The sequence below is a fragment of the Labrus bergylta genome, chromosome 4 (assembly GCF_963930695.1).
Source record: "Labrus bergylta chromosome 4, fLabBer1.1, whole genome shotgun sequence".
In the NCBI taxonomy this organism is placed as follows: Eukaryota; Metazoa; Chordata; class Actinopteri; order Labriformes; family Labridae; genus Labrus; species Labrus bergylta.
The window spans coordinates 29,714,837-29,786,925 of NC_089198.1; the positions used below are offsets into that span (position 1 = coordinate 29,714,837).

Genomic DNA, 72,089 nt, shown 5'->3' on the forward strand with positions numbered 1-72,089 from the left:
GAGACACACACTTTCTGACTCCTGACACGTTCCCTCCTCTCTGTCTGTAGAAACCACTCAGCCTGGTCCGGTGTTTAGGATGTTCTGACCTTCTTCATACAAAGTAATAAAGCTTAATGAAGATACATTTTCTGCAACACATGACAATGAACCGATGTAACATTTATTCTATTTTAAAATCCTGCTTCAGCCACAGAGCCGGTTAGAAGAAATCATTGCTGAGCAGCAGAGGAAAATCTCAAACCTCCCCATCCTAACCGATGTGTGATTTTCTGTTCAACTAATTAACTGTGAGTGGATGTCATTTTAATTATCAAAAGTGAACATCTCACTTGATTAATTGATTCGGTAAGCACTTTTCTTAAATGGACATAACTGCTTGTTTTAAGTCTAAATCACAGCGTTTGATCCTTTTTGTTTATTGTAGCTGCATTTATAGTACGACAGACAAAAATAGCTGGCTAGGCTTTGATACTGACCATGATACTCAGAAAAAATACCTTGTTGATTTCATTTTACTAAATGACACTGTGGACCACGTCATGATTGACATCTCACCGGCTCTGCACACAAAGACGGAGCATGTGATAAACTTGCAGCCTAAAAAAAAATTATTTGATTTTAGTGAGTCAGAATGAGAGGAGGAAGCAGGAGCCCTGCCAGCGGACAATTATTCATCACATATGGGCAGAGTTTCTAAATGTTTGGCTCAATATGATAACACATACACAGTACTAGAACAGACAGATTTTTTTCCCATCTAACTGTTCTCACTTTGTATTTTCCTTAATATATGATCTTTACCGAGTTCCACTTGAAGCCAGTTTCAGCATAACTTTTTTATGTTTTTGGATTGCTGCAAAAAGTATCCATAACAAGGTGCTGCTGGTTTAGCTCAGTTGGGGCATACAGCCCATGTACTTGGCTCAATAAATACGTCAGCATAAAGAGGGACAGAGTGCGGTTAGCTTTTCTCATTGTCTTTAGTTTCAACCTCCTCCGACACACCTGCCACACATTCAGGTGGGCAGAGTAGTTTTTTGTAAATCCACATCTCTCTACCCACAATCCCTGTCCCCCTACAGTTTTCTTATCAAATAGATGCAAAAAATAATATCCAAAAACAAATATTTGTATCTCTATCTGTGTTAGGGCTGCACAATTAATCACCAATTTATCGTTAAAGCCATTTGAGACTTTGCAATAAACTCATACTCAAAGTCTGGATTTATTCAATAAATACAGAAAACATTTTTAATGAAGTCGAGCAACTCTTTCTCACTTAGCATTGTGAACATTAGATTTCAACTACTCTCAGATTAATTGGATTTACTGGGAATTTTTTGGGGGGGATTTAGGGCAGCTGTCGTCCAGTTGGTAGAGTCAGTCGTCTTTAAACCGGAAGGTGGGGGGTTTGATCTCCAGCTCCTGCAGCCACATGTTTGATGTGTCCTTGGGCAAGACACTTAACCTCAAGTTGCTCCTGCTGCTTCGTCAGCAGCGTATGAATGTGGATGAATGGGATTAGTTACTTCTGATGGTCACTTTACTCAGCAGCCTCTGCTAACAGGGTGTGAATGTGTAGGTGTGACCTGGGTTGTTAAAGCTCTTTGAGAAGACTAGAAAAGTTCTATAAAAGCTCAAGCTCAGGTCCATTACCAATTATTATTGGACTTAGACATGTTGCAAACAAACATAGATATAGTTATAGATAATAAACACTCTTTATTCTTCTTTATTTATTGCGATTCATATCGGTTTAAAATATTGAATCATGTTGTAACATTTTGCATATTTGTCTCATATTGGCAGACCTAATCTGTTTATTGTTGGACCACAAGTGAAAAGTGAATCAATAGAGAATCTAAGAAATCTAATTTAATATCAGTCATAAAATAATTAACACTAAAACCACATGCATCACAAAAGGGCAGGCAGCCTGCTGTTCTGTAACCTTTCCATCCCCCTCTGCTGTGAACTTCTCTCTCTCTCTCCCTCTCTCTCTTCCTCTGTGTGTGTTATTGATTTTCAGTTACATTTTCACTTTGAGGCATCTAACCTCTTTCATTAAAGTCCAGAAACACACAACACTTGTCTAAGAGCCTCATACGATCCCATCCAGCTCATAGAAGCATGCAGACAGACACAAACAAAAGCATTTATGAGGATACATATAGTGCTTTTCTCCATGTTCTTTACAGTCAGGATTTATCCCTCACACAAACAATCATACAGTACACTGAGGGCAGGATTTAAAATAACCTCATTCACACTCCCATCGTTTACCATCCAGAGGAACTTGGGCTCAGTTGCCCAAGAATACTTCATCAAATGACGTGATCCTCCACCTCACTCAGAATCTGGTTTACTGCCAGCTTGTAGGCTATACATGATGTACATACAAAGAATTTGACTTTCTGTTTTGGTGCTAAGACAATCAACACAGAATCCTATTTTCCTAGGAACTTAAATAGAAGAAGATAACATAAAGTAAAATATTAAAATACAAAATGCACAAGAGGTGCAATGTAAGGACCATTAAGTAAAATAAATCTTACTGTACCACTGAGCCACTTGAGAAGCTGGTTGTTAAGGGTTGTACTGTGTCAAAAGCTGAAGTGTGTTATTACTGATAATCATATTAAAATACAATGCAATATGCACTACGTGAAGGCCTCCCTGGTGTGTATGTTAAAGTCAAAACATTTTTTGTTTGATCAATTGACGGTTGTGGTGGAATTAAATACAATCTTCTGTTTCTTATAAGATAATCTGCATCGTCCTTATTCAATAAACAAATAAATATTAGTGTCAAAAGGTTCATAAGATATGGGTCAAATATTTTCTTTGGTGACTTTCACTCCTTGTTTTGAAAGGAATAACGTCAGGTCTTAGTGCCAGCTTCCTAAAAGAGCGGACAGTTACATGTGATACCTAAATGAGGAAATTATTCTAATTGTATAATATTTTTCACTTCCTCTGCTTTAATTCCCCTCCCCGATATTTTAAATAGACTCCACACAGATTGGTGTGTTGTTTGAAATACAAGCAGGGAGGGTCATAAAAAGTGTAGGATCCAGCGTTGTTTGGAACTTGACAAACACCGAAGACCTAAAATGAATATTTATCAAAAAAATATGAAGGTCTGGTGTCTTCTTAGCTAGAAATCAGAATAAACAGATGTGTCCTCTCTTGTTATAATAGATGGAGAGCTTAAACGTGGTCTGTCCAGCTGTCAAAGACAAGACACGCACTGGCCCTTTAATGACTGGACCGATCCATTGACATTCACAGGGGGAGAACAGGCTGGCTACATATCACCTTTACTAATAATTTCACGGAAACAATAAGAGTCAGGGGGTTTCACACTAAAAGGCATGGATCTTAAAGGTCAAATGTCAACGTCTGAATACTTACAGCCGATGTTAAACATATTTAAAGAGCAGTCAGCCCCGCGTGCTCTCCCGCTCAGCCTCATCCATCCGTCTCGTTGCAGAGACTCGTTTGAATTTGGGTCAAACTTGCGAGTTTTAGCAGAAAAAAACGGAAATAACATGATTTTGAACTTCAAAATAAAACGTAAGCAGGATTTTGTACATGCCTGGCGACTACTATTGTTTAAAAGCTGACATTCTTTGTTAATTTGTTATGTTATTTTATTTCCACTGTGGTGTACATTTTAATCAGGGGTCCTTTATAATTTGACATTTAAAATGTAAAATTGAAGCCTTTTATTCAGCGTTTCACTCAAGTTACATTACATTAAGCTCCACTTTTATTCTTTATTTTTTCTGTATTAGTAAGAGGAGAAGCATGAGGCTTTCCTTTTATCATGAAAGGATACATTTATGCTAAATGTATTTATAATATAAGAGATGTTGTTGGCTATGGAAGCGATTAGTGATCAGAATTCAAATGATAAAGCTAATTTGAAAATTCAAATGCATTAACAGAAATGCTTTTTAATTTTCAGAATATGAGTGTATTATTTGACTCAAAAATAAAATGATGATTAATTTATCTAATTTGAATTTTAGTTTTCAACTTCAAAAATGCACATTCTTTGACTAAATTAAAATGAAGAAAATTACATTTGCTTTATCATTTTCAAAAAATACCCCGCTAACTTTGTATCATAATTCAAATGAAAAAGCTCATTTTAAAATGAAAATACAGTAACAGAAACACGTTTAAATTTTCAGAATATGGGTGCATTATTTGACCTATATTTAAAATTCATTTTCAGTCATCCAGTTTGCATTATACTTTTACTCTCTATGTATGCATATTGTATGACATCATTCAAATTAAATAAAAAAATTAATGCATTTGAATTTTCAAATTAGCTTTATCATTTGAATTTTGATCACTAATCTCTTCCATAGTTGGCAAGTTCTATTTTCTTATTTTTAACTCGGATGTTACGGTGAAAGAAGTGCCCGGATGTTGCCGTGTTGTTGCCGGGCAGCCTGACCGTGTTGCTGCTGTGCTGGGAACAGGATGCTGTCAGGCCGAACAGACGCAGCGACCTAACGGAGAGATACCGCAGCAGCAGCATCCTTTGTTTTCTGGAGCTGGACATGCAGGTAAGGTCGACTTCATGTGCTTAGACAGTGATGCTTACCTGGTTGACTGCCATGCCCACAATGACGGAAACGTTATTGAAGCTTCGCATGACCTGTTTTTTTCTTCCCCTCCAGTCATGTCGGTGATATGGCTATTGTTCGGGGTTACTGTCACACGGGCTCTATCTAATGCAAACACACTGGAGGTTACCGCAGCATGCAGCCCATTTTAAAAGGGGACAGAAAGTGTTTGTTATTGTGTTGTGTAAACAGCTGATTGAGTTTCGGTGTGGCGTCACAGAGCTAACTTAGCCTCCAGCTCTCTCACACACACGCACGCACGCACACCCACCCACACACACACACACACACACACACACACACACACACAGTAATACATCCATGGCTCTGCTGCTGTGTCGGTGGGGGTTCAGCAGCATTGCAGGTGTGTACTTGGTGTTGCTGTCAACTGCGTATGTTCATCTCCTGATCCATAATCTGCACCCACCAACTGTTACTGCTCTTTAGTCACAGGAGATTAGAGCAGTAGCTTGGATTGTGTTAGGAGTGGATTTTTTGATTTGATTGTATTTGCAGGGTGTTGAACGTGCCCAGCCTTTGGGTGTGCTTGTTGATGTTTATGTCCTCCTTGTGGGGGTGTAGGTGAATAAGATGATGCCACACTGTCAGAAATGAAAGATTTGTGTAAATAGTTTAACGTAAAATGGCAATATTGAGAGCGTAAAGTAAGACCACAGCATAAGTATATATACAGAGATGTAATAAACAAAAGATAACAGGTCAGGACGAGTCTTAAAGCTTACACTGAATCACCTTCATGACATTGCAAGCTCCAGTCTGTTTTTCACAACTTCTTTTGGTGTAAGACTCCCAAATATTTTCTCTCATGTTTGAGCACAATTTAAAATCCTGTTTGTCCAACAGCTATAACCTCTTCTCCTTCCCACCCCTCAAAAACAAAACTCTTCTCTCAATCAGCAGTTGAGTAGAAAAGCTAACCATCATCAAATTGACACGACACAACAGATAAACATCCATAGCCCCCTATCCAGACTGCCGTTTCAAGCCCCTGTGATCTCTTCACCTTCTTTGGAGGTAGTAAGAGAGGCGTTATAGAGGTGAGACGGTTTCAGCTGAGCCAGCTTGGAGAGTGCTGTGCTGTGCTGTGCTGTGCTGTGTGTGTGTGTGTGTGTGTGTGTGTGTGTGTGTGTGTGTGTGTGTGTGTGTGTGTGTGTGTGTGTGACCTCACAGACTGGGACACCAATATCACGCCGTCAAGGAATCAATGTGAGTGTAGCATGACGTGATGACGGCTGAGCTTAGTTACGGCACTTTTGCAAAAAAAAAGATGGTACAGATTAAACCGATGCATCGGTGCATCTTTACACCACATCTCAACACTACAGAACTGAAGGAACCATTTATGCTATTCTGTCACTGGTCAGTCATGAAAGTTCGATTTTGTGACGTAAGATGTTCTCTGTGTGGTTTGTGATAGTTGGATTTTTCATGTCTGTTTCTAAACAACACAGCCATGCATTATGTTGTTACACCGTTGCTGAAATGCATTATAGGTGTTTGAAATAATCTGGAAAACAAAGTACGGAAGAAAGGTGCCCTTGTGGGTTTCTTATGCATGTCAACTGGCCTGGCAGGTTTGCTGTGGCGAGCGAGTGTGGTGTGAGAGGACCACAGACACAGTGGAGTGTCATGTTTTTGTGTTGTTAAGTTACAGCCGTCAGCACAAAGTGTCCAGTAAGCTGAAGTTCAAGTTCATCTGTTGTGTTAAAGGCTCTTGTGTTGTGTTCGCTGCACTCAGGGAGTACAGCTCCTGTTTTATGTCACGCTACAATGTCAGTGTTAGTTTCCAGCTGTGAGTCTGGCTGAAGCTAAACCGCTGGATCAGACTATGGAAACCAGGATAGTCGACGGTTTAATAAAAGCTTTAAAGCTACCTGAAGCCAAAATATGAATGAAGGTTGAATTTAACTTTGATAGCCCATTGACTGAATATGTAAAGATGGACAACATGTCTTCACTGGCTCCTCCCATTGTACAAAAGTGAAAGCAAAATACAACCCTACCAGGTACTGACATACTGCACATTTGAAGCCAGAGTCTGTCTTGGTAGGTGGGTACAGTCCAGAAGCGAACAGAATAACTTCATCATCAAAGCATTACTGAGTGCTAACATAACATAAACTAACATTAGCTAGTTATTGTTACCTAATGGTGGATCACTATCAGCTGTCACTGTCAGTCAGTGTTCTGGGGCAGTGATGTTCGTTAAAAGGCAGACATATGTCGATCAAGCTAACACAATATTTGATGTCAGGATTTAGGAGAAGTTTGTTCTTTTGTTCCCTAAAGTGACAGTGGAGCATCTTAGCTGCATTAATCCACAATATCTCCTCCTCTGGTTTTTTCTTTCTCAGATTAAATTCTGTAGTAGTACACACCCGGGCCTGTCTCCTCATCGATTTGCCTACGCATTAACAACTGATCTTTGATTGACAACTTGTTTCTTCTACTCAAATTTTCAATGAAACCAGTCTACATCAGTTGACATTGTGGAGCTTTTGGACCACAGGGTGGGTGTCTGCTTCACCTCAGCTGTTAATCCTGCCAAGAAAAAAAAAAAAACAAGTATTTGATCCAGCATTCCTGACTAATTGCCAAACTTTTTTTTCTGCATTTCCACTGAAACTGGCTAATCTTGATAAGAAAATATGAAGGAAGGTGGAATAACAATCTTCACCATGTATTGATGTGAATGCGTTTTCATTCATAATGGTGCTCCTCATTCTATATGTTGAGGAATACAGAGTGCTACATGGAATATTTTTCATGATATTTTTCTGTTTATTGATTGAAGCGTTGTCCTCTGAGTCACACCTCGCCCTGCCAGGAAGAATCAGACAGTGATGACCAAAACCGCTGTGATTGGTTGATCAGCTCAAGTTTTAGTTACACAGATTGCAGCCACATGAACGAAGAGTAGTTGTGTTGAAACTGTTTGTTCTGCTCTGTGTTGTTCACTGCACGGAGCCTGTTACAGGTCTGTGTCTGAAATAAGAGATACACCAATCAGATTCTGATACGTAGTGATACCGATACTGATTCTGATATTTTTATTATCATAGCTAATAGTGTGTTTGTTGTTGGTACTGTGTGTAAGGCTACACAAAGCTGTAGAAAACCAAGTATTGCATTGTGCTGGCTTCTCATACGAACAGGAAGCAGCAACAACTGTCAGGTCTTCAAATGCAATCTTTTAAACTGAAGTATAAGAATTGTTCTTTTGATCGTATTAGAAGGAGGCGTTCCATTTCGTCTAAACGTCGCCATAGAGACGATTTGTGGAGACTTCCTCCAGTTCAGTCTGATTGTCTTGAAAGTGAGACTGTGGGATGTTTAAGGTGCCCAACCATCTTTCTTGATCAGTGAGGTGGATCGGTGCCGTCAGTTTCGATATCCGATATGTCAATTACATAAATATCGGACCCGATACCGATATTAGATCAGATCGTTCCCATCACTATATGAAATACTTTAAAATTAAACCACAGCTTTCTTTAACATGTGACTTTTGCATGTAAATGATAAAGAACTGATAAAATAGTGAAAATTCTCTCTCCTTCTTCACATCTCAGCTCTGCTAGTGACCCCCCCTTGTTCGTTAGCATACAAAGACAGCCTCTTCTCTTCCTCCCACAGTGACTGTGTTACACTTTATCAATGTAGTTTATGTAGGCGAGGATTAGGGATTGTGACTGTGTATCTGCACCACCGAAACAAAAGCATAAGCTTCTGTAGCAAGCAAGTCCCCATTAGCCTGTGCAGGATTTCTTGGCTAACCGTAGCCGTCTGCAGCCCCGAGGAGCTGCGGCACAAACACACTGAGGTATAATATGCTCTGGGGTCGGGGGAATCTGCCAAAGAAAGATGAAAAATCTGATAATAGCAATACCTGTTTTATAACAAGTCAACAAATCCAAAGACCAAACTGGTATTGGATAATTTCTTTGTTTTAAATGAATGAAAATTGCTGGCAAACCTCTACAGATCTCCTTAATTACACATTGGTTGCTCTGGAAGCTTTTCGGTTTAAAATTGGACTATTGAGTTTTTTTCTTAGTTTTTTTTTAGCTTCATACTTTTTATAGAGTGGTGCAGTAATGAGTCTTAAAATACTGGAAATTAATTATCATTTCAGCACGTCCGTTGAATGAGTTTTCGGTTAGAAGCCTGAAATAAGGTCTGTGGTAAACACAAGCTCAAGGGATTTTAACATTTCTTACATGAAGTGTTTGCTAACAACTGGCTAACTTCCTCTTCTGGTTGGAAGCGTAGTGTTGGTGACGTCGAAGTCAGTTGACTGTGGTGTCTCTCCTCGGTAGCCCAACATTAGCTTTTTATTTTAGCCGATTGCGTTTATGCTTCAGAACGTAGAAGTGTTCATTGGTGAAGATTATCTTGGTGAACAAAACATGTTGGTTTCATAAAGCTTTTTTTTTTTCCACCTCAAAGGTTATTTTCAGCTATAATGTGAAACCTCATAGAAATAAACCCTTAGGCTTTTTGTCCAGCGAACTAGCGTGATGCTAACATATGGGCTGGCCTACAAAAGTACGTCATCCCTATCCAGCTCTATTCTGTCAATCATGAAAATAACGGTGAATGTATCATTTCATGATCATCAGAGTGTTGAGAATGTTGACAACCTTGGTTTGTTTAAAGTGATCGAGTCAGAATCGGACGGGGAAGCCGAAGCTGTCTGTAAATAATTCACTTTGATGAGGTCCCTGAGAGGTGACATGCGGAATGCAAACACATTCAATGTCAGCTGAAAAGCTCCTTTATGTTCTGAAAGCTCTGAATCCAGCACTGTGTTTCTATGTTTGTAGTGTTATCTACTGCTGTATTATAAAGGTAATTAAAATGACCAGTCATTGCCCACTGTAGATGGTCATCAAGGCCCTGCATTAACCTCCAACAGTCATACATTGATCACCACGGTCTTTGTTTGTGGGATTAACTGAAATATGTTCAGTAAAACGTCCAAGCATAACCACGCCCAATTCAAACTCACTCTCAGGAGAGTTTACAGAAAATTAAGGAGAACATTTAGGATGCTTCTACTGTTTAGAAATGAACGTCTACATAAGACCCTTTATTACATAGATGGTATCAATGTCACGCAAAGTAAAAAGTATTTGTAAAAACATGAATTAAGTGAATTCTTCCTGAATCTTTTCCTTGCAGTAGACTAACATGAGCTTGCATGGAGTTAGATCTGCAGAGTTTTGAGTCTCTTCGACCCAGTTGTGGAGTCTAGGAATCTGACATTAGGGCCGCAGTGAGAGCTGTGCTGACGGCGCACTGCCTCTGTCTGCAGTCCTGATGAGTAATGCTGGATAATTCAGTCTCTGCAAACACAAACAGTGTGCAGGGTTTTTCCTGGCTCAGACTGAGGCTTCAGCATTAGGACCAGGACCGCTCTGTCCAGGAACACTGAGGAGGGATTAGATTTTTTGGCAATATATGGTAGTATTGCTAAACTTGCTGGGGAATCAAGCACACTCTTTATAAACCTGGTTCATGGCGGGATAGGTGGAGAGGCTGAAACCTTAGTAAACAGGTTCATCACTTTAAACCAGGCATTTGACAAGTTTGTACTGCTGTGAAATCTGAAATATCACACCGCACTATATGTCACAGTCGCTTTTCGGGGTCTCCCAGAGAAAAAAAAGGATTAAACTGTCTCCCTGTGTGATGTTTCCATTGTGTTCAGCTGTGCAACTCCTCTGGTTGCTTGTTGTCTTTAATTGAAGAGACTTTTCAATCAAACCAGCCCTCCAGTGAACAACTGTTTTCTTAGTATTGTTAGCTGCAGCTTGTGAACACAACATTCAAACTGGGCCCCTCCTCCTCGGGTCATCGGCCCCAGAGTCGCACACTCACTACAGGGCGACTCACATTTACTGCTTGTACCTACACTGCAAGCTCCCGCATGTTAGCACTAGCTAACCAGCAGGTTTGACACCTGCCCGTCCAACAGAAAGCAGACCAACTCCACGTCTGCAGGTGAAAGACGACACAAGGTTTATACTCGTTTTGGAACGAGCTTTATCCGCTCTGCGTTCCGCCTAACTAGGATTATATTCGCTCTTCTTGGCCGCTTCTTCCACTTCCTTCATATTCCCCGGTGTGAATCACGTCCAATGGCTGGATTGTATCCACTCCTAACCTTGGTGCTGTCATTGGTTGGAGGAAACACACCAGCTCCTCGCCCAGTAACCTCGTGTGTCAACCAAAACAAACCAAAACATTAAAATTCAGTAAGAGGACAGGATCTCTGCAGACAGTCACCACCACACATGTAAGGAGGAACAGAAGTGATGACTGAGTGGCATCACTTTCAGCATTTCCCTTAGGTTTACAGCTTTTGGGGGGGGGGGGGGGGGCAGACGGACACCGACACAAACACTTGAAGGAATCTTGGTGTTCATGTGTTACTTTTAATGACAGCTGTCCTGTTCTATCGTAAAGGTATCCTTAAATGACTTCTTTCCCTGATTTCCGACTCTATCCACTATCCTATCTCTACAATAAAGGCACAAAAAGCCGGAAAAAATGTATCTAGATCTTAACTTGACCTTCAACCTAGGGAAACATAAGGAAAAATCTACTGACTCTATATTTAAATGCAGGACTATGACCTAATGAGGGAGTTGTTAGTATCCCGGTATGCAGGCACTAGCAATACACAATGAATGAGGCAAGTTTTCATTTGTGTCAGGTGGCGTGCAGTAAGTGATGGTGGTGACTGCACTTGCAGTCGTAACTGGGCATGTTATACTGATGCTGCTCACTTTAGATGAAGAATAGACACTAAAGGTGCGTCATATCAGATTTTAAGGTGGATTTACTGATCAAGGCTCAGTGGAGCGATGTTCTAACATCTTTCACATTAAGAACCTTGGGTATGATTCTAGCAGCAGTAAGCTCATTTCTTGATATTAGACTTCATGTGTTTGACATTGTCTCTTGCATTTGCTTTGAAGGTTGATTTTTGTCTTTCTCCACTTTGTGTATGGATCAGATGTTTTACGACAAATAGACCTGAGACAGTCTTTCTCAGTCATGTAAATAATTACATTGTTTTTGAACGTGTCTAATGTTGAATGGGAAATTAAAGTAGAGTTGATCACCTCTTTGATACATTTTGAAGTGATTATATTCATGCATCCAGACTATTTTTCTGCAGCTTACATAACCTGATATTCTCCAGGATTAGTCTCAGGGCCCCGGTGACAATCTGTGTGAGGTATAGAGGATTGTGTTCGGGACAGCCAATCAAATGTGCAAGCTGCTTGTGTGTGTATGCGTGTGCTTTGCTTTGTAATGTTTCAGTTGAAGCGCTGTTTGTGTGTGTGAAAATGAATAATGAATAATGTGTTGGCTGAGCAGGCTCTCTGTCTCGGTGCAGCTCGTCTTGTGTTACTACGCGGTGACCTCAGAGGGATGAAAGTTCAGCTCGGCACATGCAGACACAGAAGAAGCTCGTCGTTATACTGCTGTGGTGTCGAGCTAATTTAAAATAAAAAATGTGTAAAAGGCACACTTGAGTCATCAGGATCACTTGTTATGGTGTCTGCACAGATTTATCCAACCAGGGATAAGAGACTGTAAATTAGGAATGTGATTGGCTCCTGCTCCAAACTGGAGGTGTGAGTTACCTGAGACATGGGCCGTGTGGAAGGTCTGATCAAAAGATCAAAAAATCAAGTTGCAGCTTGACTTACAGCTATTCCACTTGTGCTATTTTAAATTTAGCCACTTTTGTGTGTGACAGTTTGTTTGAGGGTTGTCAAAATCCTGCGTCAACTATTTCACTTTCTTTGTCAACTCAAATGAGTCCAATTCTTTTTTCCCCCCAGCGCGTCTGTTTCCTGTTTACTCATTTCATTTACAAACTCCAGCTTTGTAGATCTGAATGTATTTTAAAAAAACTTAATGTGCCATAAGTTGATCTCCCATGAAGATAATTAATATTCCGTCTGGACATTATTTAACCTACCTAACCTCTGCTGTCATGATGTAGGGACGTTCCAAGGCGACTGATTTCAAAGTTGTTTAAAAGAAAAATTGAAATTCAGACAATAGTCTTAAGGAATAAAACAATTTAAATTTAGTAACATTTATTTAAAACAGCTAAATACTGGATCACAGTGTCTGCAAGAAAATGTTGTCAAATTAGATTCTGTGTGTGGCTAAAGTTTGCAATGCTAGCATCACTAGCATTCAACCCTTGCAGGTTAACTTCAATGTTGTTCGACATGACATGTACAACTTTATCTCCATTTTCTAAATCGATATATTGCCAAACCACTCAGACGCCATCTGTTCAATGTGCTGGTTTTCATCTGGGCAGTAGATTGACAAGAACAGGCCAATTGACCGGAGCTACAGTCCCATCTAGTGGAGGCTGGCTGAATTACAGCTTAGACACAACATTTAGCCAGGCCTGAATTTATTAAAAAAATATATTTTTTTATCAACAAGTATTTCTGGTGCTGACTAGCCATGGTGATGATGTTTAATCTTTTTTATGGCTTATTGCATCCATCCATACTATGTACTGTTTCGGCTCGAGGGCTGCACCATATGTGATGTCAATCCTGTGACATGAAATACATCTTGTTTCTCCGTTTTTTGTTGCTTGCTGTAAAAGGGAAACTCTCCAGTAAGTCCCTCACTTCAACCCAGAGAACTGACCTCTGTGCATGTAGAGCCTGCGTGTCCCCTCCTGCCTGTAAGATGTAAACATGTGATGCTTCTGCCGTCTCAGATACCCGGTCTGATGCTGGGGGAAGAGGTTTAGTTATGCAAGGCGGATTTTAAGTGAGAGTTTTCCTGTTATCCGCGTCCCTTTTGTCCTGTTGCTGGTTATACTGTAACCTTAGTAAAACCTTAGTCTTTGTTTTTTATATTCGATGTCAGCCCGTGTGCCATCAGATGGGCTTTAAGTGAACCTCTCTGTCTGTTTTGATCCTCCATAAACATGGAGGAAAATCCTGCTCTGAGTGAAGACGCTGCTGCTGCTGCTGGATCATCCGCATGCTGTGATTCCTAGACAGGGATCACAGAAATGTATATGTTCATCAGAGCGTGTCAGCGGCATTCATGCAGTGAGGTAATAACGTTACATAAGAGTGTTTTTTTTTTTTCCACCAGCATCTGCTGTGCTGCGAGGCTGCTGAGGCTGCAGAAAAGAAGAGCTTTCAGGTTTCAGACCCTTGACTGTTTCAGCGGCAGGTAGTCATGGGGGTTGGCAGGACTCGGTTTAAGCTCCATGTGATGCTGAGCTGAAGAGAACTGAGGATCTTTAATATGAAGCAGATTTTTCATCCGCTTGTAGGAAAGTTCTGACTAGTCTATAGTACCTTTGCAGAATATGGATATAAATGAGCAAAAAGAAAGTCAAATTACACTTTCTTTTCAAATACATTTCTTAATGTCTACTTCTATTTACTTCCATGAAAGGTAGTCTGCCTGGAATAATTTGTATATTCAAAATCTGTCCTGTGTTTTGTTGTTGTTCAGGTGATACAAGCTACTTAAATCTTTATTTTTTTTTAAATTAAAGTCAATATAACCCAAGATCCAGTAACGGGGACTGAACTTATATTTGTGTTAATACATTTGTTAATTCAATATATTTTTCATCATGTATGGGAACATGTTTACATCGTTAATTCATGTCCACTTTGCTTCAGTGGGTTGACCAAAAACTCAACTTTCAATCGTGATATCTATCCAATATTTGTGACATGTTGCTGGTTATTCTATCTGCACTTTAGATAGAGGAACAGATCCAATTGATGTTACCTTCAAAACAGTTCAGATGTGGACTTTGCTTTTTATTATTTAGGAAGAGCTTCAGAAATCAATGCCAACAAACATGTCTTACCAATATACTGTACATGAATGATGTAGGTCAAGCCTCGGCTGAAAAATCTACAAGCAACCTCAGTGTAACAATCGATTATGTTAACAATCGTCCATGTCTGCATCGCAATGCATCATAGACTTGATTCATTTCCAAATCCAGAGTAAATGTTGTAAATGTTGTTAATAATACTGAATTAACTACAAATAAAATTATCTGTCACAGTAAGAGATAATAGTCCAACATAAAAACACTGCATCCTGTTTAATGAGACTGTATCATTTTGGCATACCTCTCTCCCTCTCCCTCTCTCTGTCTCTCTCTCTCTCTGTCTCTCTCTCTCTCTTTCTCTCTCTCTCTCTCTCTCTCTCTCTCTCTCTCTCTCTCTCTCTCTCTCTCTCTCTGTGCCTTATGAGAATTATCCACCTCTGATGATAGCCTGTTGAATTAATTACGCCTTTGCTGTAATTAATTAGTGCTAAAGTGATCAGTTAGAGAGGAAATGAAACTATGGCTGTTTATCACTCAGAAGCATTTCTCTTTAGACTTTTCAAAAAGAAGATTTGAGAGTTTGTTGTTATTCATTTTCCTCTTCAGGTCAAAGTGAAAAGGGTCAAAGTCAAAGCTTGAAGTGCTTCATACACACACTGGCTGTTAGCTGGACGGTGGGACATGAGGACATTTCAGTCGACTACTTTCTCAGTGTCCCACGTCAGCGTTGTTATTAACTCGATCATTCAACCGGACGTCTGGATCTTATGTTATTAGAGACAACCTGAGCCGGAGTTATCCGAGGCTAAGCTAACACCCCACAAAGCCTCGCCATCAATATAGTTTAAGATACATTTGTTTGTATTATTCACATTTACTGACATTTCCTGTGAATGTGCCAGACTTACACAACATTCAGGTTAGTCTGTGATCACTCACTATGAGCTCACAGGCTCGTTTTAACGATGCAATGTAAGAATTAGTAAAGACAAAAGGGTTCAATCACATGAAATAAGCGTTTGTTTTTCCGAAAGATGCTGATGTTTCAGTAAAGATACTGTATTGTTGCAGTTCATTTGAATCCACAAATTGACCGTGGGGGGTTAGGGAATTAGTCCAGTCAATAGAAAGTCCCTCCAGTGTGTGTGTGTGTGTGTGTGTGTGTGTGTGTGTGTGTGTGTGTGTGTGTGTGTGTGTGTGTGTGTGTGTGTGTGTGTGTGTGTGTGTGTGTGTGTGTGTGTGTGTGTGTGTGTGTGTGTGTGTGTGTGTGTGTGTGTGTGTGTGTGTGCGCGCGCATGTGTGGATGGATTGAGGACACCAAAGCCTCCGAGTTCAGCAGGCCAACTGTCTAACTGCGGCTGTGGAAACCTGCTCTGGATTAACCTCTGTGTGTCCTCTGATCTGGTTAGCAGGATTTAGCAGGTCCATTGATCCTGGAGAAGACCTCAGGAACAAACAACATTTCTTTAATCAGAAAAGATTAACTACAATTGTTGTTTGCTACAATAAACTGAGACACTAATTATAAGACACATTAAAAAACATAGATTGCTGGTTGGCTTTGAAGGTTTATTATTTGTATCATCAAGATGTACATTTCAGGTCAAATTACTATTCGAAAGTCACTGGCAATAATTTGAATACAACTCTGAATTTTCTCACAGATGGACCAGGATGTACATCTTAGTTTGTTAGCTTGATGCTAACGCATAATAACAATTGCCATTAACAGGCTAACATATTTAGCATCCAATCGCGGTAGGAACAACCTATTTTACTTAACATTGTTCAGTAAAATAGATCCTTATTTTGATCATTTACTTCACAATGTTAGGTAAAAAGTAGATCCTTAAAAGGCATAATCCACAACATTCTGAACAGAAATACATTTAGCAAAATCAAATATACGTTATGTATAATGTGGAGTTATGACTTCTAAAAAAGAGAGGGAAGTCAAAGTTTGTTATTCTCATCTCTATGTTCACACTAACACAATGGCGCTTCCTTCAGCTTGTCATTTCACTCAGAGACTCAAACATTTTTCATGTTTTATTTATTCTAGTGAACCCCTTCTTCTCTAACCTTTAGGGCTGCCATCACATGGGGGAAGAGAGACAGCCCTTCCCACTCTGGGATGCTGGGTCTGGTGTGTTATCGCAGGAGTACAACTGAAGGAGAGAACCAACAGACTTTCCAAACCATAAAAAAAAATACTTTCTATGCTCTAAAAAGACAAACAGATAACAACCGAACTTCTTTGAGATGCTTATGGTTACTTGAAATGGATCGCAGCATCTTGTTTTCAGGTGTTTATTAGCAATCATCAGGTGCGGCCTTTGATTCGATTGATTTGAAGTGTGGAGGCAGAACAGGAGGTGAGGGGGGGCTGTGTCCAAAGAGAGCATTTATGGGGGTCAGAAAATCTGTTCTGAAAGCCACATATTGAGCCTTTAAGGCAAGAGATGATACGATAGTTTCTTAGCAACTTTGCAGTTTCTTTTTCAATCTGTGGACACGCGGACCCTCCAGTATTATAGAACTCCCTGAGGACTATAGGGCAGACTTTGCCCTGTAGAACAGCTTTTACATTTTTGTAGAATATGTAAAGCTCTGGATCAGATCTTTCTCTTCCTTGTTTCTCTGGTAGCTTTTCCTGGTCATTAGTTTCTGAAGTGATCTTGACACTGCTTCAGGCTAGCATCATGTGCCTCTGAAGATCACCACAGACCTTCTGCTGACCTCCCACTCACTCTTCTCCAACCTTTTGTGGAGAAGTCAGCCTCTGTGTTTTTCTGGTTCATAAGAGGAGGTGTTGCCATTGTCAGATCAGAAACACTGACAAACTAGAAAGACAAAACATTTTTATGTAGCCTCATTTTTACTAAAAAAGGGAAATCTGTTCATAGAGGTAGTCTCGTGAATTAGAGGCTGTCCTTGACTAGTATGGTGATTAAGGCAGTGGGGTAATTCGTCTGTAAGATGTGATCTATGTTAATGACATTAGCTTGGACAGCTTTCAACTTCCCTCTTGTTCCTCTGACCTGAAGCAGAACTTCTTCAGTGCTCCAGCACTGCTCCTTGGTGCTTGGTAGTCATGATGGATTTCTAAAGATTTTCTCTTTAAATCCAGGTTTTAATCCATACATTTATAAGCATCATAACCTTCCCTAAATGGCTCTAACCTTTACATTATTGTAAGGACAAAGGGACCTACTGTTGCCATGGTCAACAATGTGTACCGTGATTATTTGCTTCCTCATTCGGCAGCTTGTCAAATGTTTGGTGGCTATGTGGAACTCAAAGAACTGCTCCTGTGGTAAGTCCACCTTCTTGGTTATAGTAAGTAGAATGAATTGCTCTCCAGACTTCCCTTGCATGTTTTTGTGAATCAGTTTGGAAAGCTGTGGTCCAGGTTGAATGCACTCTTAGACATTTAAAGTCTCAATACAGATGATTAATTAAGATAACAAATGTTGTATCATTTATTTACTATTCGTACATTGCAAACTGGATGATAACTGAAAACCCATTTATCCTAAAGGCTCAGATGAGTATGTGTAAGGGGGTCCTTCTAAGAGGCAGGAACGTTGAGTAGAACAGAGTCTTGGAGGATTGCCATCTCCTTGACAGTTTTGATTGAAAGAGAGAGAAAGCAACAATAACACCAATAAGAGTTCCCACGATTACTAAAATAACAACATAGATATGGCTGTAATATGTCAGAAGGGGCTAAGCAGGTCCATGGCAACCGCCAGTCTGCATCTACAATACATAGAAACCTGCACGATAAGATGGTTAAAAACTCAGGGGAAGATCCAAAGTGAGAAAGTTGCATTAACTCAGTACAGATGCAGATCAACGGGGGAGAGAGGAGCTCAGTGTATCCAATTAGCTATAGGCTTGTAAGCCTATAGCAGCATAGATAATAGCTGGTCAATGGCAACCTGAGCCGGATCTTAATAGAAAAGTTATAACCCTACTCTTAAAAGTAGAGAGGGCGTCTTCCTCCTCGACTGACCCAAACTGATTGACGATTTCACATAGAGGAGCTCTGCCTCCCATACTACTTTTGAAAACTGTAGCATAGGATGTTAAAGGGGAGTAACATGGTCTTTGTTTCTAAATGGTGTCAGTACAGGTCCAGCTGGGAAGTCTTTGGATGCTTGTTTAGGCAGCCTGACAATAGGGATTTGAATTAGTCCTGCCAAGTAGTAATGGATGCATGGACCAGTCTCTATTCATCTTTTGTGACTGAATGTGTCTGATTTTTGTGATGGCATATGGTGAAAAAGGGCAATCTTTAAAAATGTACTTTAATAAAGTATACAACAGACAGCCAATTGAGAGGCATGTCTCAGCTGCTGACTTGTGTGTATTTTCAGCATGAAACACTTTTCAGCCGTTCATAACTTGTACACATTTAGAAATTGATGTAGACCTTTGTACCCATTTCCAAGTTCTAGTGAGGACTTTGCTTATTTAAGCGGTTCAAATAGTGGCCCGGGACGCAAGCAAGGCCCGGGACGCAAGCAAGGCCGCCCATAAGGCGCCAATTTCTGGGGTTGGCTAGGGCATATGACCCCAACAAGAACTTATGTCAGTTGGCTCCGAAGGCTGATGGGAAACAGGTGGTTCTGCAAAAAATGTCATGGACAAAGCCTCTCGTGACTACAAACACAACCTTGTCTCTCTCGGCATTCACATTAGTAACATAATTTCGTACCTGAGGACACTTGCGTATGTACACGGTCTGATACAGAAGGAAGCAGTATAGTTGGTTTTGAAATCCACCAAAGAAAGAAGTAAGAAGAAGGAACCAGAGCAGGACGAAACCGGCCCGTGCTGTGCCGACACGATGGTGTTTAAAATGACAGGAGCCGTTTTGAATTACTTTATATAGAGGTCCACTTCCTTGTTTCTGCATGGTTGTGTTCATCCCCCCTCCGCCGACCGTACTTGAGTACACATGAATCATCCCCGAGACACCACTTTAAGCAGACTCGGACCCTGGTACCAGAATACGGTGCGTTTGTGTTCAGACTGATCAAATTAACCGGACTTTGGGGTCAAGCGTAACCGGTTCCGGGCCCAGGTCCCTAATTTGAAACCATCCTTTGATTTAATTGGAGAGTTTGGTTAAAGGAATGAGGAATACTTTTTCTACAGAGTGCCTTTTCCTTTTCTGTCGATTCATACCTCCTGGCAACTTAGAGTGACTAATTAGCTTGACCTGCACGTCTTTGAAGTGTGGGAGGAAGCCGGAGAAAACTTAGTGCAGGCCTGCAGTCTCCATGCTGTGAGATGACACACGGCTGGCTGCAATCACAGAAGATCAGGAATAGCTGATGCAAAATTATAATATCCTGATCACAACACTAATAAAATATTAAACAGCCCCCAAATCTCCTGAATAACTTAAAAAAAAAACAGTGCTGAAGACACATCCATTCCTCTTTTCTTACTTTGAGTTGGGCATGGGGAGTAGTGTGGGCACAAATTCAGACACAGCCTCTTGTTGTTAGGTCAGATCATCACATATGATGGTAGGTCTGAACCAGCTTTCTTTAGCTCCCTTGATCTTCTTTGTTTTAGAGGCAGCAGGACAGTGCCATCTGCACATGCCGCGGTGCGCTGCATGCAAGGAGCCGGTTAAGAACTCAGAGAAGGTCCACTCTGCCCCACATTTGAGTTTCTGTTAAACATAATCCTCATTACGTAATCCTTATTTCTTTCACAGAAATAAATATTGTGTAGATTTAATTTGTCCACATTATCATCATTAGCAGCCTTGTTAAACTGGAACATCAGAAAATTTGGGAAAACAAAAAATCAACACACATTCATGATGGTTTTAAAGTAATGAACGAGGGCTTATTTTTATGTGGCTCCAAATATTTGTTTGTTTTAGCATTTCCTTTGTCATCATGCCTTTAAAAACTAAACTTTTCAAAACTCTGTGTCAAAGTTATCAGGGATTAGAATCACCTCTCATACAACCCGTGTGGCTCAAAATGTAAAACCATGGTTATTTCTTTAAACGTGTATTAGAGACTTTTATGAAGCTTTCAATAGATTTAAGTAGTGGAACGATACGAGTGTTGGTATCACATGCTGAATGGCTGAACCCTATCTTCAAGGTCCTGTTTGGCTCTCCTGCTCTGCAGCAGTCTGTCCACCTCAGTGCCTGCTGAGAATGTGTGGGAGGAAAAAAGGGAGGGGAAAAGATTAACAGAGAAATGGTGTGAGGTGAGACGATGGGAGGGAAACGAGTGATAGAGAGCAGGATGAGAATGGAGGGAGGAGAAGAACCATTCGCTTCACTCCGTCTTCCTTATTATAGGACATAAAACACCTGAAGAATTCATATAGTGTCGCAAGGACTAAATGTTGGAAATAAGGGATGTTCATAGCTGACTCATTACCTAGTCAGCTGAACAGAAGTTACAGTACCTAACCAGAAACAAACAAACCAACTCAGCCAGCACAAGACACCTGCTCCCGTGATTCATGAAGTTTTTATAAGTTTGAGTCTTGAGGCTCTGAAGAGAGTGATGAAGCAGCTGTTTGTGGTTAAAAGAAAATCATCTTCCTCTGAAACAGAAAACGTTCTCTCTGCAGGGATCCTTTCTGTAATGTTGTCAGACACTAAGAATAAGCATGTGAGCCTGTCGGTGACAAAAACAACAGCTTTTAATCAGCACATTCCCCCACAGGATAACAACGCAGCGATGACTTGCTGTGTCATGGCTGCAGACTCGGGCAATCTACTCGAACTGTTATTGAGATGGTGGGGAGGGGGGGTTATAAATGATGGCCCCAGGTTTACAAAGAACAGAATTCCCATCAACTGTCTTATATTTCATCATGATATAATAACGAGATTATCTTTAAAGATAATACAAAAAGTAATATTTCACAAGATGAAGCTAATAAGCTGGAGGGAGGGAATAAAGAAAAGATGCGCTGCAGTCATGAACACTGTCCTCCATAGGTCCATGTACACACTTTTATGTAACGTCTGTTTGATTCTGCTGAGTCAGGCTGGAGGAGCCAGACTCCCATTATCACTGAGCCGTAAAGCTCCCATCACACACACACACACACACACACACACACACACACACACACACACACACACACACACCTGCCCTTTTTTCCCAGTGTTTTGGTGACAGAGATTGTCTCACAGGCTGAACATTGTTGGACATGTGAAACTTCCTCATTTAGTTTGTCAGTGCTTTTACACATTTAGAAAACTCCTGAAAATGTCTAAAGTGATTTCACACTCGCACACAAAACTCTTTACCCAGACTTCCTCCTGCCAGCCTCCTAGTAAATTTTTTTTCCCGTGAAGTTGGGCTTAGCTGATGTGAGAACGCAGCAGGTAATATTCAAGTAAATTCATTACAAGCAAGCAAGAGGGACCGAGTACATATTCATGTAATTAAACTGCTTCATTATGATTTCAGTTCGCCACTATGTTCTTCTCCATTCTTTAGTCGATATTGTGAATGTGTTGAACTACACAAAGCATTGATATAAAGTCAAGAATTCTCATTATAGTGTCGTGTAGCGGACTCTGTTGCTTCGTTCACCACCCCCATGTCATTCTTTTTTACATCAAGTCTGACAGGGATAGTCTCCTGCTGTGAGGTGCATGTGTGAACAACCAACAGGAGGATTTCAGGAGTGCTTTTGTGAAAACAGCTTTAAGGAAGGCAGAAGTGTGATGCATACTGGTCTTTCAATATATAAATAAGAATATCGATGTCTATGTATTGAGGTTGAAACATAATGATCGTCCATGCTTTAACCAGCAGGGACCATCTGAGAGCTGCCGACATCCACCCCTCTGTTCTGTGTATCGTCTTTAAACTGTAAACTTTTACTTTACTTTCAGAACATGGACATGGCAGTTTGACAAGGGATTTTACAACACAGACGTCTTCTGCAATATTTACAAATCACAACAACCTCAGGTAAAAATAGTCTGACGTAAATAGAAGCTGTGGTTGTTATAAAAAAAATCTAATACAAAAAAAATAACAAGTTTATTCATTGAGCTCCACAAAATGACAACAGACATGTTTACTGTTCCATGAGGTGACGTTTGAATCTAAAACCCATACGTCTATTATTGTTTTGATTATGGCACAACAATTCATTCTGAGTCTGATCACAGGATTTGGTTTTGTTGTGGCCCCTGTGGACAGTCAAGTGGGATAACTGGTGTTTGGTCTTTCCAGCCAGAGTGTTTCATTTTTCACCAACTCTACTGATCCATACTGTGTCCAGGCACGTTCGACTCCAAAAGTCCAGTTTGTTGGACTAGTGTGAGTGCTCCGTACCTTGCTCAAGCACTGTACACTTGGTTGGCCCTGGCACAGTTGGATAGGTGGGCTAAAGCACGTTAGGGTTGCTCATGCACAGGACATGTGGACATGATGTCCTTGATACAGAGTGTCTGGTGTGAGTGCACCTTTAGAGGGCTACAGCTGACCAGAACCACTCAAAATAAGCCACAAGGTCGGTACTCTGAGACAGCGCTTCTTGTAAACTAAAGGATACTCCGTGATGACGAAAAGCCATGCATGTGTTTTATTACAACATGATGGAACCAGTCAGGCTGTATTCATAGACTGACTGTCGCTTCGGTTAATGGGCCTGCTGTCCCTGCTCTACTACCCGGATGTAAACAAGCACAATGAACAGATAGCATCATGCAGGAGCAGCGCAGATTGGCAGTATTTTGATCTAGTTAACTGAGATGAAACACTTTGTAGGCTTCGCCAGGTTAAACTGACATCGACCAGAACGATGAGTAATCACATTTAGCACAGGCATGAGGATGTTAAGCTGCAGACAGGACAGAAGACTTGCTGTGCTAATGTTGCTAATATAGCCACACTCTGCAAAACAAAGTACCGTATTTTCCGCACTATAAGGCGCACTTAAAAGCCTTTAATTTTCTCAAAAAATGACAGTGCGCCTTATAATCCGGGGCGCCTTATATATGGATCAATTGGTTAATTGGTTGATCCATACTGGTTGTACACGGCGCTCAGCGACACTGACTCGGATAATGACAAGAGGGAGCCGGGCATGTTGGATGCCGTACTCGCCCAACTGTTCAATTCGGACACTGAAGAAGAAGAATTCGAGGGATTCGTGGACGGGGAATGAACTGAAAAAGTGAGCTTTATGTGTTATACGTAACTGAACAATGTTGAGTTATGCACTAACGCAGGGGTGCCCAACCTTTTTTGAACCAAGATCTACTTTTAAAGTTACCAGTCTGCCGAGATCTACCAGTCCACATAGTGAGCCATAGCCTTTACCAACAGCCTACAAACGCATTTAATACTCACACAACAAACAGAAAAGAATAAATGAGAGTTCTGTAAAAAATAATGCAGACTACAGCAGGCTGCTGTGAGATGTTTTTGCTTTTGTTAAATTAGCTGCAGACACGGTGAGAGTGAACGGAGTAAAGTCCAACCGACTGTTTGACCGGGTCACGTGTGTTCCCACCTCGGTCCGTACGGATCACGGATCAACTGTGTGCTGTAGCACTAAAAGTAAAAAGTAAAAAGGTTCGCGTGGTGGCTGGCGCTCCAGTGTGTGTGTGTGTGTGTGTGTGTGTGTGTGTGTGTGTGTGTGTGTGTGTGTGTGTGTGTGTGTGTGTGTGTGTGTGTGTGTGTGTGTGTGTGTGTGTGTGTGTGTGTGTGTGTGTGTGTGTGTGTGTGCGCTGTTTGTTGGTGTGTCTCGTCCCCCGCGATGCTCACAGTCATGACAGCAGAGAGGAGCAGAGAAAAATAGCTGCAGCTTCATCAAATGCGCTTAATACTCATAGCATAGTTTCTATGTATGACTTTTTGGTAAAACATTTAGCCCCCCGGTTTTACCTGCACGTCATTGCGCATGCCTGCACTCTCTCTCTTGCGCGCTCTCTCTCTATCTCTATCTCCGCCGCTCGCTCTCTCATGCACGCAGCAATTTCATGAATAAATGAAAAATTAAATACACACAGGTCGGAAGTATACTTGGGCTCCCAACACAGGTTTCGTGTGTGGGAAACAGTGCAATGAGATGAAATTGAAATCACTTTTCTATTTTACAATTGTATTTTATATTGACAAAACATCTCGCGATCGACTGAGAATCAGTCAGCGATCTACCTGTCGATCGCGATCGACTGTTTGGGCACCCCTGCACTAACGTTTGAATTAGCGGTATCAGACTGTGTTTCTTTTACGTGTTTACAACTGAACAAGGCTGGGAGATATTGTGAATATGCACATTAACGTTTCAACAACGTTGAGTTATTGTGAATGCACTACGTATAAAACTACGTTTTGAGAGTTAAGAGAAACCTCAAAGAAATAATTTATTATTTGGGGAAATCGTCTTATGTACTTTTGTTTTTGTAGTTTTATACGTTACGTTTTATACGTATTTATATTTATATATTCACAATATCTCCCAGCCTTGTTCAGTTGTAAACACGTTCCATTCTATGCGCCTTATAATCCGGTGCGCCCTATATATGAAAACAGTTCTTAAATAGGCCATTCATTGAAGGTGCGCCTTATAATCCGGTGCGCCTTATAGTGCGGAAAATACGGTACATTGTTTCCCAGCAGACAATTTTAATTCTATGCGGATAAATTTTGACATTTTTTTTGAGTGTTTTCTTACCTTTAGACTAGTCTGTTAGTCTGAATTTAAATGCATTCTTAACAGACTAGGAAATCTCGGAACATCACTAGTGAGGAGACGCATCAGAATCATTTTTATGTGAGGCTTTCCTAGCTTTGCAAGACAAAATAAACTCAAGAAACAGACTGACTATATACGCTGTTATCACAATCTGTACTACAGTCTATCACTTGCAATAGCATCACTCACCCTGTGATGTCATAGTGAACCCTCGGTGAGCAGCATTGTATGTGCAAAGCAGTCTAATCTGTGCACTCCTTTGTTGTCCATGGCTTTTTCATGTTTTTAGCATTGTCTCTCAAAATATCATGCACTTAAGCAATCTGATAAAGAATTCCTTGGAGGTGGTTGAAATCCAATCTCTGGTGTGTGACCTGTGGAAGCTTGTTGTTTGTAGCACCTTGGTGTGCAACTTGGGTTCAACCAGTGTACTGTCAAACATGACAACAGGCAACCGTCAGAGCTCCAGGAGTTTGCTCTAAAGCTCATAGCTTTAACATTCATTAACTCTGCACACATTCAGGTAGAGACCAGCCAGAGTGCTCTCTGAAAAATATGTGATCGCAAACTGTACTGTGGTTCAGTGTTCAGTTTGTCAAATCATCACTGGAAAGTTTCTTGCTTCTTTGCAATGCACACAACCAGGATAACTGCTTAGTTTCATTTTTTTTCTGCCTTCTTTGTTTGTTGGTTAGCTTCTCCAAAATTCCAAGAAGTTGTCGGCATAACAAGCTTGGAATACCTCCAAAACTGCTTAGTCAACTCTGACTGCGCTATGTTGGCTCTACCTAGCAAAATACACAGGACTACCAGCCTGATGACAAATGATGTAAATGCACATAATTGCCGTTAACACAGAATTTCATGAACTGCATTGCATTGATTGGCATTTCTAAAACTTTATTTATATACAATAATTTGAGGTTTTATTTAAAAATGGGGGATTTTCTTTTATCTCCAGATTGATTTTGGGGCTTTTTGTGCTCTTATAATAAAGGCAGGACAGTGGGTAGAGTCAGAAATCGGGGTCACGGAGAGAATGGGATATGACATGTGGGAAAGGAGCAACAGGTTGGATTTGAACCCAGGCTGTCGGCTTGGAGGACCGTGATTTCCCTTTATTACAATATCATGTAACAAGGCGATGTGGGTGATTTCACCTTGGTCGCTCTCCTTGTTGTGGAACATCTGTTATGGCATCCAGAAAGTGCTCTTGAAATGATTCAGAGCTGGTGTGCAGTTGACTCAGAGGATTCAGGACACACTCTACTGCAGACTGCTGGAGTCTAAAACATGTGAATCACAGTGAGTGCACAGTAGCTGAACCTCTGCTGTGCAGCTCGCAGGTCATTTGGTGTGACTCCAGCTCCCACTGAGAGTCCATCTGGTCCGCTGAGCTCCTGCACACACAGGCACACGGAGTCAATGATATCAAACCAATCATCGCAGAGCCAAGTGGATTTGATGAAGATTAGAACCAGGATAAGCTTCACCATGACTACAACTTAAAGGAAAACCTGACAAGAACTTTAAAGACCGGACAGGAGGACTGAATGTGAATAGAGGCTCAGGTTCTTTAGGTGGAAGGATTGGCAGACAGTTTGACACTGGTTGTCATTGGCAGCTCCACAAAAATGGAAACCCTGCCTCTTATTGCTGACATGTTGCTAATGTGATCTCAATTATCAAACCACTTTTAAACAGGGGACCTCGGAGGGGATTTATTTGGCACAAGCTTTTAATTATGCTAACATGGTATGGCTCAACCTGGCTATTAGCTTTTCAACGCTTGTCCTAAGAGTTTCCAATTGTGTGACAGAAGAGTGTCTTTGATAGCTGATTTTCAACAGCACTGTAAGGGTCGAGCATTATGCACGAACACTGACTGGAAAAGTAAATAAAAGTGCAGAGCAGCCTGAGGAGTCGGATTAAATGGTAAATGGACTTGAGCTTGTATAGAGCTTTTCTAGGCTCCTCCCTCTAGGATCGTACCCCAAACCTTCTGGTTGGGAGATGACCGACTCTACCAAATTATCCACAGCCGCCACATTGGGTTGAACAAATTGATGATGTCATCATGCATTGCGAATGGCTGGCAGTGATTGACCACCGTAGGATCGTTCATCCTTTGACCTGGAAGCATGCTCTCTGCACCCTAAACACATTGTTCATTCAGTTCAGCACTAAGCTCGATCCATTATAAGCCTTTATGAGTCTTGTGTTATACCTGTGATACAAGTTGCATGCATTTTAGTTCGCCAGAATGCATGAGATTTTTCACACAGACAGAGAAAGTGTGCTGCTCATGTTCAGTGAATCCCAGCACATCAGTGATATCTTCATCATAACAGGTTTTACCACAACATAGTTTGAAGTCAACACTTTCTGGTTCAGAAGTGACTTATTCCTATCGCCTTCTCCCTTCCTTTACAGTTTGTAATGTGGTCCCTTTTACTATTTCAGTTTTGTAGTTATTTCATTTTGAGACAAGTAATGCAGCTTAGTGATGTGAAAAGCAGTTCTTTTCAGTGTACTGAATCAGTAGAATCAGTTCAGTAAAGTCATTCGTTCAAAAGATTCATTCACCGAATCGTTCAGTACTTCTCTGCAGCTCTGTCTGTGAATCAGAATTTAATAAGCTGAAACACGGCCGAATGTTTAGTTCTGCTCACGATCATACTGAGAACAGCCGGTGGTGAATAATAAACCAATGAGCTGAGAATTTAGTTGGATAAAGTTACAGTTTGCAAACTGAAAGCTGCTAAAACAATCACATTTATTTTCCCCGACCGTTCTGTTTAGTACATTCAGTACACGTTGTTCACTGAACGAGAGCTCCGCTCTTTCTCTCAGTCAGTCAGTGATTCATGTCGGTGCTCTCGTTCAGTTCGTTCACTGAACGAACTGAACGAGAGCTCCGCCTCCGAGTCACTCTCTTCCTCTCAATTCGTTCAGTGAACGAAACACTGACTGAACGTGAACGAGCGAGACTGCAAGTCACCAGCCTCAGTCACACACACACACACACACACACACACACACACACACACACACACACACACACACACACACACACACACACACACACACACACACTGTACTGACTGAGGAGAGGAGGGAGGGCGGGCTTTGAGCGACTCTTATGGTCTGGAGAGAGAGATAAGAGACGGGAGAGAGGAGAGCGCAACTGAAGTTGAGAAATGAACGACTCTTTTTAGTAAGTGATTCAGTTCAGTTCGTTCACCCAGATGATTTGTTCGTTTTGAACGAATCGTTCATGAACTACACATCACTAATGCAGCTCTAGAGTTGGGCTTTAGTGTACTGCACCTGCCTTACCTGTGTAATTCAAATAGCAAACAAAAAGGGTCAAATGTTCCTCAAACAGTGCTGCAGAGCAAAATGCATTTTAGTGCTCTGGTGCTATTTGCACATATTCAAATGGAAAAAAGGTAACTGTTAATTTACATTGCCTCGGTGGGCAAAATGGCCTTGTTGCAAAAAAAAAGGAGCATATCACAAACACTGGCGCGTGGCTGTTAGCCACATTCAGAAATTTCACTTTCTGCATTTTCAGTTGTCATTTCAAAAATGTTCAGTGGTAACTGCGCTGCAGGGTTATAAGGGATGCAATGCTCAAACTTTCCAAGAATCTGGAAAACAATTCTGTCTCTGTGTAACTCAGAATTTAATTATCTTTAAATGCAGTCCGAGTTTTGCTTTGGCATAACTATGATTGTTACAGTCATGGGTTAGACCAGTCTGGGGCTGCATGAGGCCTGACCTCTGGAGCCGTCACAGAGCAGGAGGCAGAGAGTGCTTTGTTGTTTTGATGAGCTGCTCCCGCTGGCTCGTTTAAGGGAGGAAGCTTTGTTGTAAACTTGCATCTCATCTGTTGAGCTAAGACTTAACAAGAAACTGTAAGAGGTGTCTCCTCCCAATTCAAACAATCTCACATAGCTCCTTTCAATGCAAAGGAGCAGCAAGGACTTTACTCTGAGCTTCACCTGCAGAGACCCCACCATCGAGCAGAAAATCGGCTTTCTCTGTTGTTAGACCTGTTAAATAATAAGTCAATAACTGTGCTTATCATTATGCAGAGGCTCTGAGAGGTTCTTAATATTTTTTCATTTGTGTCTCTTATGTTGACAGCTGTGAAAACCGCTGACAACCTGCAGCCCCTGGAAGAGAAGGGGGAGGCGTCCAAATCAAGCAGCAAAAACCAGGAGCATAACAACAACCAATAAGCTTCAGTTTACGACCAATGTGCCGGCCAATAGGACAGCTCCAAACTGGTAAAACTTTGTTTTTGTCTTTAAGTCCAAACTCGAGATGCTTTTCCTGTTTATGTTCATAGGCTGAAAAAGAAAAGTGTTGCAGCTGTGACATTAACCGTGTACACTCTGAGTTCAGACGATTGCCAATCTAGAGTCGTATTTCAGGGAGTTTTTAGAAATGAACACACACATGTTTATGTTTTGAATGATTTGTCTAATGTAGAGAAGTGTGATTAGTGTTTTACAAAAGGTGTGAGGCTGGGGATGTGCGTATAATCATGCAGATCTTGGCAGACGTTCTGCTCCGTGTGTGGAGTTTCAATAACTGTGGATTATTTATTAACTTTATTCTGTAAACTACCGTTGAAAAAATAAACTGCAACAGCTTCCTGTTTGGGCTGAATCAATACCTGTGTTACTCATTTTATTATAAATGGAAAATTCAACCCGTGCGAAGGAACAGTGAGGTGGGCCGAGGAGTGTAACAGCTCCTGCTGTCTCTGCTCAACACGCTGCCAACACAGGAAATAGAAAGGGCAAGTGTGTGTGTGTGTGTGTGTGTGTGTGTGTGTGTGTGTGTGTGTGTGTGTGTGTGTGTGTGTGTGTGTGTGTGTGTGTGTGTGTGTGTGTGTGTGTGTGTGTGTGTGTGTGTGTGTGTGTGTGTGTGTGTGTGTGTGTTTGGGCGCACTTGTTTGTCAGGTGTGTGTTTTTTCTCCTGCGTTGTTGACTGCAGGCCCAGAGGAGATGCACTGTAGAGAGGGAGCAACAATAAGGAATAGAGAGGAGGGACATCTTAATGACATAGACGGTATAAAAGATGGACGACATGACAGCTCACCAAAAGTAAAGCCATTATGTTTAGGTCATACAGCCTGTTTTCCAACTTCCATCTGATGCGCGTTCGGTCTGTCTCCACTCCGGTCCGGCAGCGGCGCTGATAGGTTTTCACTTTATTCAATGTGTGTGCTTTCACTGGCTTCGCTGCGCTGCGTCTGAGCTCCAACAGTCCGGAGCCCTCCGCAGAAGATACGCAGGACTTCTATTTTTGCCTGATGCTGGAGCACGACACATCAATTTAGCACAGAAAAGAACAAGCGGGACAGGAAGTCAGACACCGATACATCGTTATAACACCCGGTTAATTTTCTGAATAAAACACTCTGTTTTGACGGTTCAGAAAAACCACCGTTTGTGTGTTTGTTTATGTGTTTATAAGGTTTAGAGATTTATACCACAATCGTATTATCTCGCACTGTCGCGAGTGAATCTGTTAAATTATCGCGGGAATTCCTTTGTCTCGGCACTCCAGCTGACGGCTGTGCTCTCCGTGCTGCGGATGGAGAACGCAGCCGGTGGGTGTTGACGGACGAGGGTGCACAGAGCCGAAACGGACCGGAGTGGACACGCAATGCACACGTATCTGGTGGACGTTCGGGGGTCTCTCTTTCTGAAATTCTGTACAATTTGATTTGTAATCGATAACTCACATCCCAAAAGTAGGAAGACGCTTTTTAAAGCTCAGTAGTTTTTAGTCAGTGGTGAATACCTTACGTCAACAATAAGACGTTTTAAGGAGTTTTGGAAGCATTTTGCAAAATTCTGAAACTGATGAGTTGGAATCAGCTGGATCAACATTTAAGCGATTGAATCTCATATACACTGATGGTCTACATCAAACCAACACAAGAAGCTGTAGGAGTGTCGACTGTGCCGACCTGAGGGGTCTCTGCTGGGTTCTGGGTAAAGGTAGGGGGCTCCACTCTGCTGCACAGACTCTGGCAGGGGGAGATGTAGAGGCTTTAAGGATTGATACATGCACTCTTAAAAACAACCAATGTGAGCACTGTGGGCGTCTTTCTCAGCTCTCCTGCTGCCCACATCTGATTTCTGGTAAACACAATAAAAAAGACATTACAACAGAACAACAGTGAACATGTTTTCTGGGAAAGACTTTGCCTACAGGCATCCAGGACTGGAACCCACTCACTCTCTCATGACTGTCATGTGTTCAGAGAGAGAGAGTGTTTCTTTTTGAAAACAACAGATATGTCGACCAATCACAGCAGCATTATCCCCTCATGTTGAAAATGTCAACTAACTGGGTTTTCTCCCTACATTAAGATAATAAGAAATGCAGAGAAGATTGAACATGACTGCTTGTCCACCTTTTATCTGCTTTCTCCCTTTTCTCTGTGTGAAACTGTTCTGCAGGAAATGAGCTGGACACATGTTCCTAATCCAAATGAAATAGCTCCTTCAGTGTGTGTGTGAGAGAGAGAGAGTGTGTATGTGTGTGTGTGTTTTATCTTTGTTGTGTGTTTTAGGCAAACTAGAAACATATGGCTCTGTTCAGTAATCACACCATGCATTAGCCTCACTGATTCTTAAAACGTTCTCAGACGTTTGTAACCAATGCTTCGGGCCTCAAGAAATCAATCAAATATAACATCTCCTTCCCTGAAGTCCATATTTAATAAAGACTGCAGATGATTAAATAACTTAATAAGTGTTTAGTTTTATCTTCAATGCTGGAACAACAGTTTCAGGCAGCGTTGTAGGATCCATACAGAGAAGAGCTTTGTGCTGATATAACATCCCTGATCCTTGTAACATGAAAGAGCTGTTACACTGCCCTCCTCCAAGACTCCATTGAGAACAAACATCAACTCTACCTCACAAATCCCCCAGAGGATGACAGTGCCTGTAATCTCTTTTTTACAGATTCAACATGAAAGTGTCAAATTTGTACATGCAAGACCGGACTTTTGTACGTGTTGTGGTTTTCTGTTAGGAGTACGTTTGTAGTCCATGTAGTATCGACCAATCAAGAATCAGCATGGCTCTGGCTCATGGTCTCTTCTGAAGTTAATAACTCGACTGTAATCAATGCGGCGACAAAGGTAGTCTTGGCTGGAAGTCGTTTACTGTTAGCTACTACGGAATTAACAAGAAGTTGACCTTTTTTTCCCAGAGGCATACATTTCATCAGACGATGAATTGATGAGATGATTTATTGGTTGAATTGTGTTTTTAAAAAGGTGTGTTTGGATCCAACATCATATTCATGTAACATACAACCCAACACAACCGATATATAGTGGTAGACAAACAACTTAAAGGAGATCTATTATACTCACTTTCACCATTAATTATGTCAGCCTGGGACACCTATCGAGTAGTGTTGTGAGATGCGTAGCTCAGAAAACTCATTATTTATCTGATACTAGCATCAGTTAAATCCCTTATTTCAGCCTCGGCCTGAAACGGTTCATTTCAGCTGCTGTCTCTTTAAGGCCCCCCCTCCCAACTGCCCACTTTCCTCCAATTGGCCAGCTCTGTTTGCCGTCACAGGGAAATGTATGTATTTGAGGTTCTTGTTTGTATATAACATTTTAGAAATGTCAATAAAAACAATTCAGTTCATGATATTCTTTGTTCACCACAATTATGTGCAGGTACATCGTTTGTCATCAGTGTGCTGTTATGTTTGTGCATTTTTGATTGTCAGAGAAAACATAGCACAATTTAACACATTAGTCCAAAAGTATTTACTAATGCAGCCCTTAGAGCCCTTCTCGTGGCTGTTGGCTGAACAAATCTAATGAGGATTATACGACACACTTTGTACCGTTTCAATCATTTAGAAAATATAAAAGAGTCCAGGTTTAAAAAATACAGGAAGTCCCCTCAAACACCAGTGAGCTGAGCTATAAGCCCCAATGTTGACAGCTGAGGCTGAAAGAACCAGTCCTGAGGATTAACCAATCAGAGCCCAGGGTAGACAGCCTGGTGTTGTGTATGTCATCTTGTATCAGTAAACATTAAAATAAAAAGTTTCATGTGAGGTTAGGCCTTCATGTTTCTATATATCAACGCACCGTACTTTTGTGTGTGTGTGTGTTCTGGGGTGTGTGTTTTTGTGTCAGTGTATTTTGTAAGTCCTATTCCTGTTGTTGCTAGGTGCATGATGTCACAGCCTACCTCTAACCCTATTGGCTGTCTCTCTCTCTCTCTCTCTCTCTCTTGTTCAGATGGGGTGCTGAGCTGAGCTGAGGAGAGAGCCGGAGCGAGGGTGGACAGGCAGCCGGGCTTTCCTTTCCCACCGTCCTCTGCGTCTCCATCGGCCCTGTGGAAGCACTCGTCCACACCACTGCACTGTAACACCCTCAGAACTCTTTGTCCTCCTTCTCGCTCCGTCACTGCACTCGTTCTCTCTCTTTCTATCCGTCTATCTGTCCATCATGGTTGACGAGCAGGTCAGTGGAACCTAAGTACCAGAGATCAGTAGAGACCTCTGAGCTCAGACTTTGCAGCACGTCTAACGCAGATTATCCTCCTCAGGCGATGCAGCACTTTATCTGAGCACAATCCTTCACCCCCCCCCCCCCTCCCCAGCCCAGAATCCGGCTCAGTCCCACAGGCTCCCACAGGCCATGAGGAGGGCCAGGGGCTTCATCTCTTTCTAGACCTTCTCTTCTCCACCTTGTGTCTTCATGTTTTGGGGGTCCTCTGCTGCCCCCGCCCTGTGTCAGCCACCCAGGACCCGCTGCCACCACGGCCGACCACCCCAGTCGCCTCGTTGCCATGCCGACAGAGACACTGGCTCCAGCCCTGCCAGATAGCAAGGCCGCTGGCCCCGCAACGCCGTTCAGCTCCGCTGTACCTCTCCGCATCCTCAATAAAGGGCCGGACTACTTCAGGAGACAGGTACAGTGACATCAGCTATGGAGCCAGCTGCGTGTAGGGTAGTGACTTTTATTTTGTAGCAGGTTGTATACATCCAGTTTTACTGATCCCCCTCCTGGGCAGTCAGAAAGTGGAATTAGAGGGAGCACCACTCTGCCTGTGCGTTTTGTTTTGTGGTGAAAGAAGCTAACACAAGAGTAACACACTCAAATGAGAGAAAACATCTTTGACAGCAAAGATAGAAAAAACAGTCGCTATGAGTGACTCTTTCATACAGAGATAATTGATTGAGGTTGTGAAGTACCAATACTTTGTTTCCAGGAGATAAGATCCTGGTTCTGCAGCCCTCATATGTTTTAGTCCTTCTGAATGTAGCACACAGAAACCTGCAGTCCTCTCTTTAATCCAAGCTGTAAGAAATGAACGTTGAATCTAAAACAGGTCTTTTAAAGCAAGCTCAGCATATTACGCCATTGATTAATTAATTCAAATTGCACAAACATGTTTACTCCAGGATGGTTTTGTTCATACAGTTATACAGAATAATATATTTGTTAACAGGTGGATCATTAAGTGTGTTTGTGTTTCTTTTGAGGAATGAGTTAACAAGGGTGTTCTGCAGAGAAGGGGGGAGTCTATATTACTGCAATGAGGAATGTTCCTAGGCAACTATTTCAAAGACATTTAAATGCAAATTTAAGTTTAGACTAGTCGATTTATGTAAAGTTGAGAAAACAGTCAAAATAGAGCTCACTATATTTACTTACACACAGGATCACACTGTCTGAAGGTACACAATGACAAATTCAATTTTATAGTGAAGATTAACCCCATTGGTAATCACATGATTAAAATGATTTTATTTTGCAATTAAACTTTTTTTCATGCTCTGTTAGTGATGTGCTGATTTGATTGTTTTTGTTTGTAGAAAAGGTGATTCTTAATATTTAAATGTGTGTCTCAGGTGGAACCCAACCCGAAGCGCCTCAGTGCTGTGGAGAGGCTGGAAGCTGACAAGGCCAAGTATGTCAAGAGTCAGGAAGTCATCAACGCCAAGCAGGAGCCAATCAAACCGCCTGTGCTGGCAAAGCCTCCCGCCGGTCACCCACTTCTCAAGAGAGGCTCTGGGATTGGTGGAGGAGGACATGGAGGCGGGATACCTTTCAAAGCATCCAATAACAACGCCAAGTCGGACACATGTGCCGGCAGCGGCAGCAAGCGCGAGAATTTAAACCTGGAGATCCTCAAAAATCTGCTAAACTCCTCGTCCTCTTCAGGAGCAGGACCTGAAGGACGAGGAGGCGGAGCTAAAAGTGCGGTGCTGATGAGGTCAGCCAGGAGTTGGACACCATTAGGGTAAACGGTTATTCTCTTGTTTCAATGATGAGGAGCTATTGTAGAGTTTACTAGCTCTACAAAGTTTCACGACTGTGTTATTGTCTGATGTATGATTTATAAATGTGTTTCTGCTTCTGTAGATTAAAGTCACTGTGGGAGAATACGAGGGGATCAAAGCCTAACTCTAAAATATCAGTAGAGGTTTATAGAGCTTTCTACAATAAGTTAGAAAAAGTAAACACAGACATGAAAGTAATGGCTGATGCATTATGAAGGATTTATTTTGACTGTGAAGCAATTCAAATGTGATTATGTGATATGAAATGTATATTTGGGCAACTCTGCAGACTTCTTCGTCCTCTGGCTGCAGAGGAAGATTATTTTTTCATTTCTCTACAAACTGATCTCTCATGAAAATACATACAAGCCTGAACCTTTTTGTTCTTTTGCAACATAAAGCTAGAGTTTCCTTCTTCAGGGTATTCATGCTGTACAGCATTAAATGACCAATCTGTAAGATATCTACCGAATGAGATAACATGACTTTACTATATGATCAGACATTAAGGAAACATGCTATGTTGAAGTGCTGGCTTCTCTGACAACAATGCAGCAGCCAGTATGTCCTCCTTCTAACTGTAGATTCTGCTCCTGAATGCTCTGGATTTGTTTGGACCAGAGAAGGTAGGCGGTTTTTATGGAAGCGATTAGTGATCAGAATTCAAATGATAAAGATAATTTGAAAATTCAAAAGCATTAACAGAAATGCTTTTTAATTTTCAGAATATGAGTGTATTATTTGACTCAAAAATAAAATGATGATTAATTTATCTAATTTGAATTTTAGTTTTCATCTTCAAAAACGCACATTCTTTGACTAAATTAAAATGAAGAAAATTACATTTGCTTTATCATTTTCAAAAAATGCCCCGCTAACTTTGTATCATAATTCAAATGAAAAAGCTCATTTTAAAATGAAAATACAGTAACAGAAACACGTTTTAATTTTCAGAATATAGGTGCATTATTTGACCTATATTTAAAATTAATATTCAGTCATCCATTTGCATTATACTTTTACTCTCTATGTATGCATATTGTATGACACCTGAGGTTAGAAAGCAGTTTATGTTTCTGCAAGTAATGAAAAATTAAACTACAGTATAAACAAATTAAACTTACTGTAGATGTGTGCTATCATTTAAAGGAGATGTATGTTATGCAGCTTCACTGCAGCATTTATCAGTATCTTCATTTATGTTAAAAAGTTTGAAAGGGGTTGGTTGATTGTTATTTGGTCGTTTTATGTCTCTGACTCAACCTTAAACACGCTTCACTTCTCTGTTTCTTCCCTTAGGATGCCGTTAACCTACCGGTCCACAATGACGCTGAATGAGCAACCTGCCGACTCAGCGCCTAGTCCGAGCACCTCACACTCCCTCCGCTCCTTCTCCCATTCCCTGAAGGTCCCTCCAATCAACAGCACGGGCCGCCGCAGTCCACAACAGGGAGGGAATCTCAACCTGAGCCGACGAGTGCTGGACGAGCGGGGAGGTGAGGGAGGAGTCATCGATCGATCTCGCTCCCCCCTGCCTCCACTGCTCACCTCCCACTCCCACTCCGATCTCCTGCGCCTGTGCAACGGCAGGCCGCTCCGTACGGCCCGATCCAGCAGCTCCTCTGCCCCGCCCCTCCCTCCAAAACCAAACCCCGCTTCCCTCCCTCCTCCCGCGCTCTCCTTGTCTCTGCCTCCCCCGCGTCCGACTCCCTCCCCCTCGCTCTGTGACAACACCACCCCTCAGTCGCTGCCTCGTGATTTCGCAGACCCTTCCTTTACTTCCGCCGAGCCCAACCTGGAGCTGGGGCTCGGTTGTTCTGTGGCCCGTCGCTCGTCCCTGCACAGATCCAAATCAGACTTGTCCGACCGATACGCTCGGGCCGGAGCCGACGTGGAACGCTTTTTTAACTACTGCGGCCTTGACCCCGAGGAACTGGAGGCAGTCGGTCCGGAGAACTTTGCACGGGCCAACTCGGACATAGTGAGCCTGAACTTCCGATCCGCTTCGATGATCTCCTCGGACTGCGACCAGTCGAGGCGATCCTCCAACGAAGGACTGTCGGACGCCGACGAAGACGAGGAGGAGGAGGCCGGGGAGCGGGTACCGTATGGCATCTCGGCTGTGGAGCGAAATGCAAGAGTCATCAAGTGGCTGTACAGCATCAAACAGGCGAGAGAGACTCAAAAAGTGTCCCATGTTTAGGAGGGAGGATGGAAGCTCCGGAAGGTTGGAGACAAACCCAACGCTTCTTTAAAAAACTGACAGATGGACAAGACGTACTCACAGGTTTAGAGACTGTGACGGTGGGGCCGGACTAAAAAACGTGTTTCTATGGATGAATGAAATGAATGGCGGGAAAATCTTAGAAAAAAAAAAAAAAAAACACAGAAGAAGACAGTTTTTGAAATAGAGAGCATAAATGACCCTGATCCTTTAAGGTTTAGAACTACATGAACACTTCAGACGTGGACGGTCTCATGAACAAAGTGTTGAGTTTTTCACACACAGACAAACAGGAGAATAAAAGAAAAACTACATCATGAAATGTTTCTCCACGGACACAGTATAATTCTGACGGACAAAGTCTGTCAACTTTGCTTGAGCAACAAGAGCGAAATGCACTACGACGATGAAAAGACGCCTGAAGAAAAGGCTTCACTGCAGAGGGTCATCATGGATGTATTTTTAAGTCCTGCGTTCCAAACTTAAAACCTTTAGGCTGCCGTGCCTATCAGTGTCACAAGTAATGCTACTAGACTCACTGAATAAACACATTAAGGCCCTGTGTCCACCTAGTGTTTGTTTTTTTCGGAGCGCCAGAATCTTTTTAAAATTGTTTTCAAAGAGTTGAGTGCTCGCAGCAGCGTAGGGCAGAGCCCACTGTCTTTTTTCCGAGCGCTCTGCCTTTTTTGTGCGACCGCCTTTAGTGCTGTAAGTTGAAAATCTTTTTTTAACAAAGGTGCTGTTGACGTCACCGGCGCTCTTTTCAAAATAAACAATATTCCCTGTATTTCTGCCGCCTACAGATCATGTTTTTTTTTTTACCCACATCCTCTTTGCTCCGTGTCTGATCGGGAAAATAGAAAAACGTGCAGTGAAAAGTAACGGAGCAGAGTCGGTCATACAGCGCCCGTTGACAACAGACTGTTGTCATAGAGACAGGGCAGACGTGCAAGGCTTTTATTCTCAGCGCACAAACACTTCATGCAAATGCTCCCGAGCGCGCAGCCAGCGATTAAGTGCCCGGAAGTAAACGCTAGGTGGACACGGGGCCTTATGTTTCTCCCGATGGCTCATGGAGATGACTTTGTGATAACGTCAGGATCTACTCTCCTCAGCTCAAATAAAGTTTGACAAAATAAGCTCAAACTAAGAAAAATAACTGACCTCAATAAGAGTGTCAATAGTTTAACAGCTTCTCCTTAAGAACAGATTCCTGTGAGGAAATGCAGTTGTCACAAGTGGCCACTAGGGGCAATTTGAAGTGGGTCGTTTCAAGGTGTTAATCATAAATCCATGAGTGTTGTGGGCCTTTCTCTCAGAACATTTTGGCCTGACACCCCTTAGTTCAGACCTTTAAATCATTGCCTTCATCTGTGATGTGTTGAGTCCTGATTGTCAAAGGGGTCGAGGTCAAAAACTTTTATTACCGCAATACTTTAACCATACAGTATTCTTGAAAACGATACACTCTGTTGTTTTCAAGATTGATAGTTTTAAAAAACACTTAAGTCAGACAGCTGTGCAGGAAAGGAATGAGTCCATCATAAACTTGCAGGCAAACTCCTGCACAATGTCTAAATTGCACCAAAAACATTGCCAACGTTTCCTTACCGAAATGCTTTTGATGATCAAAACTTGCAGGAATTTGCCTGCAAGTTTTGATCATCAAATACAAGAAATTAGGACTTGTATTTGTTGCCATGGTATCAAAACATATCAATATTGTTTGATTTTCATGAGTATTTTGTTTAAGTTTAACATTCTGATATCATGGCAACCCTATTTAGGACTAAATTAATCTAAACAGTAACCCCCGACGACCACACCTGTAATGAAATAATGATGTCTGATTGTCAGACTGATTCATGTGTCGCTCGCTCCAGGCGTTTGGCACTATCTGGTGTTTTAGCTCATCTTGCTCATTCACTTTCATAGTTTCCAATTTTTTTATTTTTTTCCATGCGATGACAAGTCAAAATGTCAGCTCTGAGTGAAGGCCTGAGTCACAGTCATGATGTAACGTAGAAAAAATGTCCATGACCATCTTTGGAAACAGAGGCTGAACTCTATCTGTCAAAACCCGCTCTGAACGGTCAGAGACGCTGGTACACGGTGTGACTGTTAAGAAGTCCACTCGGTGAAGTCGACTCGATGTTTGAGGATCAAACAATCAATGCAACGCTGACTTCATGGGACAAGCGCTACGCTTCTTAAAGGAAGATCTGGGGATGTTAGCAGGACATCGGGGAGTGAAACACATAAATATGAAACACAAATATCATATGTATACATGCTGGATTAAAGCTGTCTTATAACTGCTGAGATTTATCATCATTCATATCATCCAAGCAAATGTTTCACTGGAGAGTTATGGTGTCCTGTGATTAGATATGCTCCTTCAGAGACTGTGACATACTAATACAAAGGATCAAGACATGTAGAGGGGCTTGGCATTAAACTGCTTGATTGTGGGATTATGTCTTTCCCTGACTCCCGAGTTTAGTTGGTAAAATAGATTTGGCTGGTCATACTTAAAGGGATACTTCACCCGTTGAAACATGAATCTGTATTGACATTGGGTCATATATGTAGTAGAAATGTGAAATACATTTTGAAGTTGGTGCCTTCTTTACTGAGAAAAGGCAGAAAGTGTCTTTTTGGCTCATGTGGATGAAAGACAACAACTCCCAGAATGCACAGCGGGTCTTGTGCCTCGGCTGCAACGCCTCCTGTTTCTCCTGCTCGTCGCTATATTGCGGCTCGTAGAGATAGCCGCAAACATCCGATTTGAGTAAAAGACCCTTCATCCATATCAGTTTGAAGTTGAAACATACTTTCCGCCATTGTCAGTTCTTCTTTCTCCACAGAGCCTGTTAGTATAGCTTCCTAGCAAGAGGGCGGACGTTGCTTTTAGATTCTGGGCGTGAGGTCCCGCCCACTGATCTGTGATAGGTCTGTAGCTTCAGTGGGTCCCCACCCTCTTAGGGCGGGTTGAAAACATGAGGAACCAGCGATGTAGTTTTACCCCCTTTAACCAAAGCAGCTGCCGATGATGCAAAGTGACGATATTTGCGTCATCTGAGGCTACTTTTGCAGACAAGAAATACAAAGATATCCTGTCTCAGGGGAAAATGAGGGCGGGATGCACGACCAGTCAAAAATACTACCAGGTTTGTAATGATATAAAGCTAAATGAAAATGAGTGAAGTATCCCTTTTAGGTTTTATGTTCTTTGTGTTTATCAAAGTTTTTCCACGAGTGCACAACAAAACATTTCTAGACGTTTTGACCTTTGAGCTGACTTATCCACAGAGGTCTCCTCCTCACAAGGACAGACAGACATGTTGTTTTCAGATCCAGCCTAATGAACATAACTGGCCAAACGTCCTTGTCTTATTCTGAAGGTCAAACAGTCACATTTCTTAAAAATGGAAATGAAAGGCTGACGTTCATAGAGTAAAATCTCCCCAGCTGAGTCAGATTCTTCATCTTGTTTAAAAAAAATAATTAATTCTGTGACTTGAAATGAAAAGGAACAAGTTGTTTGAGTGATCAGCTGACAGGCGGAGCTCTGATTCCATCTTACAGGTCAAACATGAGACTCGTGTAGGAGCTTGGTGTTGAGCTGAACTGAAAGAATAATAAAAAATACTTGAAGCACAGTATTGAAAACACAAGTGGAGTCATATTAGTAGTTCAGATGTCTTAAGTAGTTCCTCAAGGAAAATCACTGAAGAACCAGAAAATCCCCTATTAGTCGCATAAAGTTGAAATATCTTTATATAATTAGTGACAATGTTCATTTACAAACATCAAACTGATGATGATGCAATCGATTTAGCTTGAAAGCTATATTTAATACATTGTCCCTCTGATCTGTGAGAGTGAGAGAGACCACAGGAGTTAAAGTGTACGAGGCAGGGCGCAAGTTGACCCTTAGCGGGTAAGGTGGTGCCCTAAGAAATGAGATTGTAGTCCTCCAAGCACGAGGCTCCTTTCCCACATCTCATTCCCCTCCCCCTCTCTCTCTCTCTCTCTTTCTCTCTCCCTCCCTGATTTCCAAATCTATCTCGATCTCCTTCCTCTCAAACAAAAAGGCGTAAAAGCTCTTAAATGAACCTTAAAAAAAAACTCTTTCAGTCATTATTTACCTTTCACAGAGATGATGATTGGCAGTCTGATGCAACAACCAATGATATCGCAGGACACCAAAACTCTCCTATCATACCATAGTTAGTCAAATCTGGGATTCAGTCGACCTCCAGGATCTATAAAGTTACACTTAAAGCAATACTTGTGAGTGTCTGTTCACTCTGACAGGACATAATACAGAGACGTTTATCAAAGGCACTTTGAAGGGAGATTAAGGTCTTTTTTTTGTATTCCCATGTCTCTCCAAAGGCCATTAAAGATTTAGGATGTTTCTATTCGCTTGTTGTGTAAAGTGCATCCTTCAGCCCAGCGATGATTTGTGGATGCCCTCGTCTGTGCTGTCTCTGCCTCACCTCTGTGTCTGTCCTCAGAGGAAACTTTGTCTTCACCCTTGTGTGTTTTTTTTTTGTTTTTTTTTCTGAATGAAGAGGGATGCATTAGGGTGTTCAACTCCACCCATAATGTCTTCTGTCTACATGTCTGCCTGTCCCTGACATGTCTGAAGCCCTGAAGCCATATGGGTGTGAATGCAGCGCCTCGGTCTGTCTCTTGTCATTGTCGCCTGTGATTACTTGATTCTGTGGTGCAGGACCTGCTGGCTTCACTTCACTTCCCCGCACAATCCACTCCTTTCAAAAAACCACAACACCTGAGGAAATTTATATATCTTTATTTTTATGTCTGAATGCTCTCGATGACACCACAGTTCTTAGAAAAGTTGTGCTGTCGTCTCTTCAGACTGTAAATAAGAAGTCGTCTGGTGTTTGGCTGTCCCCATCTTCAATTTTGGGAGCCAGAAATGACCATATGTGGACATGAGGGTGGAGCTTGATTGAAAGCGAGTTCTTAGAAAACCGTTCGACGATCACTGGTATTTACTTGGTTGGCAAGTTGCAGCTGTTTTTCACTGTAACTGACTTTAAAGCAAAAGCTAAAAAAAAAAACACAGGTTGAATATACAGACAGCCAACTTCCCAGAGTGCCTTTCACTACAATAAATGCTGAAAAGGCATTTTTCAGTTCATCGTGGCAGTGAGTATTCATTCATCAGTTAGCCATGCCGTTAAAGAATACCAGATTTTATTATCTTTTTGACCCTAAGTAGGACCACAGCTAACTAGATGAACATCGTGCTGTATTGATTGAAGACTTGAAACTAGAGATTGAGACTCTTTTGAGATAATTAAAGGAGAAGAAAGCACATTTTGACATAAACAATATGACTAATGTAACCAGTGAGGTCGCCCCCTGCTGGCTATTAGAAATGTACAAGGCACTTCTGTGACGGCTTTTGTTTTTTCTGACTGTAAAGACATGTCCCACTTTAGGGGCTGCATTGTTCACATTTAAAGACTGATAACGTCACAGCAGTGCGTCAAAGTCCCATTTCCAAGGCTCCGACAAATGTAGCCGACAAATGCATCCTACTATTCCCAGGCAAACGAAGGATCTGGTGCATCCTTAAAAAAAAACACCTTGAAATAATCTTTAAAATAAAAAGTTAGTCAGGTTAGTTATGTAACTTCTGGTGCATCTTTAGCAATGTTTAGGCGACAGGGTACGGATGTGACAGCTGGTGACGTAAACAGGGAATCCTCCATCGACCAGACCGTTTTATTTCAGAGTCGGAGCGGTCTACGTATAGCCTTGGAAGGCTTGCTCCTTCGAAGGATGCTACCCCTGAAAATGAGACACAGCTTAAGTCCACTTTCCTAAACCGAGTTTACGTTCAAAAGGCAACTCCAGCTGTCATAAATATGATGCTTCAGCTGTCTAAGTCAGACAGATCATCGTATCAATCAACAGAGGTGTGCGGTACGTTTTTAACAAGGACACACTGTCTGTGGAATCATGAGGTTTTCACCTTCTCTTTGACATTTTAAAAACTGAAGTCATGCATTCACAGTGAAGAAAAAATGCCACATTTATCGGTAAACGACAATTGGCATTAGTTGCTTCCCTCATTTTGTCCTTACAGTGTTGAAGGTTATCACTTCCTGAAGCACGGACAGAAGACGTAACTACACAGCATCTAATCAGAAAAGACACAGTGAAACACACTCTCAAAATATATTTTAGAAATATACTTTCACGGGTGCTGATTCTCCTGAAACTCGTGGCTTTAATCTGAACACTCTCACTGCTCTGCTGTAGTTTCTGATGTCTGTGTTGGTTCTCAGTCATCCGGCTCATGGTCGATCTGAAGCTCTTCAACCAAGTCCAGTTGCCTTTGGATTGAGCTTTGAATATAGTTTCTGATGACTGGCTTATTTATATGAGAGATAACCAAACCTCTTTGAGAAATCTGCATTTTTCCTGGTTGCTGTAGTGTTTCCTGAATGAGAGTGAAGTAGAAGTGAGGTGAACCCAGCAGGGAGGCAGACTCTCCCTCTCTCCCCATCGCTCTGATACCCTGATCTGTGTTTCCCATGAGAAACCCTGCTGCGTCTCACTGTCCACACTTACAAAGACAATACGGTTCTGTTCTGGCAGCTTCATCATGCTTCAGTTTCACTGCTGTCTACATGGTGTGTGTGTGTGTGTGTGTGTGTGTGCTTTTTTAAATCTCTGGATTGACAGATAGAGTTCTTTCTTTGTTTTTTTGTTTTGTTTGTTTTTCTGCTATGTGTAAATGCTAAAAGACAAATGTATATATTTGATTTTCTAAAAGAAGTGTCGGTTGGTTTGAGTTTTTTCTCCGTCTGAAGGTTTATGTGTTGCAAAAGAATCTGAAGAAAAAAAACTGCTGATGCACGTTCTGCCCTCGGTACGGGGTCTCCTGATCAGATGGGCAGGACTGTCGCAGAGACTCTAAGTGTTGACTGTTTTTTTTGACGTGGAAACTTGTTACATTTTTGCTTGATTGGAAAAAAAAACATGTTCATGTTTAGTTTCTTTTTATTATTTCAATAAATGGCTTTTTTTTGCCATCTCTTGCCACTGAGTATTTTTCAAGTGTTAATCCTGGAGAGCTTGATCAGACTGACTGCTGCTGATCAGCTGTGAACACACGACATGTTATCAGCCAGACTGAATCCTAAAGTACTACCAATAATAATACATTAGACTTATATAGCACTTTTCTGAATACTCAAAGACGCTGAACAAAGAATAAATACAAAACAATACAAAGAAGAAATAATCTGAGAGAAGGAGGATGACAACAGAGTCTCTGATGTTTTTTGGGAGTGAATTCATGGGCGGTTCTAGGCAGGGGCCAACAGGGGCCAGTAGCCCTGTAACACACAGCCCCCCCATCCAAAAGGAAGAGCCCCCCCCCCCCTCTAATAACACATACACAGTATTTGACTCAACAACCGGACTCACAATTAAATACTGTTACTGAAACAAATAAATCATGGTATTTAATGATGTGCGCTATTATTGGCATAATACCGTACATATATATATATATATATATTTAAAGCAATGATCTTTTTAATGTTCCTCTCTGACAAATAAACTGGCCTAGAACCGCCACTGAGTGAATTCCAGAGGGTTGGGAGCAGCAATGGAGAAGGCCCTGTCCTCTCCAGGACCGATGTTACTCCTACAGGAAGTGTGCTCTCTGCGCTACCAGGCTGACATATTTACTAGGGATGGGGATTTTTAGTTATTTCAAAATGCAGGTACTCTCATTACCTTATTATGAACGAGTCATCAATTACTTGCAAATTATTTATTTTTTTAACTGTAAATGAAAGATGTGGGACACAGACCTGAAAGAGGTGGTGAGAGCTGTCCATGAGACTATAGCCACTATGTGGACACGTTGCTGTCTTGGGGGGCCCTCATACATTGTTTCCACTCTTCCAGCTGTTGTTCGGCGTGACGGTGGCTTGTACTCCGGCTCGACAAACGCCATCAGCTCGCGGAAGCCTCCTCCTTCCTCAAAACTTAACAGGAGCATATCTACTTAATAGCAAAGCTAATTAATAGCAAAAATCTAAAAATTATGGACTAACTTACTTTAACCGAAGATACCTAAAGACACCTTGCATTCAGCTGTGCTGCACAAAGATTTAAAGGCAGAATGATGTCCAAACTGTCCGTAACATCCTGACGACGTGCAACAGAGCCGTGTGGGTAAGTGTGTGAGGAAGCAGGTGTAACGTTGGCAGACACACTCAACCCAGTGTCTCTTGATCGGTTGTTTTTTGTTTTGTTTTTGAGCTCTCAATAGAAAAAAAACCCTTATGTTCTCCTCAGCGATATTATTTTTCATCTTCCGCCAAATGTGTCAAGAAAGGCTGACCCACAGTCGAGCCCTTGCACTTTGACCTGAAGTGATGTCGTTGTCATGTCAGGGAAATTAATTATATTCTCACATATTAAACATGTTTTCAATATATTTTCTGTCAGACGTTGACCCTAACCCTATCTTGTAATAATTGTAAAAACAAATGTTGAGACGGTCATATATTGTCAGTAGTTCCCCACCATTTTGGCTTGTGTCCACTTTGTTTTCACAAAACTCCAATGATCCCAGACATCTAAAACGCATACAGCTTATTGTTCAAATTATTATTTATTTCAATCATGTAACAGTTTTCTACTGTGGTACAGGTTAAATATCATATTAAACCCATTTAGGCTTTTTTGTGTGTATTATTGTGGACATAGGAAGAAAGGCTGGGATGGGACATTTCTTTCTTTCTTCTTTCTTCAGACAGTTCTTGTTTTTGGCAAGAAAACAATATGCGCACACTGCACAGGTGCAGGTTACTCGTATGACGTCAACAACTTGCACTCTTGTAGGCTACTAGAGGTGGGATAAAAAACCGATACAGTCTAGTATCGCGATGTTTTGTGTGGTGATATTATATCGTCTCATGGCGGCCAAGTATCGATATTTTTAATGTGATATTTTAAATTTTTGCTGCTGAAGGAGTTGCACAATTCATTTTGAACAAGTTGCATTGTTAAGAATTCATGTTAAAGTTCAGACTGAAATACAAGAAAAAGACTGAAGTGAGATGAACAGATTAAGATTTTTCTTATTAAACAAAACAGTTCTTGATTTAGTTTAGTGTAGTGGAAATAATATGCAGTTAAAAAGCTTAATCGCAATATATCGTATCGCAATTCTCAGCATATCGCAAAATGTTAAAAATCGCAATAGCATCGCATTGTGTCTCGAGTATCGCGGTTTTTATCGTATCATGGGGACTCTGGTGATTCCCAACCCTATAGGCTACTCGAGTAATTGTACCCATCCCTGGTTTATTTATCTTTTTTTTTATACAACTTTATTTACACGTTATTAAATAGAGCGGGTTAAATGATAACAAGAACGAGGTCCTAAGCTCGAGGTATAATTCAAATCATTATGTCATATAAATGACATTAAAGTAAATAAAAATTTAAAACAAGCTGACTTAACTTTAATCAAATAAAAACAAATTCACTTCAAAAAGATTCATTGTTAAAAGGCATTTGTTAAACATTTGAGTGTTTTTTATGAATTTATGTAAAAGATGAAGACATCAAGGTTGGGTTTCTGTTTAAAAATTAGCTGAAATAGATTTGTATTTTACTGATTTAATTAAATGATTAATGACACTTTTTCATTGATGTCAGGCTTATTCAGAATCAAAATCACCAATTTATATCAATTACATTTTGAATTTGGGTTGAATTTCAAATGTTCTGTATAAAACAGATTAAAGTCATTCCAGAGAGTGAGACTAAATTGAGGTTTGTTTCATCAGTGACAAAAGGAGCAAGGAGACAGTCAATAAACAATAACTGAATTCACTTGATAACACCTTATCTGAGACACAGTATTTTCCTGTGCATCAGACAAGTTTTCTTACAATAAATATAAGTGCACAAGTTATCCCTAACAAATATAGATTGAGGTTTACTGAAAGTGTTCCCCTGAATATTTTTTACAAAACATTTATTGGTTTCTGAATAAATAAATAAATAAATACAAGATGTGAATTACCTGTATACAGTTGGTTCTGGATTTTACGATGGCTAATGTCTATGGTAGCAGATAATAATATGATTTTTATACCAGATGAAATGCTGCTCGAGTTTTTCCATAAAGCTGAACCTGAAGTGTTGACGTGGTTGCTGCTCCACCCAGTGGTTGAAAAGATAAAAAAAGAAAAAAGAAAACATGACGTCTGTACAGACACACAAAACAACTCACACGATATCCAAAATAAATCAATAAAATATCTAAAATATTTCTTTACATCAAAAGAGTTTTCCTTATTACATTTTTTCATTAAAAATCTTCCGGTGTAAATGTATGTTTTTTTAAGCAGGTGAATGTTTCTTTAAAAGGTGACGACGGCTGTGACGTCATCTCATGATCCGGAAGAGAAACAGTGGCTGCAGTTTCAGCAGCGGCTCCTCCAGCAGCAGTAAGTGTTATCCTCACACTGCGGTATATAAAATCACCTGTGTATTAATGTTATGTGAATAATAGCGTTTAGTCTGAGTCTGAGCCTCCGGAATATTTAATTTAGTTTTAAGAAGAGCAACAAGAGGCTGCAGAAAGTTGTCAGATTTATACAATAATCTATTAAACGAAACATTAATTATCATCATACAGCAGTCATACTGTAGTAAAATATGTCGTTATATTAAAGTGTAGTCCTGCTTTAACGTTAAACTACGTCACTGTGTGTTTTTACCGGTTTTAATTCAATATCTTTTATTTTTTAAAGGTAAGTGTAAAGTGAAAACCCTGACTGCAGACGTGTTTCTAGCTTTCACTATAATGTTACACTCTTTGCAAACGAGTTTTCCTGTCATCATGATCATTTATGTCATAAGACATAGGAGGAGAGGTTTTTATCCATCTAAACACACGTCTATATTTCATGAGTTTGCCTGCAATTTTTGATAATTGAAGCCAGACATCTTGAAGCGTAGGACTTCTATTTTTGGAAGGTGTTAATAAACTTTGACTTTCACTTGTAATATCGTATCAAAGTTTAACATTCTGGGTTCGTGACAACCCTGGTTGATTGGGAAACATATTGCCAAATAATCCACTGATTTAGTGAAGAAACAAGATGATAAAGAAGAATTTATGGTTCGGTGTTTTCACTTTGTAGTCATGCATTTGAGCCATTAATGAGTGAATCCACATGTTGATCTTTATGAAAGGACAGTTTCATGTCTTAAGAAGAGAGAAGGGTTTTCATGATACCCCAAATTTCAAGATTTGATAGTCTAGTAATAATCAAAGAGTATTGATTCCTGTTTTGATATAAACACTACACAAATAGAAAACCTCTGCACCAAATATTGCAGCCAGGCACATTGTGTTAATTGCACAAATAGGCTGCCAATGCATTGTGCAATGTAGGCAGTGTTCTCTATCTGAAGGTCTGTAGTTCTTTAAAAGCATCAGTAGTTTTCAATAATATTCATCCGCCCATTATCTATATCCATTAATCTTTTGTTGTCTGATCCCAGATGTTATTGGGTGAGAGGTGGGGTACACCCTGGACTGGAATGCCGGTCAATCACAGGGCAGACATACAGAGACAGAAAAGCAGCCACACAGAAACCCACACATGCACGCTGAGCACATGCAAACTCCACACAGAGACGCCCCCTCCCGATCTGGTTTCAAAAAGGATTAAAGTGTCGAAATATTTTGCAACCCATAAGGGGCAGAGGACAGAGTACACTGTTAAAGTGCAATCTGAGGCACGAGTACTTGAGTTTTTTCATTTGTGCCCTCCACTTTGTAATTCTTCTCCCCTTTATTTCAGAGTGAGGTGGAATCTGACAGACGGAGTTTCTGGTTTCTTTTCAGATCCAGATTGTTCAGTAAAAGTACAATCAGCTTTCTCACTATTTTCATTCCGTCTTTGTAGCGATGAGTTTCGGCGTGCTGGACGAGCAGAGTTTCCGTCTCTGCTGTCAGCTCCTCCTGCAGCAGTCGGAGCAGCTGAACGACGGCTGGAGCTGGGAGGCGGTGAAGGTGAGGAGGTTCTCACGGCAGCTGTGAGAGTCTGACAGCCTGCTGTGGGCCATCAGTGTTGTTCACAGTTAATTGCTGCTGATGTCGATTTAGGGCTCAGAGGAGGGATACCTGAAGAAGACGGCTCTCAGGTCAGTCATCATCGACTCGAGCACAGAGTGGGACCTGGAAGGATCTGACTCAGACACCCACACGTCCTGTCAGGAGACAGAGAAGGAACAGGTGAGAGACTGAACTGTAAATGAAAGTCTTCTGATGATGTGATATCAGGCGGATTCAGCTCTACATCTTTAATGATAGAGGAGTTGTATTTCCTGAATGTGGGACAGCTGCCGATTAAATAGTCTGTCTCCACAGACGGCTCCTGCTTCCATTGATGATGCTGGCGATATTAAAGGCGACTTGGAGGAGGATGAAGACGATGAGGATGATGGCGTCTGTGCAGAGTCTTCAGGCAGCAGCCAGGTGCTTCAGTACGAGTATCACATTCTGTTCTCCTGCAGCTACAGCGCTCCTGTGCTCTATTTCAGAGCCACAACTCTGGGTCAGTTTCCTGTTAGACTGCTGCTGAACTCACACACACACACGCACACGCGCACACACACACTCTCACCCTCTGTAACGCCTCTGTTACTACCTCCGAAGAGGAGGGATCACTTCATCCCCCCATTATGCCTCTGTCACTTTCAGATGTAAGTGCGACAGTACAAAGCTGCAGCCATCCATCCATAATGGTATCGGATGATCCCATCCAGGTGTCGTGGGAAAGCAACACAAACTCCTATATCCTCCTACGCAGACTGTCTAGACTGCTTTCAGGACAATGATGCAGCTCATGATACTCAAAATCCACAAATTCTGTTTACAAAAGTCGATCATTCAAACAGTCAGCAATCATGGGGCAGCCCTGTTTCTGCTTTGTAGAAAAATGACCCCAATGTAGCTGTTGCATTAAAAGATAGTCTTTTCACTTGTCGTCTGTATTACATGAGTAAAATATTCCTATATATTCTAAGTTTATTAATACTCATAGTCATATGCATGTTCTTCTTGTTGTCTTTTACTGCTGCAGCACTTGAATTTCCCCACTGGGGATCAATAAAGGATCTTATTTTATCTTATTTTGTGCATTCTTTGTCTTGTGTCACCGTGTCAGAGGGGAGGAGCCTGTCCTTAGAGGAGGTGTGGAGCTCTGTTCATCCGAACTTCAGACTGCGACTTCAGTGGAGTCCTCTGAACACAATCACTCTGCAGGTACAAACCGTCAGATTTCTTATCATCAGCCCTTTTTACACATTCATGCACTCCAGAAATATCTAGAAAATGTTAGGACAGCGGGCCCCCTGAAATCTTGTAGTAGGTTTTTGCTGTCAGATGGGTGGGCGGGTGAGGTCTCAGGAGGGAAGACATGACGTGAAAGGATGCTGCAGAAGTCACAGAGTAATGTTATGAAGCTATGATGACAGTCTTTGCCTATATATCAATGCTAAATGTTATTGGATGTAGCCACTGTATAAACAAAAGAATCCGAAATAAAATACAGCTGAGCACAAAAAAGAGTATGAAGCAGCTTTGTTACGTGCATTAAGATCCTCCCAGTGACGCACTGATCACAGGATATAAACGTCATCAGCCCTCCTCACTCGCTGAGGGTTAATATTCCAGAAAATTTCATGTAACGTTTCCACATCAGCTCACCCTGGCTTCAGGGCGCTGGCAGGACAAAGTCCGAGTTAATTGAGAGAGACAACATTGGCTGTTTGAGTTTGTACATGCAGCTCACACTGATAATTTGGGACATTTTAAGGAGTTTTCTTGCATGTGTGAAAAGAGCAATCATCAGAATTGTTTCTTATGGCCAAGTACATTTACACATGCAAGGAATTTTGACCAGGTGTTTTGTAGCAAAACAGTTTGCAAAGGAAAATCTTCTTCCTCCTTGAATCCTCTCTCTCTCTCTCTTTCTCCCTCTCTCTCTCTCTCTCTCTCTCTCTCTCTCTCTCTCTCTCTCTCTCTCTCTCTCTCTCTCTCTCTCTCTCTCTCTCTACAGGTACAGCTCAATTAGGCCGCTAAATTGGAGCGACACCGAAAACCGATTTATTGACAGAAGTATGTCTGACTCTGCTACAATAGGTCGCTATATGTTATTATACGACCTTCTTAACAAGTTAGCAAGCAGAAAACTGGTTGTAAGTCGAACAGGGAAAACGTAAAAAAAAAGTTCAACTCTGTACATTTCATACGTACTCTATACTTTACCTTGATTCATGTTATCCGTCTAGCTTATGTGGATATTGCAGTTGCTATGCCACTTTTGTTATCCTACATATTTATGAAGTTCCACTTCCAGGTCAAAGCCTGGGGCGGGACCTGTGGAGCAAGCCTAGTCCAGTTTGGGTCAGAGTAAGGTGTATACATACAAGAGTAATTCAAACCCAAACTGCATTATCTCAGTGTGTTCGTCCAACTTTGAGTCATTTTGACTTAGAACGATTTTAGTGAATTTGTCACAACCAAAATTGCAGTAAGAATCACAAACTCTAATCCAACCAAAGGGCTGGCTTGTTTAAGCTTGGCTCTGCAAATTAGTTTTTACATGTGCAGGAGGTTCTGTGGGTGTTAAATTACAGTTTCTTATCTTACTGTTTTTTTATGTAGTTAGTTTGGATTCCGGATGTTTTTAATTTTTTAACATGACTAACATGTTCAAATGTATTTTAAAGTCCAGACACAATCATTTGACTTTATCTAACTGCACGTAAACATGTTTGTTTGTTTGTCAGGAGCACCCCCTGCTGGGTCAGCCTTTCTTCATGCTCCACCCCTGCAGGACAGAAGAGTTTATGAGTCCTGTGCTGCAGGCGGCTCACCACCAACACAGGTAGAGTACTCCTGGGATTCATCCAGGAACATCTACATAACTGCTAGATATCTGTCTCAGTCATAATATTCACTGTGTGTGTGTGCAGGCCTGTGAACTACGTGCTGTCGTGGCTCAGTGTGGTGGCTCCTCTGGTGGGTCTGGAGGTCCCTCTGAATTACTGCACCCTGCTCCGTCCTGCAGCATCACCTGACTGAAGCTACACCTGATCTGTCTCTACCATGTCAGCATCACTGTGACTGCTTAATAGGTTAATAAGATGAATATCTGGCAGATAAAGATCTCCTTTGATAGTCAAAGTGTTAGTCGCTCTCAGAACTCTCTTACTCACAATCGTTTCATGGAGCTCCGGGGTCAAGGGAATCTGGGCCAGTTCTTTTATAAGGGTTGATCTCTTATTTCAGACATAACCCCATAATTAGCAGGTTACCATGGTGATTAACCCGGGTGAAGAAGTGAACCACCATCCCAACCCTGAAAAGCCAGGGTTTAACCTGAAATAAACTCACTAACCTCTAATCCTTCTTTGTATCACGGGCGTCAGAATAACATCCTTGGGTGTTTTCAGAGCAGGATAATCTTATTTTGTCTGAGACAAAACTGTTTCACATAACTGCTGGAAAATACATCTTCAACTCTATTTGTCCCTGAAGGATGATTGGTTTTGCATCAAGACATAACAAGTACAGAAAAAGAAAACATACATTTAAAAAGCTAATGAGGTAAAAAAAAAAAAAAAAAAAAAAAAAGGGTAAAGCCAGAGGCATTGAATAATAACAGCCTACATTACAGAATAAAGTGCTGAGTCAACATGAAATATACACAGGTCAGTTATGTTCATCACTAGTAATGACACAATTATTCATCACAAACAGACCAAAACGACACAGCCAAGGTCAGCTATGAAATGAAACACAACAATAGCATCAGCATCATTTGAACCAACAGCATAATCAACACAACTAACCTTCCCACACTGACTTAAATTAAGAAGAGAAATGGTACAGGGGACAAAAGAGAGCTTGTATCAATGGCTTTTTACAGAGGGACATCTGAACAGAGAGCCAGGCAGTGGGCACAGCACTGAGTGACAGGATGGATTTGACTTTATGCAGAGCATGTTTGTTTGTCTTCTACTTTGTTGGGCAACTATGATTTTGCCAACATCTGTTTAATTATGTGACATGAATGTAGCAAATGTCCATTACAGTAAATAATAATATTCTTTAAGGTTATGGAACCTAATTCACGCTTATTACAGAAATACAACTTATGGCTAATTTAATGGACTGAAAACTCAACTTGATGTGACCACAGGAAAAAATAAACAAAAAGAGCCTCTTATGTGTCAGACCAGATTTTTTATTGACCCATCTGAATCTCTGATACGTGCAGGGCTGGCACGTGGCATAGGCAGTATAGGCAAATGCTAGAGGCGCCTGCCATCCATAGGGGGTGTCCTGGTACCCGAGATGAGTGAGGAAGAAAAGTTGAAGATAATAAGAAGAAAAAGAAGGAAATGCGTTTTACTGTTACTTAATTTTAATCTAATATAATTGTTGTGCTATTATTCAGAAATCTAACAAAAGGAGCCAAGAAAGCTTGACTACACCTATTTAAAAGGCTCAGTTTTCTTTCTCCCTGCTCAACCTGATGCATCGCAACCATAGACTGTAAATGTGAATCACAACAGCGCTGCTCATTACCTGCTCTTTGTGGGGAGGAGGGTAGAGGAGCTGTCAGTGACACTGATCGTACAGATAAATATCAGGTTTAAATGAAGAAAAGCTGTAAAACATAAAACTGGATGCCAGTTTTCTTTAAGTGTATGAATATTGTGATTGGTGTTGGTGTTGGTTGCAATATGGGGCATCAGCTATATGTGCACACTTTGATCCCCTCACATCCTGCACGTTTTCTTTTTATTCCTTCATTTTGTCCTCCGTTACACTGTCTGTCTCTGCCCCCAATTTTGGAGAAATGTTCCACAGTCTCTTTACAAGAACTGACAGAAATAATAGGTGGCATGAAAACATCTTCCAGTTCCCTTGACATCATACACCCTCCTCTGCTTAAACAAGTTATAGACTCAACTCATTAATATCTGGTCTGGTTCCATCCTCTTTCAAACATACTGCTTATGAAAATGAAAAAAAAAAACCTAACCTCTCTTCTCACTAATGATCTGCTGATGCTGGACAATGCTCAGTCCTGGTCCTCCTAGACCTCAGTGCGGCTTTTGGCACTGTGGAGCACAGTTTGTTGATTGAGAGACTCAAGCAGTGGGTGGGTGTATCTGGTTAACTGTTAACTGATGCCGAATGCTTTAGTGAACAGGTAATGTTTGAACGTTTTTTTTGAAGATGTCCAGAGATGCAGCAGTGCAGATTTCGGCAGGGAGAGAGTTCCAGAGGGTGGGGGCTGAGGCACTGAAGGCTCTGTCACCAAAAGATTACAGTTTGGTGTTGGGGTTTGAGAACAGGCCTGTGGCTGAGGATGGAAGAGGTTGGTGAGGTTCGGTGGGGCTAGATCATGGAGAGATCTATTGGTGACTAGGAGGAGTTTATATTGAATGCGGGACTTGATCGGGAGCCAGTGGAGGTGAATGAGGGTGGGGGTGATGTGCTGCCAGGGCTTGGTGTGTGGGGACTGTTCAGGGCAGTGTTTGGTAGCCCGAACAGAACTCCATTAAAATAGTCCAGGCGGAAAGTGATGAAGGCGTGGATGAGTGTCCCTGCCACAGGGTCGGGGAGTGAGATGTTTTTGAGGTGGAAAAAGGCGGATTTGGTGATGGACTTGATGTGGGATTTGAAGGAAAAGGTGGAGTCCAGGATGGGATTAGTTACTTCTGGTGGTCTCCCTTCATAGCAACCTCTACCATCAGTGTGTGAGTGGGTAGGTGTGACATGTGGTGTAAAAGCGCTTTGAGTAGTCAGAAGAATAGAAAAGCGCTTTATAAGCTTTTACCATTTACCCATTAACAGAACTACAGTCATCTTTGGAAGTAACAGGTTTGTATGTGTGAGCAGAGTGGTTCATTTCTAATGCTAATTCGGATGACATCATCTTCTCTGCACATGAGACACTGGGGTTTTGGTTGTTCCTTTTGTCCTCAATGTAAAAAAAAACAAAACAAATAAGTTTATGGTGTCATATTTGCAAATTTACCAAGCTAACTGGCAGCATAAAAAAACTGTTGTACTTTGATGTTTTCTTCTCTTGTTGTTTAAAGGGTGATGACTAGCTTTAACCCTTTGACTTCCACACTAAGAAATACATTTGCAAAAAATTAATTGTTGGCAAAATTGTGTTCATGCCTCTTCATTAAGCAACATTTCTGGTTATATTTTTCAGATTAACCAATAAGGAAGCAGATATGCAGGTCAACCAGCTGGTTGACTTGCCTGTTTAGGGTTACTTTAGGCATGAATGGATTTCTTTTATTTCTGCGACAATTATTTTGGTTTTTTTCATATATATACATCACAGAGAGTAGAATTTGTTAACATAACATTTCATTTATTTTAGAAATTGAATGAGTAGCAATGGTTAGAAGACGCAAACAAAATAAGTAATTAGCGAGTTGAGCCAGGCTGTTCACGTGGATTGGCAACTCAACCGAGCGGTCAACCACGTTTTCTGAGGAATCGTAGATATATATTTTATTGTCAAATTCATTTCCTTCAACTAAAATAGGATTGTTAGAGGATCTACAAATAATATGTGAGATTTCTGAAGAGCTGTGCAGTGCCGAGTCACTTCCGTTTTCAGACAATGATATTTATGTACAGCAGCGCCACCCATTGGATATAATAGGTGTTACATACACCATTCAATGAGGTGAATGAGGATAAACAGCCAAAGATAGGTTTTCAGAGTTTAAAATATAGCAATATGGTGGTGGAAAAAAGGTTAAAGGTCAAAAGGTTGCATGGTTACAATTCAAGTCAAAGGGTTTTTAAGGTGCATCGCTTCAACCTACCGCCACCTAATGAGTACACAGCAAAAGACCAGTGTTGAATTTACTCCCACAGAGTTGATTTCAACCCTTTTTCAGGGTTTATATAGGTCCACACTTTCTAGAGTCAAATCAACACTTTTGAAATAGTTAAACATTTAACACTGAGAGAGAGTTCCCTTTTCAACTTGCTAAACAGAGTTAAAATAACACTTAGGGATTAGACAAGTAACTCTACTAAGACACCTTTTTTTACTACCTGGCTGGTGTTAGTTTCACTCCATTAAGTGTCAGGTATATCTATAAAGGGTTAAAATTATTTGTAAGAATGATTTTAAATGGAATTTAAAGGAATTTTCAAACAGTGACATTTTATTTTCTCTGTAAATCAATACATTGTGAATGAAGGTACAATATGCAACTTCCACATTTTTCAAGGATGTTTAGAAATTCACCAATGCTGCATCATAAGACATGTTAAACACAAAATGTGCTATGAAAAGTTCATCAAATACCCAGAGGGAGCGGTTTGCCCGGCATGGGATGAGATGCTTATCCATGGTGATGTAGAAGCTGTCACTCTTGCTCTTCTGACGTCCAACAGGGAGGAGGTGGATACTGACTCTGCTGGCTGCGGAGATGCTCCTCCAGACTGCAGCAAGTCAGATTATTTATCCACAAGGATAATGTTAATAAAGTTCCCTTACAAAACCCATTCCATCTCAGGTGAAATCAAAGTGAATCAAATCATGTAGTCAACCTCCTCCAACTTCACATACTTCTGTAGTTGTTTGTATTTTACTGGAACCAGCAAATTTTCTGAAATAAAAGTTTGACCAAGTTAATTAACACAAAAGGAGAAAATAAAAAGGGTAATGCTGGTGATGCTCACAGGGCAACTATATACATGTTAAACATGTGCCTACATGCTGGGGTAGTGCGGTTAAAAAATAAATAAAAAACAGAAACATTTGCTTCAACCTCAAAATGTAAACATAAAAAAGCATATTGTCATTGCTACCAGCTTTAAAAGTGCCTTATTTATTTTAATTTATGACATTTAAATGATTTTAAGGGTTAGCTAACTGCACGAGGCAGCTTGCTAACATTAGCTTATCACTGTGACTGTGGTCATTTAGTTCATGGCAACACACAAGTCCTTTTAAAGTAGATCATCTCCACAGATATAGTATATTACAGTTGTTCAGAGAATCACATTACTTTTTTACATTTATTTTACTTACCGAGTAGATCTGCAGAGGAGGAACATTTCTCTGTGTCTCCAACTGACAAAGTGAACTGAGTGGGAAACCTGGCCGGAGCTTAGATTAATTAACTCTCTGCAGAGTTGAACTACAGTTGACCAACACTAATGGATCAACACTGTAAAACAACTCTAACACTAAACCCCATTTCAATCACAATGAGTTAAAATCACACATTGGGAGTTGAAATCAACTCTGAAATGTTTAACCCTGAAATTTCAACTCTCCAATTTAAACAACCCTACAACACATGTTCTTCAAAATAAAAGCGTAGCATTGATTTTTTGAGAAAACATTTCCCCCCTGGCAGACATCTACGACCTACTAAATACCACTATGCAACCTACTTTTGGGTCCCGACCTACCAGTTGAGAATGATGGATTTCGTAGATAATCTCCAGCCTGCTCACACATTACTATTCTTTTTATACATATTTTGAAGTACTGGATGGCCTGCTTTGTTGGTAGTTTAACAGTATCCTTACAGTATTTACATATCTGATTATTGATGATCAATGTCCCTGATAGAAAGGTAAGAATGTGATGATATACAACCAGGTTGTAAACACACTGTTTCAGTTTCGGCTGCTCCTCCTCCTCCTCCAGACTCTTCAAACTGGTTTGTGTATGTTTAACGTTTTCTTCACACCAACACTACAGTTATTCATATGATGCATTCATCACTGATCTATCTGACAGTGTTTTTTTTTCAGAATCTGCCATCTTCTCTGTGTTTTTACTCCACTAGATGTCACAGTGGTTGAAGCAGCCGTGAGGTTAGCGCGTCACCATGATATTCCTGCACTTACTCTGACTAACCAAAGGGTGGTGCTCTTTCTCCTTAATGAGTCCTGTCAGCATCAGCAGCAAACACAGACATCTTCCATCTGATCAAGAATTCGTTTTCAATTTGAGTTTCTCTGAAGTCTGCATCATGTCAAAAATAAATAAAATAATTTGCAGGGTGCCACTGGAGCTCAGAGGCTTTCACCTAAGATAGAACAAAAAACCAAGAGAGCGTCAAAATGTTATGAATATTTTAGAATCACACAAGTCTGAAAATGTTATGGCCTAAAAACATTTGGAGAATGCGACCTGGATCAGAAGACCTCAGGAAGACTGGGAAGAACTCTTTGTATCATGATTTTGGGGGGCAGTTGCTCAGTCTGTAGGGTCTTGGGTTAAGAAATGGGGGTTCCTGTTCAAGTCCCGGTCAGACCGAAGACTATGGAATTAGGTCTGGTTCATCACAACGCAGCTTGAATGTCAAAGTATCTAATCATTTCCATGGTGTGGCTAGGTTTTTGATCCAATGAAAAAAAAATACTAATCTGGTATTTTTATGGGTCTTGTCAGTCACCCATACATACGCCTCCGATCATAGCTCTTCAGTAAACTGTATTTAATACTATAATAGTTCAATGCTGCAGTTTATTTGTAGTTGCATGCCTCTGGACTCTCTTCTGTTACACCTCTATCTCAGTGGAAAACTTCTTGCAGACTCAGCGAGAATTGAAATCCAGCAGAGGGAGGGAGAGGAGTCGATGAGTTCATACAGCAGCAGATATGTTTCTGTTCTCAGAGGTTATCAGGACTTATAAAACAATAGATGATCAAACACAGCAGACGAGCTCTGTGGGTTTCCTCTTTGCAGCCTCCTCCTCACCGTTATCTGAGGTTTTTCATATTAATAACACAACGACAGTTACAACCTTTCAATGTGGTTTAATAATTGTTCCAGGAACTTTAGTTTGTGCTGAAAACTTTCTCATGTCTAATCGTTGGTATTAATCTGTGAGAGAAAAACTGTTTTTATAATGAACTCAGAAACTGAGACACTGATAATGTGAAACTTCTCTAATAAGCTCTGATACTTTTCAAAAATAAGATCACATTTAATCTTTAATGGAGTGAGCTGTTGGTGTAATAATAATGATAATAATGATTAGAAGAAGAGAGGAGGAGGAGAAAAAAGAGAAGAATGACATTAAAAACAAGGAATCGGAAAAATGACACAACAAAATACTGAAACCTGAAGTAAGTCAGGAATTCTCTTTTCCAAGATGTTAAAAAGAAACGATCACAGCAGACAGTATTGTGCCGTCTACATAGGTCTTCATTTTCGTTTCTTTTCTACAACTTCAAAAAAAGAAAATGGAGCCGTTAATTTACAAGAAAAAACTCTCAATGTTTTATGTTTAAAAAGCACATTTTCTAGAAACACAACTGGTTTATTGTGTGAGATTATAAAGGCACTAATGTCCCCCATAAGAAAAGCATACGATGCTACTGTTTGGATCAGGCCTGCAGTCACTGACCTCTATAGTCACATTTAAAATCTAAAGACAGATTCTGAGTTTTATAGTGAATTTACTTTATAATCTCAAGAACTCTGAGTTTGTCTTTGGGAAATGTTCCCTTTTCTGTTTTTCTGTTTTCTGTTTTTTGTTTGTTTTAGAATGGCTCTGATACGCCGTTGTACTTTTCTGCTGTCATGCGTGAAGCTCTTTGTTCTCCTTTGAAAAGAGCTACACGAATAGAGTCATAATTATATTTTTGTATTATACACACGAGGTACCCTCCTTTTTTTGCATTACTTTGCGTTGCATTAGAATCATTCATCTTACATCTAAATGTAAAATGAAGCCATCGCTGTCACTTTTTCACACCCAATAAAACTGATTGAAATGCAATGAAATGAAGAAAGTCTGAGTCGAACCCAGGCCGCCGGCCTCGAGGGAAATAGCCCTTTACATGGTTCTTAACCACTGGGCTACGCAGCAGCATGTACTAAAAAACTAATAAAGTATAAAGTCGGGCTCAGAAGGTAAAGAGAAGTCTTTGTTCCTGGTCAATGTGTGTGCTTGTATTCATATCTTCCTGTACATTTTATTCTCTGTGGTGTGTGAAACTATAAAGAGAGCTTGTTACGAGAGACTGAGGGCCTGATTAATTAAGAAAGCATCTTAGCCGCTAATAGCTCTAAACATTGCGCATCATTTGCTAAAGTATTATACAAAACAATAACATTTACTGTATATAATATAGGATTTGTTTTACACTGCTGCAAAATGTTGTTTGATCATAATTGCATATATTTAGTCATGATTGACATTTTTAAATTCATCTAAGTGATAAAGGAGATACATTTATGAGATGTTCCTGAGGACGGTCAGCAGGAAGAGTCCACAGCAGTACACCAGACTCTTCACTGTCAGCACTGTGTAGAGCAGCAAGAGCAGCTTCACCTTGTATGGAGACGGGACAGAGGGATCCACTGCAGGTGATGGAACAGAAAAAGAATAAAATCATTAACAACGTCAGTCCTCTGTTTTTCTTTCTTTTAACAGAGTCACTAAATGAAGATGAATCTACGCTGCACAAAGTCACCAAACCTTCATTACCTGTATCTATCAGAGCCTCCACTGTTCCCCCTTCGTGCTGCACGTAGCAGCTGTATTCATAGCTGAACTTTGTCTGATAGATCTGTAAGACAGAGGCAGTACATCCAGACTCTCTGAGCTCCAGCTGCTGTCCGTCAGCAGAGGGCAGCTCCTCTAAACATCCGCTCTCCGTTTGTCGTCTCCAGGAGATTCTGACCACAGGAGGAAACATGGCTGAGGCCAAACACAGCAGGGAGCTCTTCTCCTCCAGCCGGCCTCTGGATGCTGCCGGGTACACGCTCACCACGGGCTTCACCACCTGCTCCTCGTCTTTGAAAGAGAAACAAGTAACACACACACAGTCAGCAGCATTAACGGTATTCAGTCTGATCCTAAACCTACATGAACTCTGGTCTCTAAAACACTCATGACTACAGCTCAGTAAAAATTAAGACACATTAATCATATGATCTCTATTATGGTAAATACATGAATCTGTTTATTAAAATAGCAGGTGTTGTCACAATAACATTTTAAAGTTTAAAACATTTAAGTGAAATTAAATCCATGAAAATAAAAATAAAGTAGGATTATAGCAGCAATAGAATACCATTTTATACTTTGTTATATTTTGTATTTATACATTAAATTATATTTTATCATGCTGTTTATGATTTCATTAAAATATATTTACAACTCTTATCTTTATCGGGGTTTGCATATGAATTACAAATTAACCTTCAAGAAAACTCTTTAATCATTTTGAATAAATTAAAAAATAAATATGTATGAATATATTTAAAACCATGTTGTTTACTCTAATCAATACAGATAAATAAAATCCACACAACAGTTATTTCAGAGTGTTTGTTATTTATTAAATATTCAGTGTTATGTTTTGAAATGTCAAATAAGGTCAAACTTGATTTACAAACTAAAGACAAAGGTTTCATAAATCCCCAAGAAGACATTTAAATAGACGTATGATAACGTGTGATATCAGACAACATATAGTTCAAATGATTGTCTCTGAAAAACTGTTTTTCATTCTGTATCAAATATATATAATGATATAAATGTGAATCATTTGAGCAAGTTTATTTGTAGATTCACACAGAGAAGAAGTCAACGTGTGATAACAAAGAGTGGGCTCTAGACCTGCTCTTTTTAAAGAGTCTTCAGATAACATTTGTTAGAAATCAGAGCCATACAAAGAAAGATTGATGAGTTGATTCACACAGTTCAAAACAGAGCACTAACAACATGTTCAAGTTTGAGCCCAACAATCATTGGTTTGACTATTTGATCCTTTTTAAAGCGTTTCATTCAAACAAAGTCTTTTTCTTCTAATGTGGCTTTCTAAGTCGTTAAAGATCAGAAACTCTTTGGAGTCGCCTCGTCAGTCGCACTTCTTGTCCTTAAACCTTGTTAGTTATTTTTAATGAACCTCTTATTGAGCCTCCAACTCTTTAAAGTTTACATTTAATATGGCCTTGAACCCTGATTACATTTAAAATATCATTTAAATATCTGTTTGAAGACACCATCAAATCAAATATAATTATTGTGAGCTTTATTTTACAGGTTTTTATTTCAGGATCATTCAAATGTTCTTTAAGATAAAGATAAGATAAGATATACTTTATTCATCCCAGCAGGGAAATTTAAGTGTTCCAGCAGCCAGCATACATACAAACACACAACACAACACATATATACATACATATCCCACTCATACAAAAAAAAAGAGCCCACAATACAGTTTGATATATGATATATGCAACTCAGGCTAAAGTTTAAAAGTTTAAATGTCTTCTGTCCTTACTTAAAGGGGAGTCGTTATAAAGTGCAAAATGTATCGTTTTATTGTCGTTATAAATTTACAACATATGAAACAGAATAACAGAATACCTTTAACCTTATTTAACTTTATTTATGTGTTGAGATTTGAACATCTTAGAGGTAACATCTTTTTATGTCTCAATAGCTGCACGCCTTAAAAAAAATCTCCTCTTATTATAAAACTTTAATATTTAATGACTCAAACAGCAAAATGTAATTAAAGTCACATTTCAGACGACTGAAGGAAATCAAAGTTTATTCTTACCTGAAACAAAGAGTCTAGTTCCAGAGCCAAAGATCAAATCACCCCTCCACAGTGAAAAGACGTGATACCTGTCTGCTGGTGAACTACACAAATCATGAACCAGGATCAAACCTCAAACACATTTCTACTTCAGCGTCTCTTCCTCTTTTTCTTCCTCTCAGAATGTTTCTCCTTTAACGGTGATGTCTGTTGTTTCATTTGTTAAGTCCACAATGTTTGAACTGGAGCTGAAGGATGGATGAATGGACTGGTTTGAAGTGTGGTACAGACCTTCTTGGTCCCCTGAGGAGGAAATAAATGAATTCACTTTGTTGATCGAGCACTGGGGATGAACTGAGCTCTCTGTTCTTTTGCTAGTTTCATTGATGATCTCATGATAGAAAGCTGTGTTCTCACTTCACTTTGCCATCGAGCACACTGATATTAATACAAACTGTCCAGTGTTTATTACCCACGTAGTACAAAATGTAGTTATTTGATCCAGCAGAGTTTTTTCTTATCTCACCACAGCAGAATATTGTTCATTTAGAGGCACTGTAATAGAGATGATGCTGGACCTATAGCTCAGATCAGCAGAATTATGCTTGATTCCTCACATACATTTTCTGAAACACATCATTTTCTGAGACCAGGGGCGTCACTAGGTTTTAAGGACAGGGGAGGCTTAGCCCCCAAGAGATGCATAGGATGTGAGCGAACGTAGCGCGCAAGCACAAAATTTCACAAACAGCTAACAAAGACTGAGAAATGATTTATTATTATTATTTCAGTCTGTTTTTTGAATACAGTACAAGAACAAACACAGGTTTGCACAGTAACAGTATGTTTACAGCATTAACTATAAAAGTAAGCCAAGTACACCATTTTTAAATAACATGGCTACAACTGCGACTTACTTAGTGGGTGGAAGCATCAAAGAATGCCGTCTGTTTTTAAGGGTGGCAAATCGGTCTATCACTCTGTTGTGACTCATGATGAAGCGTGTCTGTTTCAATTGACATGACTGCAAGACTGTTTTCGGGTCTTTTCTGACCCATTGTTTGACGCAGCCAGGAGTGCAGCAGATGCAGTGCACTAAAGGACCTTTCACATGAGCAGCTGCTTACAGGCACTGTTAGGGCAACTTGGATGGTTGCCTTCAGAGAGGGAAACATGTCTGAATCAAGGAGGTTGTGCACAGACAACATATCTTTGGGTGAACATCCAGCCTCTGTTTTCCGGGCAAGAAAGTTTCTGGCCACCAGAACCTCCTCTGTTTTCAGGTCAATGCTGAAGTGTTTTGCAAGTTCATTCAAGTGTGATTCACTCAAGAAGTTCTCACATTTAGGACTGCATGCCTGGATGCCTTTTAGTAGCCCTGCATCTACACTGCAAAATCTTTGCTCAAGCTCGCCATCCATCCTCTCCACTCAAGGGAAAAGTAACTCTCTTCTCAATGTGTCTGAGTTGTTCAATTCAGTGCGTGAACCTGCAGTTGCCTCCAGCACAAAATCCTCCATTTTCCTCTGTTTATTCCTTGTCTTGGCACCTGGTTCAGGGATACTGTGGGTGTGGCACAGGGCTTTGGTTCTCTCATACAGCTCTGTGGCAAATGCATCTGTGTGTGTGTCACACACTGCTTGTTTGCAGATCAAAGCCTCTACCAGGTCTAAAGTCTCTTTCTGAAGGAGCTTGTGGAGTCCTTCAGTTACAGACAGAAGTGACTGAAACATCAGTAGTGCATAGACTGCTGAGAACTTATAGAGCTTTGCTCTGAGACCAACAGCTATGAGGGATCCAATGGCAGAAAGGCACTCCAAAATGGCAGACAATGTCTCAAGAACTGCACTGATTGATCGCAACTGACCTGCCCAGCGAGTGTTTGAAAGTTGCACAAGCTCAATTGTTGTCAATCCAAGCCTTGTGTGAGCCTCCATGAACTTATGATGACTCACTAGGGAGGTGCTGAAGAAAGAGTACACACACTCCAACAAGCTGAAAAGCTCCACAGCCTCTGGGATGGCCTTGCAAGTGTGGCACAACACCAGGTTAAGTTCATGAGCATAACAATGCACATAGATAGCTTCAGGATGGAGCCTTCTAAAATGTGCTTGTACACCTCCAGTGGACCCACTCATGGCGGCTGCACCATCATATGTTTGTGCTACACACTTAAGCTTTGCAAGACCATTGTTTTGGATCTGCTGCTGCAGCTCACTTGCAATGGACTGGGCATCAAATGATTTTATCTCTGCAAGTGCTAGGAAACGTTCTTTCACTGCCCCCTCTGACACATACCTGACACAAACAGCTAACTGCTCTGATTTTTCATCCCTTGCCTCATCTGCCATGATGGCATAGATTTTGGACTTTGTCATTTCAGACACAATGACACTAATAACTTCCTGGGCACAACAGTCAATCATTTCATTCTGGGATGTTGGTGAGATATAATGAGCATTTGATGCACGCAAGAAAATTCCCTCCGTTTGTGCTGTCTCTACCTTCATCATGGCCACGAAAAGGGAGTCCCTGTCTCCTTAACATAGAAGTGACTGCAACAATTCACCTGAGATCAGGCATGGACAGGCCATCGGGCGTACTGGGCAATGCCTGGTGGGCCGGCCCGGGGCTGTCATAATTTAATTAAAAGAGTATATTATTTTTTAACGACCGCGACGGTATTTGAGACACGAAACACGGCCCATTGGTTGATTTACTTGAAGGACATTGGGCTAGTCCAATGAAATCTCTCAGCCCTCCTCGGCCCGCCCATCCGCTCCCCTCCCCAAGGTTATCAAATTTTGCCATTAAGCTGACCAGAGTTGGAGAGAAGTGAGTGTGAGTGAGTGTGAAATGGATAAGAAACAACAAAAGCACAAGGGGGGTGCAGAGAAGCTCAGAGAAAAAAGGCTAAAAAGCCTACAAGTGGACGCAACAAAATGTGCCAAAATCACTAATATGTTTGCAAGTTCGACTGCAGCAGCGAATGCAGGGCCGTCGACATGTGCAGAAGCAGTCCCATCGAGTGCACAGGTGGATTCAGAGGAGGAGGAGGAGGAGAGAGACGTGACCCAGCAGCAGCAGGGACAGATTGAGGAGGAGGAGGAGAGAGACGTGACCCAGCAGCAGCAGGGACAGATTGAGGAGGAGGAGGTCAGAATAGTTTCTGTCAGCCCGGTAAGAAGTAGCCGAAATGTTAGCAGAATGAAAAGAGATGTCTCATGTAGGGAGGGTGGAGGGCTGATGGGAATTGTGGCACTGTGGCCATCTCTCCCAAGATGAAAGTCTCTGTGAGTAGTGAAAGAGCGTATCAATTTTTTGAGATGGTTACTCTCTTCCATGTAGACTACTGCACTTTATTTGAATTTTTTAAACAACACAATGTGCGCATATATCATCTGGCAGAGGTGTAGTCTTAGACTTAGACTTAGACTTTCTTTATTGTCATTCAAACTTGTACTTTACAGTGCTGATAAGAACAAAATTTTGTTGCATTTGGCTCGTTGTAGTGCTAAAGGATAAAAACAGCAGCAAGTATTTACATAGAAAAATAAGGTGCAGATATAAATAGATATAAAAAGAAAAGCTATGAGTAACAGTACTATACAGATAAATATATTGCACGTTTGTGATGTATGTTATATTGTATTTTACAGTCCAGTGAGGTAGTCCTGTGTGGGGGTTTGAGGGGGAATGGAGGGATTATTTTTTTGTGTTCAAAAGTCTTATGGCCTGTGGGAAGAAGCTGTTACAGAACCTGGAAGTTCTGCTTCGGAGGCTGCGGAACCTCTTTCCAGATTCCAGCAGTGAAAACAGTCCTTGGTGGGGGTGGGAGTTGTCTCTGCTGATTTTCTGAGCCCTGGTCAGACAGCAGATTTTAGCGATCTCCTGGATGTGGAGTCTTAATGATTTTTTCTGCCGTCCTCACCACTCTCTGCAGGGACTTCCAGTCGGAGGCACTGCAGGCTCCGGACCAGACAGAGATGCAGTTTGTTATGATGCTCTCTATAGTGCCTCTGTAAAAGGTGGTGAGAATAGGAGGAGGGAGGTGTGCCGCAGAAAGTGCATGCGCTGCTGCGCTCTTTTCACAAGAGCTCTGGTGTGAAGGGACCAGGTCACAGTGTCTGTTATCTGCACCCCCAGGAACTTTGTGCTGCTTACTCTCTCCACTGCTGTGCTGTTGATGAGGAGTGGTGTGTGGCTGGGCTGGCGCCTCCCGAAGTCGACGATGATCTCTTTGGTTTTATCGACGTTCAGGGTCAGGTTGTTGGTTCTGCACCAGTCAACCAGATGTTTCACCTCCTCTCTGTAGTCCATGTCGTTGTTATCACGGATGAGGCCCACTACTGTTGTGTCGTCTGCAAACTTCACGATGTGGTTAGTAGTGGTCCAGGCGCAGCAGTCATGGGTCATCAGGGTGAACAGCAGCGGACTCAGGACGCAGCCCTGAGGGGAGCCGGTGCTCAGGGAGATGACACTGGAGGTGTTGTTGCCCACCCGCACAGACTGGGCTCTGTTTGTGAGGAAGTCAAGCAGCCAGTTACATAGGGGGGTGCTGAAACCAAGGGGGGCCAGTTTGCTCACCAGATGCTGCGGGATGATTGTATTGAACGCTGAGCTGAAATCCAGAAAAAACATCCGCACATGTGTGTCCTTCTTTTCCAGATGTTTTAAGCCCAGGTGGAGTGCAGAGGAGATGGCATCCTCTGTGGAGCGGTTAGGGCGGTAAGCAAACTGGTACGGGTCGAATGTGGGGGGAAGTCTGGAGACAATGTGGTCCTTTACCAGCCTCTCAAAGCACTTCATCATAATGGGGGTTAGTGCTACAGGGCGGTAGTCATTGAGTGAGCAGATTGTGGATTTTTTAGGCACTGGTATAATTGTAGCAGTCTTTAAACATGATGGTACCACAGCCTGGATCAGCGAGGTGTTGAAGATGTCTGTGAGAACCCCAGCCAGCTGGTCAGCACATTCCTTAAGCACCCGGTGTAAAGAGTACTAATATATTCTACTCAAGTAAAAGTACTGTTACTTTGATAAAATTACAAGTAAAAGTACCAGTTTAAAAATGTACTCAAGTAAAAGTAAAAAGTAACTTGTTTAAAATGTACTTTAAGTAAAAGTTACTTAGTTACTTTTTTTAAAAACACATCTCTCGTGTGTCGTGAAAAAAGGACGAGAGGATATTAATCTCAAAGTTTTTTTAATTAAAGGAAAATCTTTACAAAGATTTATCTTTTTAGATAAACATTTTCTTTTCTACCCCATTGACAAAAACAAAATATACATAATAATGAAAAAATAATCAAGGGTTATATGTTCAAGTAATCAGCTGTTTTATGAAGGGAAATGTTTAAAGGCTCTATATGCGATCTTTTGATCCAGCAGATGTCGCCCTTGAGCACCAGCATGAAACCAAAACAACTCACGCTGCATTGTTGTGTTAGCATGCTAATGCTAGCGATCTTTATTATGCTCGTATCTTCACACTGCATGTAAATTTACCTGAAATGAGTGTGATCTAGAAACACAGTTAAGCAGTGAGTACAGTATGTTATTCTTCTTTTCTCTAGTCCCTCAATTAAACAACTTTTATACACGAGGGGAGGAGTCAGCCGGCCGTCCCGGCGATGTAAACAAAGTGAAGATAGGACTCTGAAAACTTCACAGACAGTGGGACTCGGGTGTTGCACCCATTGTAGACAGTCATGACTCACAGAGTTATTTTCAGAGGAGATACTTGATTTCTATTTAAGTGTGAAAAATCACATATTAAGCCTTTAAACTATTTAAGAAAATACTAAAAGGATCTTTGTCTCAATCATAAAAAGTGTAAAGAGTATTTTAGTGTTTTTAGTTTTATTATTCTGAGGCTGCTTAGTCTCAAAGACAGCCTCAAAGGCTGAAACTAAACCTGAGATGAAAGATAATCCATTTATTGTTTTAAAATGAGCCTGTATGAGCTTAAATATGAAATGTTTTAGTCACTGTTTGTTTATGTGTTTATCGCTCAGAGCTTTCTCGGAGCTGCAGCGGCGATTGTAGTCGCGAACGCTGCAGTGAGAAAAAGCATCCTCAGCCACTTCTTTGTCCAAGAGTTAGAACCACAGCCAACTTATTTGAATCATCTTGGACTCATGGTTGTTTTTCTTTGGTAATTTGATTTAATTTAATGTAGTTTATTGGTTGACGTTTTCACTTTAAGTTAATTGTTAGTGTGTGTTTGTGTTTGTGTTTTTTCTTTTTCTCTCCTGCCGGTGTCTCTCCGGTCGGCGTCTTCAGTCTGTGTGCTCCTTTCAGGGTGTGTAGAGGCGTCAGGCAGGGCTGTGCTCTGTCCGGCATGCTTTACACACTCTCCCTGGAACCCCTCCTTAACAATTCCACTTACAGGGCTTGGTTTTACCTGGTTTTAATAGCAACATTGTCTTAAGTGCTTATGCCGATGACATTGTTGTTTTTATTAAAGACCAGAGGGATGCAGATATTTTAACCAACATTATAAAACACTTTAGCGTAACATCGGCAGTGAGGGTGAATTGGATAAAAAGTGAAGCCCTCGCTGTCGGTGAGTGGCGTGACGGTCTCCCAGTTCTTCCCCAGAGCTTGGCCTGGAGAACAGATGGCTTTAGGTATCTGGGGGTGTTCCTCGGGAAAGAACAGATAGTCCAGAAGAACTGGGAGAGCGTCACAGAGAAAATTGAGGGGAAACTTTCCAAGTGGAAATGGCTGCTCCCTCAAATGTCTTTTAAAGGTAGAGTATTGGTTTTAAACAACCTTGTAGCATCCCAACTGTGGCACCGTTTAACCTGTGTAGACCCCCCTTCAGGCTTGCTAGCCCACTTACAAAGGAAAATGGTAGATTTTTTTTGGGATGGTCTACACTGGGTGCCACAAGGGGTGCTGTTTTTAACCAGGGAGGAGGGGGGACAGGGCCTCGTCCACCTGGCCAGCCGGACAGCCACCTTCAGACTACAGTTCTTACAAAAATATCTGACAGGTCCGGCTGATCTAGTGTGGAGAGATGTGGCCAGCTGCATTCTCACACGTGCAGATTTCCTGGGGCTGGATGCTGCTCTGTTTTGAATTGATTCTAAACTTTTAAAATGAAGTGGGCTGCCACTGTCTGACTCTCTGTACTGGTTGTTGAGAGAACCATTGATTCACAGGGCCAAGCTGGACATCAGCAGTAGCGTCACCCCCGGCCTGACGGTGGCGCTGCTTAAAACAAAGACCCTGTGCCTGCAGCAGCTGGTGGATGCAGTGGGGCCGGCGCTGGGTGATGCCCGGGCCCTGGGCTCTCTTCTGGGCCTGCACTCTGTCCGGGTGGCGGGGAGGCTCCTGGAGCTGTGGCGCCAGAAGCTCTCTGGGAAAGAGAGGAGCCTCCTCATGGACTATGGGAAAAGAAAGGCCAGACCGGACCCTGCAGACCCCTTCCCTGACGTCTACCTGAGCCCAGGCCTGGGGGAGCTCACCGGCCCCCTGCTGGCTATAGCACACCCAGAAAAGCTGACAATAAACAAAGCTGACAAAAAAACCTGGTATATGAACTGTGTGAAGGCGATCCACAAGGCCGGACTGTGCAACCGCCCCCCCACTGTGTGGTCAAACAGGCTGGGAGCAAATGGAGCCGGCCCACAGTGGAGGATTTTATATAAACAAAAAACGGACTGTCACCTGTCCTTTTTGTTGCCTTCGAGAGACTGTTTACCATGTTTTTATAGAGTGTAAGAGGCTCACAAGCTTCTTCTCTCTTTGTTTTTTTGTTTTTTTGATGTGGCTTGATGTAAGTCACCGAACCTTAAACACGTTGTCTCTTTTAAGAGATAAGTGTTCATGATCCTCAAAAACAACCAGGGGCTGAATTTAGTATTCAGTTTTTGTATTGATGATTTTGTTTATGTTGTTCATGTGACTTCTGACAGTTTAAAATGTTTTGGGTGTGGAGCAGAGGGACACCTGGTCCGCTCGTGCCTGAACAGAGCGGGTGACCGCGGGGCTGCTGCGCCTGCAGCGGAGCCGCCTGTCAGTGAGGACGGTCGGCCCGCAGCCAAGGGGCAACCTCCGGTCTCGAAAAATGAAGCCTATGCGGAAGTACAAAAAACTGCAGTTCCTCGAGGTTCCGCTTGAGGCTGGCTGCAGAAGCGCCGGAAGTGCCATAAGCCCACAGCCAAAAAAGCCCGTTTTTACCACTGGAATCAACATGTTTACAGCCTGGTTCAAAAAACGAGATATATCTGAGAAGTTGACGGCCCCTTCTCCTCACACTGTGGGGGGGGTGAATTTTTTTATAACTCATCGGATTTTATTCTATTAAGGAAAACGGCTATGCCCATATTTGGTTGTGTCAGATTTGATTGACAGCTGTGCGCGCTGCATCTGTCTGTCAGGTCAGCAGGTCAGGAGGCTAACAGCTTGATCCGTCTGATTTCTCCTCTTTTTTACATCGTTTGGAGAGTTTGTTTAACACATATCTGACAACATACATGGCTTGCTGTGCGGTTAACAGACCATCCAACAAGTTGATGCTTCAGTTTTTTTCGGTAAGTGATATAGTAGTGTTATATTTACTGCAT

General features: G+C 41.3%; 2 protein-coding genes across 3 annotated transcripts; both read left to right on the forward strand.

Annotated features, from left to right (window-relative positions):
• Nucleotides 1-4,476: 4,476 nt before the first annotated feature.
• Nucleotides 4,477-44,922, forward strand: fam110b (family with sequence similarity 110 member B). The gene is made up of 6 exons (XM_020630051.3): nucleotides 4,477-4,586; nucleotides 29,404-29,546; nucleotides 33,560-33,784; nucleotides 33,870-34,235; nucleotides 35,179-35,570; nucleotides 36,910-44,922. Exons 4-6 carry the CDS (start codon nucleotides 34,113-34,115, stop codon nucleotides 37,811-37,813), a joined length of 1,419 nt encoding a protein of 472 aa, XP_020485707.1. The 5' UTR covers nucleotides 4,477-4,586; nucleotides 29,404-29,546; nucleotides 33,560-33,784; nucleotides 33,870-34,112; the 3' UTR covers nucleotides 37,814-44,922.
• Nucleotides 44,923-48,300: 3,378 nt separating this feature from the next.
• Nucleotides 48,301-53,483, forward strand: atg10 (ATG10 autophagy related 10 homolog (S. cerevisiae)). Of its 2 annotated transcripts, none has more exons than XM_020659549.3 (7): nucleotides 48,301-48,363; nucleotides 49,834-49,940; nucleotides 50,034-50,162; nucleotides 50,298-50,484; nucleotides 51,097-51,194; nucleotides 52,724-52,821; nucleotides 52,910-53,483. In XM_020659549.3, the coding sequence occupies exons 1-7, from the start codon at nucleotides 48,309-48,311 to the stop codon at nucleotides 53,016-53,018; spliced, it is 783 nt and encodes a 260-aa protein (XP_020515205.2). In that variant the 5' UTR covers nucleotides 48,301-48,308; the 3' UTR covers nucleotides 53,019-53,483. The 2 variants fall into 2 exon arrangements, with proteins under 2 accessions (XP_020515205.2, XP_065810410.1); XM_065954338.1 differs by lacking the exon at nucleotides 48,301-48,363 and adding an exon at nucleotides 48,399-48,669.
• The last annotated feature ends 18,606 nt before the right edge of the window (nucleotides 53,484-72,089 follow it).

Excerpts from the sequence above, each read along its gene's own strand:
- fam110b (XM_020630051.3), top strand. The coding sequence starts at position 34,113 with ATGCCGACAGAGACACTGGCTCCAGCCCTGCCAGATAGCAAGGCCGCT. Across the intron at positions 34,236-35,178 it reads CGGACTACTTCAGGAGACAG|GTGGAACCCAACCCGAAGCG; the intron begins GTACAGTGACAT and ends TGTGTGTCTCAG. Across the intron at positions 35,571-36,909 it reads AGGAGTTGGACACCATTAGG|GATGCCGTTAACCTACCGGT; the intron begins GTAAACGGTTAT and ends TTCTTCCCTTAG.
- atg10 (XM_020659549.3), top strand. The coding sequence starts at position 48,309 with ATGATCCGGAAGAGAAACAGTGGCTGCAGTTTCAGCAGCGGCTCCTCC. Across the intron at positions 49,941-50,033 it reads GGAGCTGGGAGGCGGTGAAG|GGCTCAGAGGAGGGATACCT; the intron begins GTGAGGAGGTTC and ends ATGTCGATTTAG. Across the intron at positions 51,195-52,723 it reads TGAACACAATCACTCTGCAG|GAGCACCCCCTGCTGGGTCA; the intron begins GTACAAACCGTC and ends TTTGTTTGTCAG.